The sequence below is a fragment of the Tuber melanosporum genome (genome assembly GCF_000151645.1).
Source record: "Tuber melanosporum whole genome shotgun sequence assembly, scaffold_61, strain Mel28".
In the NCBI taxonomy this organism is placed as follows: domain Eukaryota; kingdom Fungi; phylum Ascomycota; class Pezizomycetes; order Pezizales; family Tuberaceae; genus Tuber; species Tuber melanosporum.
Window position 1 is genome coordinate 234,268 of NW_003299108.1, and position 71,346 is coordinate 305,613.

General features: G+C 45.4%; 8 protein-coding genes; 5 read left to right on the top strand and 3 right to left on the bottom strand.

The window, feature by feature from the left end:
- Positions 1-1,658, top strand: part of GSTUM_00009850001 (uncharacterized protein) — a 2,551-nt gene extending 893 nt beyond the window's left edge. Inside the window, exons 3-5 of the mRNA XM_002840953.2 lie at positions 763-807; positions 1,204-1,278; positions 1,368-1,658. Of these exons, the coding sequence (XP_002840999.1) occupies positions 763-807; positions 1,204-1,278; positions 1,368-1,453 (206 nt within the window). The 3' untranslated portion in view covers positions 1,454-1,658.
- A 23,505-nt stretch (positions 1,659-25,163) lies between these two features.
- On the bottom strand, positions 25,164-27,055 carry GSTUM_00009853001 (uncharacterized protein). XM_002840954.2 has 4 exons: positions 26,722-27,055; positions 26,522-26,642; positions 26,058-26,467; positions 25,164-25,987 (listed from the first exon to the last, which is right to left on the bottom strand). Exons 1-4 carry the CDS (start codon positions 26,756-26,758, stop codon positions 25,557-25,559), a joined length of 999 nt encoding a protein of 332 aa, XP_002841000.1. The 5' UTR covers positions 26,759-27,055; the 3' UTR covers positions 25,164-25,556.
- A 2,632-nt stretch (positions 27,056-29,687) lies between these two features.
- On the bottom strand, positions 29,688-34,470 carry GSTUM_00009854001 (uncharacterized protein; the record flags this gene model as incomplete). XM_002840955.2 has 5 exons in its annotated part: positions 29,688-31,512; positions 31,600-32,240; positions 32,304-32,513; positions 32,564-32,731; positions 32,785-34,470. The coding sequence occupies 5 exons, from the start codon at positions 34,468-34,470 to the stop codon at positions 30,276-30,278; spliced, it is 3,942 nt and encodes a 1,313-aa protein (XP_002841001.1). The 3' UTR covers positions 29,688-30,275.
- A 629-nt stretch (positions 34,471-35,099) lies between these two features.
- Positions 35,100-36,877, top strand: GSTUM_00009855001 (uncharacterized protein; the record flags this gene model as incomplete). XM_002840956.2 has 4 exons in its annotated part: positions 35,100-35,858; positions 35,926-36,108; positions 36,181-36,355; positions 36,420-36,877. Exons 1-4 carry the CDS (start codon positions 35,547-35,549, stop codon positions 36,875-36,877), a joined length of 1,128 nt encoding a protein of 375 aa, XP_002841002.1. The 5' UTR covers positions 35,100-35,546.
- Positions 36,878-38,584: 1,707 nt separating this feature from the next.
- Positions 38,585-40,709, top strand: GSTUM_00009856001 (uncharacterized protein; the record flags this gene model as incomplete). XM_002840957.2 has 8 exons in its annotated part: positions 38,585-38,626; positions 38,705-38,778; positions 38,845-38,871; positions 38,901-38,920; positions 38,976-39,020; positions 39,089-39,369; positions 39,431-40,192; positions 40,259-40,709. 8 exons carry the CDS (start codon positions 38,585-38,587, stop codon positions 40,502-40,504), a joined length of 1,497 nt encoding a protein of 498 aa, XP_002841003.1. The 3' UTR covers positions 40,505-40,709.
- Positions 40,710-40,996: 287 nt separating this feature from the next.
- On the top strand, positions 40,997-42,917 carry GSTUM_00009857001 (uncharacterized protein; the record flags this gene model as incomplete). XM_002840958.2 has 1 exon in its annotated part: positions 40,997-42,917. The coding sequence occupies exon 1, from the start codon at positions 41,214-41,216 to the stop codon at positions 42,915-42,917; it is 1,704 nt and encodes a 567-aa protein (XP_002841004.1). The 5' UTR covers positions 40,997-41,213.
- Positions 42,918-63,792: 20,875 nt separating this feature from the next.
- Positions 63,793-65,709, top strand: GSTUM_00009859001 (uncharacterized protein; the record flags this gene model as incomplete). XM_002840959.2 has 3 exons in its annotated part: positions 63,793-64,323; positions 64,426-64,590; positions 64,651-65,709. Exons 1-3 carry the CDS (start codon positions 64,108-64,110, stop codon positions 65,707-65,709), a joined length of 1,440 nt encoding a protein of 479 aa, XP_002841005.1. The 5' UTR covers positions 63,793-64,107.
- A 763-nt stretch (positions 65,710-66,472) lies between these two features.
- GSTUM_00009860001 (uncharacterized protein) lies at positions 66,473-70,598 on the bottom strand (the record flags this gene model as incomplete). XM_002840960.2 has 8 exons in its annotated part: positions 66,473-67,503; positions 67,566-68,958; positions 69,011-69,283; positions 69,336-69,490; positions 69,542-69,822; positions 69,881-69,887; positions 69,942-70,262; positions 70,316-70,598. 8 exons carry the CDS (start codon positions 70,596-70,598, stop codon positions 67,106-67,108), a joined length of 3,111 nt encoding a protein of 1,036 aa, XP_002841006.1. The 3' UTR covers positions 66,473-67,105.
- Positions 70,599-71,346: the final 748 nt, after the last annotated feature.

Consider the following 71,346-nt stretch of genomic DNA (forward strand, 5'->3'; position numbering starts at 1 on the left):
ATAGGGGGTAGAGCTCAAGAGCGTTCGTCCCATGCTTTCCCCTTTTTTCTTTTTTTCCCTTTCCTTTTCTTTGCACCCCCTTTAGGAAAGCGCAATTCTTGGTTTGGGATTTTTGCCGTTTATATCACTTCGTCACCTTGGGATCTTTTCCAAAAGTAGCTTGGAGTCGGATACCCCCTCAATAGCATGCTACTCGCCCCCCCCTCCCTCCGTCTTGCTGCTTTGACATGATGGGTCCTTCAAATCCCCTTCACCCTATGTCAGAATTGTTACCGGAGCGGAAGATTATGTCGGACCATTTTTTGTGTTCCTCGTTGATCTGCGTAACAAAAGTTACAAGTATTGTGTTACTTGCGCGTTTCCCTACTCTTTTCTGAATCCTGTATTACATACCTTCGAAGAGAAGAGGCATGATTTCTATCATGGGACTTATCCCCATGTATTTGGGAAAGGATGGAACAAAAAGCATTCGGAGAGTCCGGAAAATGTCGTGCTCTTGCATACAGCCTGTGGCTGGCGGGTGTCTCCTTTTCCATTCTCTGTACCCCCGCAATCCAACGAGGTGTTACAGTACAGAGAAGCGTTTAACTATTGACCGAAACTTCGGAGATATCTTTCAATGATTCATTCCCCCATCTGTCTTTGCTCTGTCCGCGTGTTCTTCCAAGATCTATCGCTATGGCGAACTTTTTCCCCTTGATTTATGAATCGGGGATTCACTTGCCTTGGGCATTCGGCTAATGTCTTATACCTATATTTTAGCTTACGAGAAGGAGGTACTCGCTGCGAAACAGAGTGGCGATCAAGGTATGTTTTTTGTATCCTCGCATTAGTCGCATTCATTCTTTGTTTTTCTCCTTCAAATTTTGCCGCTATTTTACTTTACTTTGAAATCCCCCATCACTGGGCGTTTTCTGTCCTATCCCGGTGCGGAGGGGAGAAGGAGGGGAGGGAAAACGGTTTACTGCTTAGTCTAGTACACCGGTAACCGGACTTGCGGGTTCTGCGCCGTTTGGTTTTGCTCATCCCATATCAATTTACCCTTTTCCCGTCAGATTTATACTTTTTTTTTTCCATCTTTTTTTCTTTTTCATTTACTTACCGTTCAAACACCTCGTGCACTTTTATGCATGAGTGAATCCATCGGGTGGTATCCATTGGGGATGTTTTGGGGGCTAACGATTGAATGGCAACTGGTAACAGGTCAGAAGCCTATCATCTACAAATCGGACAAGGGCTGGTCCACTCCCAAGAGTAGTGGACCTTGGGGTTCGAGACGTGCGTATACCCGGCTATCGTATTTGTCTTCCTCCATGAATATACAAGTATGCTATGGGTATAGTGGGCACGGGGCTGACTTGAACTAGCAAACGCCATGGCGTCCGGTTCGAATTTTGTGAACCAGCTTAGGAGAGGCCAGGCGGGATTGCAGCAAGGCTCTAGTAAAGAGTAGAAATGTCATGACACAATGCAGTGGATGGAAAACGGTCTTGCATTTAGTGTCTGTGGGTTTGTGTGTGGGAGGGCGATTTGATGATGAAAATTAGTGGGTTGCGGGTGGTGCAAGTGTGCATGAGTGAGCAGTGTCAAACAAACTTACTTTTCATGTCTGGAGTAGCGAGCAAGCAAACAAGCAAACAATCAATCGGTTCCAAATATCATAATGATGTCTTTGTAATTTCCGTACAGTGTTTGTAAAAGTTTAGCTTGATATTTTTTGTGGGTGGAAACAAGATGGATGGCTACCGTATATAATAGATGACGAAATATTGCGGGAAACCGATGCGTTGGTGTTTTTTTCTTCTCTTTTCTTCTCTTTCTTTTTCTCACAAAATCATAATAATAATAATTATTATTATTATTATAGGGGTAATATGGTATGATAGCCCATCAGTACCCGAGCACCCGGAACGAGGGATTTGGTGAACGGGGGTACCGGTAGTTGTGTTTGGGAGTTTGATGAGCCTGTATGATACGAGTTATGATAGATATGATAGGCACGCTCGCTAAGCTAGATAGATAAATATCATACCGGTATGATACTTGCACAGTATCTATATTATTATGCCATCCAGATCAATCGGTTTTTACCCGTAGTAACCAAATCGGGGCACGGGAATCTCAACGGCTTGGTTTGCTTTCATCGCGGGTTATCATATCATACATAATAATATAATGTTATGATCCCCAATGTCAAGTTATCATAATATCATCATACTCTTCTCCCATTTATTCCTCCAGATGCTTCACGTCATGTAATAATACGATGATAGCTATCACGGAGTACAGTAGCACCTACCTGCCTACCTACCCATCTACAGTACTGTACTGTACCCGTACTCCACGCCGGTGTCCGTCCATAAAAAAGAATAAAAAATAAAAAATAAAAAAACGATCGGAAAACATGAACCCTTGTCTTTACAGATTTGTGTGAGTGTGGCATCAACAAGGTGTGTAGCTTCCCGTTTTTTTTAATTTTTTTATTATTTTTTATTGACACAATGACACCCGTGTACGAATGTACAGTACTTGTACCTGCGGTATATAATACTGCAATAACCCGGTGTATGATAAAAGGGCCCGGATATAACCTGCGCAGTCCTCCTCATTCATGAGAGTCAATGATCCGAGAGGGAAAGCACAATAGCTTGTGAACGGAAGGAGGGGTTGGTTTTTCCTCACAATGGCTTCAAAAAAAAAAAAAAAAAAAAAAAAAAGGGCTAGGTATTCATACAGCACACGGTACGCTACCGTGCCGTACCGTACCGCAGTGCATTTTTCTTCTTCTTTCTCTCGCGCGGACAAACAATGGGAACGTAAATAGAATAGAATAGAATAACATCCACGACCAAGCAGGTACTGTACATACAAGTATGTTGTGGTAATTAATGAGAGAGGTGCTGTAGCGGAACTGCGCGGTTAAAGTGCTTTACCGTACCGGTATGTATGATACCAGCACAGCACAGCATAGCATAGTGTTGTTATGTAGTCCTTGTGTGTGTACCATAAGTTAGCTAACTACGATGGATAGCATAATGTGCGTTTTCCGGGAAAATCTAATTCCGATTCTCACTTAACTTTTCCACAGGTATTAAAAGTATATACGATACGTTTGTTTGCTTGAAAACTTTTTTTTATTTTTTTATTTTTATTTTAAACCCTTTCTCAGTAGTTAGTTCATGGTGGGGTTTTACATTCCGGTCTCGGGAACCGTAAGAAATAATTTTTTTTCTGGATTGGGTCGAGTAGGGGGGGGGGGCTTGGTGGAAAGCGGTTTAGTTTTTTTTGTCCAAGTTTGGTCGCTCCATGGTAGGGGTTTTTTTTTTTTTTTGTCAAGCGAAAAGAGGGGAGAAGGGGAAAGTTGCTAGTACTGTTATGGTGGTGGTGGTGGTACAGGTTTGTCGGCCAGTTCGGTTGGGCTGAGTTATGCATGCGACAGGAGCTCTGCATTGTATCATACTCGGGTACTCGAGTTAGTAGTGATGGGGTTGGCTGGCTTTTTTGCCTACTGTGGAATTTGGGAAATTGGATGGAAAGACATTGGGGTGGTGGTGGTGGTGGGTCCTTGATAAGATGGAAGAAAAGTATTTTTGACCGCATGGTTTGTATTTATTGGTACGTACGGTACTGTACAGTAGGTAGGTAGGTAGGTAGGTAAGTATCATTGGTGGGTACAACAAAGTACGGTGGTATCCATCATGAGTTGTGCCACGGGTACGGTTGAGTGATTTGGGGGTTTTATTATTTATTTGTTCATTTATTAGTTGGGGGATTTGCCGTTTAGTTCAGTCAGCCAGTCAAGCTCAGCACCGGCACCCGTGGACATGCGAACAAGATAAATTGGTGGTGGTGGTGGTGGTGGTGAATTGTGGAGAAATATTCCTCCACAATCACTATGCCTTACGATATTGTATCATACTCTAGCAAACAAGCTGATGGTTCAGCCATATGCACTTCCCTCTCTCTTCCCTCTCTCTCCAATCCTGATCGTTCCCCCCCTCCCGGGATCAAGTACCGATACATGCGAGTAACCGATAAAAAAAAATAACCCCCTTCCAGGAATCCACCTCACCAGAACCACAACCATCAGTAACAGTCTCTCGCACCCCACCCAGGCCTCCCTGTTTCCCGATTAGATACGTACAAACTGCCAAGGTCACCAAGTCAGTCAGTCACAATGTCTCATGAAGAGAAGAAGTGGGAAGGAAAATTAAATTTAAACCTATGATATTATGATGTGCGAGTATATGATGTATGATGCATGTATCATAGTGTTTCCTCCTCCTTCCTCCCTTTCCAGTTGTATCCTCGAGTCATTGGCCTATTGGATTCACCATACTCGAGTGCCTCAAAGTTACTTGTAGAAAGTATTAATAGCAACTTCCCCCCCCCCCCTTCCCCATCTTCGGAACCCATCCATTCAGCATTTACCTCAGGCGAGTGCCACCACTACCACCACCACCACCACAAGCCCGAACCAGCCCAGCCCGCCCAGCCCGCCAATAAAGGAAAGAAAAATAGGGAATAATAAAAAAAAAAAAAGGGAAAGAAAAAAAAAAAAGGAGCGAATAGGCTAATCTGCATACATATCCCGGTAACACGAAAAGACGCCGTCGGTGGGATGCGGTCGGTCGACGGATCGGCAGTTCCTTTTCCCTTTTTTTTTTCTTTTTTTTTCTCCTTTCTTTTTTCTTTCCTCTTCTGTATACTTGTACTCTATTGTGCTGTACTCGTACCTACTCGAGTCACCGGTACCGGTACTTTGATGTGCGCTGTGCTGTGCTGTGCTGTGCTGTGCTAGAAGTAAACTTGTCACGGTACCGGTAACTCGTCCTTTGTACCTGTCTGTACTTGTACCTGTATTAATAGGTTTTGTGGAACCTTTCCCTTTCTTTCTTCTTTTTTTTTTTTTTACCTCTTTCGTGGATTTGGGGTTATGGAAGGTACCGGTGGAAACCGGCACCGGTAGATTGGTTGGGGTCGCGTATGTATATATATATATACTGAGTATGTATCATACACTCACCTGTTGAGCTGGTGCGAATGTCGAGTGAGGAGTTGTGATGAGGGTTTATGTTTTTTTTTTTTTTTTTTTTACTGCTAGTAGGTGGGTATGATATCTTGCAATACGTGATGGCTTGAGTTTGTGTTCGTTTGTGTTTCTGTTTTGGCTTGTTCTTGGCTTGTCTCGGTTTTCGGTTTTCGGTTTGCTCGGTTTCTCCCTTGACTGACTTGACTTGATGGAATGGATGTGCGGAGGGTTTTTCCGGCTTTTGCCCATCCTTTCTTGCCATTCATGGCGGCGTAACTTTCCTTCCTGTCTTGCCTTGGGCGGAAGCTGGTGGGGGTGTAATGTTAATCCACCCCCCCTCCCCTCCCCTCATCACCTGGATTAAAACATTTCTTGTATCTCTCTCTATCTCCCTTCCGCCAATCGAAAAAAGGTCGGAATTGATTTACCGGTATGATATAAATTTTTTTTTTTTTTTTTTTTTTTTGGAAATCCCGCTATTGGGGATTGTATGAGAAATTGTGGAGAGAGGGGGGGCGTTTTCACCCACCGTTTTTTTATTTTAAACTCTCCTTGTCCTCATCTACAACTCGACACCATGAGCTACGGCGGGTGGGTGGGTGATGGCCTGTGTACGAACGAACGAGTATGGATGATAACCGCGGAGCTAGCAGATGGATATCTCGCTGCAGGCAGGTAAGCACCCGGACGGAAAGGGGAGGGTAAGATGAGCTAGCTGTGGTAGGTAAGGCGGGTGGGCGGTGGTGGTGGTGGTGGGGAATTCTTTTCTCTTTTATTTAAAATTTAAAATTTAATTTTATTAAATTTTTACTTTTCTCTGAGTGGGAAGGATGACTACTGGAAGGGGGATGAATGGGATCGAAGGATTTCTTCCTTGTCCTTTTTCTTCTTCTTCCTTTCTCACAATGTTTTCCTCCGAGTGTGGATGTGGTAGTGGGGAGTTGATAAACCATGGGGTATCTTCCCTCTTAACAGGGGAGAAGAAAAAAAGGTATCGATACGGCAATTCCTTTGGGGGGTTTTTTTTTTCGTGATGTGTAGCGTTCCTACCCTATCGAATCCGTATGTATCGCCTCTCCCAAAAGTACGACTAACTAAGATGGGAAAAAGTGGAAACGAAAAAGGCCATGATTTTCTGGTCTAATGAGTTTTTTTTTTTTTAATTTCATTTTTTCACACCTTTTCTAGAGAAAATGGTTTAACTCATGAATGACATAAATCCATCCACCCCCCCGAAAAAAACCCATTTCCCCACGAACCCACCTCTTATCCAATACACTTTGGTCTGTATGTCTCATCACGCAGACCGTTTTATCAGCCTATCCCAGAGTGAAAAATAAAAGCAAGTTAGAGGTCTCGCAGCAATTTAGAGGTCTGTCACAACACACCAAGCACCCACACGTAAGGACTCTTCGCCAGGATAGGTAGGAGATTAATAAGGGAGTGGGGTTGAGAAATCGTGAAAATCGAACGAATGATTGACGGTGATATTTCCCTCCCCCCCCTCCTCCCTTCCCTTTTTCCTTTTCCCACTCTCTTGAATTCTGTCTTGGGTGTGGATGGATGGATGGATGTGTGTGTGTGTCAGGTGGTGGTGGTAACGGTAGTGGTGTGTATGGCGGATGAGGATGAAGATGAGGATGAGGATGAGGATGTGGATGCGGTACCGGTAGTGGTGGAAGAGGATGGGTCAGAGGATGGGTCCACTTTAGCTGCTGGTGGGAGTTCGCATTTTTCGGCTGTGCTGAGGATCTTTTGACAGCTGGCTCGGGAGAGCTCTATCTTGGACAGCTCCTTGAAGCGCTCAGCCACGAAGCGGAATTTTTCGCTTCCCTCTACGTCTCGCTTTGCTTGCCGGAGGTGCTCGAGCTGTGACTCGAGAATGTTAGCCGGGGACACCTACCAGAGATGGAGAAAATTAAAAAGATGAAAAAAAAGGAGGGGAGGAAGTAGTGCTCGAGTATAAGCACCATAAGTGGAAGCATAGGGAGGGGAGGGGGGGGGAGGGTTTCGAAGTGGGGGATGAGGGTATTAGAAGGAAAGAAGAGGCGGGGGAGGGGAAAGTACAAACCTGTTCTGGTGTGAGCTCGACACTCCTGTCCTTGAGCACTTTCTGGTACCTCAACCTCACGGCCGTCAATGTTCGAGCTTTACTGCCGTCTTTGAGAAAGTTAACAGCGTTTGTGATTTCCTGCCAGCTTTTATTCTTCTTTCTACCGTCGAGTATTGTGTCGTCCTCAGGCTGAGTCCAGCCACCCTTGGGATTATTCGTCCTCGCTCGAGGCTTCCGTTTTTTCGTCACAACCTGGGGCGGTAAAGATCCGCTTTCTACCACCAGAGCAAGAACGCCGCTGTCACCACTTCCTGATCGCCCCAAGTATCATCAGATTCTATCATTACCCATACCAAAGGAAATGAAATCAGTAGAGTGAGGCAAATAGAATGTGAGAAGGCTGAGGGGAAGACATGGGGAGAATCTTGAGAAATGCACACCTTTGCAATCACCGCCACCATCGACTTCTCCCTTCATTCTCTTCCCAACGCCTCCATCAACCCCACCATTCTCACGTTTGAACGCCGAAGTGCCAACATCAACATCTCCAACCAACGCTTGTAAATCTCTCTCATCCATGGCTTGTTCGAACCTGCTCTCCTTCTACAGACCCTACTTAACTATGATATAAAGCTCCCTAACCAAAGTTTGCCCTCGACAAACCCCGAAAATGAGCTCATCTAACAAGGCCCCCCCTTTCCACCCATGCGGGCTTCTGGGCTAAGTAATTCATTGGCCGGAACTAAGTTTGCGTGCCATGTACAAACGGGCTCGAAGGGAAGTCTAATTTTTTATTACTGCATTTTTTTTTTTTTCGTACTGCGGTTTGATAGTCGAGTGAGAGAATGTGATGGTACCGAGCACCGGGTTGGGTGAATTGGTTTGTGGAGTACAAGGTGGGGCGGAGGCGGGAGCAAACCGGCCCTTGCTTTTGGTGGGCAGTGTCTTGGGCTGGTTTGTTTACTTGTGTTTATTTTTGGCCGGTTGGCTATTGGGGGCAGGGTGATCCGGTGTGGAGCGAGTACGTGGTAGTATCGCACGATGTAGTAACCATGGGGAAGGGATAAATGCTGCTCCATGACCGCTGCTCTGGGAGCAAGCTGGAGGTACGTGCTATTGCTGGTTGGGATTGAGTTTGTATATCGTGGCTTGCTCTGCTATCCAGGTGTCCCTTTTAGAGGAGGATTGTATATTTTTAGACCGGGCGATACGGTAAATATTGACGATATTCTTGTATCACATAATGCAGCGGGAAGTAGAACTACCACCGAGACACCCCCTTATTCAACACTTGACGCCACTACTAGACAGCTGTACTCGTCTGCCGTAGGTACTCGTTTGCTTGCTAAAAACACTACGACCCCCCACCGCGCCCTAACCCTAGAGCAAATAATTTAGTATTATAGTTATCATATCAGCCACGAAAACCCTCCATCCCCTGCGATTCCCCAGTTGAGGGATCTTTTTCAGCTGGCTCGTATCACTTCCCTCCCGGATTTACAATGAAACCCACCATTTTGTCCCCCGGAAATTTTTTTAAATTTGGGTAAAAAAGTGTTGTTGGGGGGGGGGGGGTCATATTGCACTTTCGAGCCGCGACGAACCTATTTCTATTGGAGGTCGAGTGGGATTGTGTTGAGGTCACGGCGGATACATCAGGGAGATTACTCGGCGGGTAGGGAAGTTTTAAGATGAGTACTCATACCCGCCGGGCCCGGTTTCTGTGGGAAGACGGAAGGATGGAAAAGGGGGGGGGGTGTTTATATTGACCATTGGTAGTCTTGGTGTTATGGATGTTGCTGTTACAGGACCTGATCACTTTCAGAGAGTCCGTTTGACGGAATCTATGGTACCGGGTTTATTGGGCTTTTAGGCCCACAATGAGCTTTGTTTCGCTCCGGTAATTTCTACAGGAGGTCGAACCTTGGCTTTTGCTAACCTGGTGGGCCGGGGGGAGGAGGCACACTCAACTAACCGCGAGGGATAGAAGAAGATGTACCAGTGAGGGTCACTCATCGGTTCTCACTCGAATAATCTAGCTCTGGGGTGGATTTCCTGTGGTATTGTTATCACTCTCGACATTGGGCCCTTTCTTCGTACGGGGTGTGGGAAGGCAGCGCCCGGATAAGGTGTGATCTGGGGGTTGAACGATTCAACATGAAACCCCCTGATGGGAAATGGAAATTCACAGAACCTTTGAGGTAAGTATCTCCCCTTACCCTCCGCGAGAAACCACCAGCTTCCCTTCCTGCAATGTGCCTCTAGTCTGGAGGTATTGTATGATGTACGCAAGAGACGTGACACAGACAGGTTAGGCAAGTTTGTGTATCTGCTTCCTGTAAATGACCTCCAGTTTTGCATTTATGGGGTATTTCTACCTATCCCACCCCCACCCCCACCCCCTGGGGTTACCACTGAATTCTATACCCATGGGGTTAATATACTAGTTATTAGGACTTAGTGGAGGGGAATTTCAGCGATCATGAGTATTTGATGTCTTAGGATGCTCAAGTTCTAGATTGTACTACTTAGTACCAACTCCAACAAGAGCGGTGATTGAATATCTAATAATTAGCGATCCTAAACATGTTCGTAAAGCCTCGTATGGGCTGCAGTCATCTCATACCAATTGAAACAAATTATAGGGATACCAAGTCGTCTGGAGCAGCTCGGGGTTAAGCTTACATTGCATTCATGCATCACGTATCGTTTGTGATTGTAAATGCATTTTGGTAAAGCTGGCGTCCCAACTGCCGGTATTGTATTCTTCCTATCTTCGCTATTCGAGTAACAGTTCTTCCCGGATCGATTCACAAGAGGGGTCATTGAAATCCAGTGATATATTGGCTGACCTCCCAACTCTCTAGTCAGCCGCTCACACTATGCATTGTACCACCCCCTAGAACTAACTACATGAATTTTTCTGCTGCTGCCAGCATGATGTACTGATCAGTCCACTTACACTGTTCCCCCCCCCCTCTCCGCCCTTACGTGGGTGCCGAATAGAGAGGTGTTAGAGAACTGGAGTTAGCGCATGTCGACTCCTGGTAGACCCTAGATTTTCGGGGGCTAGAGATGCTAGAACGTACGTTTGACCACTGGCTCTCCAGAAGGCCATGCTGAATAATGTTCCCACTTCGTGGGAACTGCCTGGGGCCTGGCGCGTACGTCTACGAAATGCTGTAATCAAATGGAATTTTTTTTTTACATTCAGATTTCCCCCGAGTGTATAATCACCCGGAGTTTGCTACCGGAACCCACAACTAACGAAGGAGAGAGTATTGCGAGCAACTTTACCTCCGGTCGTTTAACTACCTCAGCGTATGCAGTTATCTACACTATGAGCTATTTAAGCACCCTCATCCTATCGAAGGGGTGGTGTCATGGATACACCTACCGGAAAAACCGATTCTTTGGCGTATGTGTATAAGCTCTGGCTGCGCTCACCAGTCCTTTTCCCAATCATAAATCGTGGGGCACCCGCCTCTGCACGCACGGCGATACCAGTATCGCCATGTTCTATCCTCTGAAACACAATTTCCGGGATTTGCCGTTGTTATAACTTGACTACGAGCAACCCCTCATTTTCTCCGGAGATCATCCTTGGATCTGGGATGAAAGCTCGTATCATTCCAGTATCCTGGAAGAGGGGGGGGAGGAGGGGGGGCGGGCTGGGCCTGCGGTGTTTCTCCTAGGAGTGGACGCATGGAAATATATTGCGGTTCGTGCGAAGTAGGAAAATAGGGATCATCTGGAGTTTGGATCCTAAAATGTATATCCGCCCGGGTAGGTGGGTGAGGGTCGGCGATAATGATAACGGATTCGATGAAATATTTGTCATGGCAACTGTAAATGTTTGGGCTTCTAGATTTCGTTCTACCGGAGAGCGGAGCTTCAATGCGGATCGATGGGAATGGCTAGTTTGGGTTTTCTTGGGGCCTGTCTGACCTGGAGCTTTGGGGTGACTGATAAGAATCGCCTTGTTTCCAGGTGAGAAAGTTCTGCTTGTTGGTGGTAGCGTACTTGGGGGCGAGGTCAAGCATGCGGGTGACCAAACAAAGGTTTTTGCGAAAGTTCTTGTATCATACGAGTTCCAACTACCCTCGGCGTCCGGGGCCTTCAGAATTCTCGTGTGCTAACCCGCGGACTTGGTTTCATCCTAAGTAGGAACAGAGACAATTGGACCCTACGTTACGGTGTCCGGAACCCCCCTCTTGGGATAAATGTGGGGAATCGCAGCGAGAAAAGACTGGCTTTCAGCCCTGCGCTGAGACAGATAAAGAGAAAACTACTACCGGGCCTTACTAGGGGAGCCAACTCCAACGTCCTAGTGTGAGGACCAATTATCCTAGTTCATACGGTAGCCAATATTATACAGAGGGGGGAGCTCAGATGCCCGGGGGAATTCCCAATGCTCTGCGAATCGCCTGTTTCAACAGGTAGCTCTCCAGTTTGGGCAACGGAGATTGGTAGAAGCTTAGAGGGTGTGATTATTTGGGGAGTAGGCAGAAGCATTCAGAAGCTCCGAAAAGGTCTTCCGAAGTGGCTTTCAAAACCACCCCTCAACAATCTTCCTGGCCCTGAATTCCATAATATTAATCACACCATGTGCCTCAATGGTCAGACAAGTTCATATACTATCACTCGACCTATCACAGGATGATGCACCAGGGTACCTCGGGGCGGTGGTTTGGGGCCATAGAGAGATTCCTGGAGTAAGGGTTTGCTCCCCCGACTAAGCACTCTGTATTGTCTTGGTGCGGGACCAACCCCGTGAAAGCTATATAATTTTTTTGTATAAAACCGAAGCCCCGATTTCGCGCGCCGGGATACAAAAAAACGCTGCTTTTCTTGAAAATCTAATTCCTTGTTAAAATCCGTATCCTTTTGGATAGAGACTGCAAAGGAGATGCCATAATATAGTAGCTGCCTTGCAGTAGTGGCGGTCAAAGCAATATTGTGGTTGGTCTGTAGCCGGGGGAGGTGCAATATCGAAATATTTTATTCGCAACAAGAGCGCATTTTAATGGAGTGCTAAATAGGACCTGACATAGGATGACTTTTCACCAAGCCGTAATACCCCAGCAAAACCCGTGCGGGTTGTATCATATGGTCCTTTTTTTTTTTACGGAAAGCAAAAACAATTCGCAGAATACCTACAAAAATTGTAAAATGTTTTCTACCCAAAGCCAGAATAGTGCCCCCCGCCAAATTGGTAACCATATAAAATCCGTAAAATCTGCAAAGCCGTTAACACAGGCCCTATAAGATACCTTTCTACTGTGTTATAACATCACCGCAGGGCCAATAGAAACTCTAGGCGCCCAAACAACGCCAATATGGCCCGTGGGCCACACCTCACGAAGCTAGACCGGCTTCAAAAGACTCCCATATACAAACAAAAATACTATTCCGCCATCGGAACGGGCGTCCACCGGGCGCTAGCAGCAACCCTTTGACAGTGGTCCAGGTATGATAATATTATTAATAGTTTGGAGCGGCGCGAATTGTCAGCGTAGTAAACCATGGAGGTAAAAATATTTCAGTGCGCCAAACAATCCTAAGGCTCTGCCAACACCGCGAAAGAAAAAAAGAGGAAGGAAACTCAATCAACGTCCAATACCACCCTGGTGGTCCCTTTCACTGAAATGCAAGTTTACCATTTCCGATAGAGTTATTCTTTGGAAATCTGTTGGGGGGGTTCTCCTTTCCCTCAACGTTCATTCCGTAACTCGCTGGCTCATCTGTTACCCCCTCCGGGCCGTATCCGGTGCAGCAGCACTAGATCGGGTGTCCAAGCGAAGGGGTTATCAGAGCCACACGAGGAGTAGCGCAAATAGTGAGTTTGCTAAATATCGTGAGCACGGACGATTACTCCGTTCTTGTGAATTTGGTAAGCTGGTCTTCAATTTCTAGCTAGCTGGAGGGATAATGCGGCATTAAACGGACTCATCTTGGCGTGACTTGTTCGATCGCTCTCTCCCGGGAGTTTTGGCGGTAGGGTCTTTGGCGCTTCACTCGAACCACTTAAATACCGGACTCGTAGAAGAAAAATTCCTAGGACGTTGGAATCCCCCTTCTTGGCTGCGGGAGGGGAAAACACCGCAAATTCATCCCTCAGCTGGGAAAACAAAAGGAATATGTTCAGCGCCTCACTACCGGTAGGAAAGGCGACTGCAGGTACAGTACTGTACAACGTCCTGACACATTTCCCTAATCGCAGTTAGCTACAATAAACTTGACTGGATCTATTTAAGCACTTGCGGTACTTGTACCAGTACTAGTACCAGTAGGTTAGCCCAATACCGGTAGTCTACCCCCCAGTGCTCGGGTATGATATCACTGTCTATAATATCATACCGTTGAATGAGCCGCGGGTATATTTCGAAACGCCACGCAAACCCTATTGGCCTATCTCGAGACCGGAAGCCTGGGCTGTAAATAATTCTATCCTATCAGAAATACCTCTCCTTTCTGCTCATGAAATCTTTAGCCGAAAAATACTGTTATAGTTGATAGAGGAGAAAATAGTACGAGTAGGCTGGGGTCGATGGTGGACCTTTCTGGAATCGTGTAAACGGTCTCTTCCGTTCCGGAGTTATTTTGATCGACGGTGAAGTTTCCCCAGACATGACTTTCCGTTGTTATCACGGGAGTACTGTACACAGGGGAGCGAAGACATACGCGGGGGCAAAGCGATATGTGTGGTGATCCACGGAAGGGTCAGAATTATTTCATTGTGTTTTTATATATCATACACCTGTCTTTACCGTTTAGGTAGTGCCGAACAAGAGAACTAAGGTTACTTCATCATACCTCTCGCATAGCTACTCCACAGCGGTCAGGTCCCATTCTAAATTATCTCCATTCTATTCCGCTTACCCTACCGCTATGCTATTCATTAATAACGCCAAGAAATGTTTGGCTTGTGGCAAGATGGATATTTCATGTTGAGCTGGGATATATGATACTAGGCTATCATAGATCACGCCTAGGTGGTTTAAAGGATAAAACTTTTCGGAATAATACTCGTACTCGTATCATACCCACGACTCGTTGCGCGGCGTGGTGGATGCCGGGTGAACGCACTGTTCCCTCTGTTTGGCAGCTCTTTGCGCCACCTCCCCGGGCCACCGCAGCTTTCCGGGCTAATCCCTGCCCACCCAGATACTCGTAGAGTACTTCATATCTCGCCATTGGCAAAATCTTGGGGGCTGTCTGACCCGTCATATATTTACAAGGGCTGTTACTATAAGCCATGTTTATAAGAATGGTACAGTACTGTCAGGCCTCCTCCCCTTCCCCTGATTTTTGCGGATCTGCTATCTTGGGTCGCAATTGGTGCGCTCGATGACCTGAATTGCCTCAATCATCGAAGGCAACTCCTCACCACGCAGGAAATTAGGAAGGATAAAATGGTCACGGCAAACGGGACTCGAATACGGGAAGATTTTGAGTAACATAAATTTAGTTTGTTCTGGGATCGGTCCAGAAAGTAGGTGTCACTGTAAATGTAGGAGAGAATTTCTAGAAGCTAAGGGGAATGAAAGGGAAAATATACCACGAATGCTCGTTCGTGTCTCCATAATTCCTCTTCCTCTTACCATTTTCGCGAGCGGGTCGTTCCCCTGGAATGTCAATGAATTCGTAAGGAATGAACAACACGAGATAATTGCGAGCTTCTACGTTAGTCACTTTGAGTCCATTCACACATCCCACGGTACCGGAACATTGCTATTCCCGCAGCGAGGACGAAGTAGAAATTAGGTTAAAAAGCGAACCACAGAGGCTCAGGGGCAAAAGCCAAAGACGGCACCACCTAATAATCAGATATGACGGCAAAAAATGGGGGCCAATTCTTCCTTCACTTCTCTACCTTATCGTGCTGGAAGGTGGGAGTTGCTAGTTTGTCGCTCGCTCACACCATGATTTAAGTTGGCTTTCGCGGGCAAACCACAGGTGAAATCTCCATTTGTGGCTTCGAAGCCGAGGTAATAGTGGTTTTGATATATATGATTGGTTAATTGCTTATAGCGCAAACGGGGGTGACAAGCTCAACCTTCTCACCTCCTCCCACCATACCCCACATTTTTGAATTTCTTCAAACTATAGTTTGTAAGGAGCGCTTGCCAAACAGTCGAATAGTTATACATAATAGTTTTGATCAGAACCGGAGTTTAAAGCAATAATCCCCATCAACCACGACACTCCTAGCAGTGAATTATTACTCAAATATCTTTACTTGCTGGGAGCACTTGCATCAACCATAGTGATGCACTTCTATTCTGGTCGCCCTGTCTCCCCACCCCCGTGCTGCCCTTCCTAAGGCTATCACTGTTGGACCAAATATAGGTGTTGTCGTATTTTCAAATAGTGATGCAACTTAAGGAGTAATAGCTCCTTATACTTGATGGGGTTGGGGGCATGTCATAGGATATGGGTTATGAGGGGATCGGTCAAACTTGCACAATATATTTCTAGAACCCTATATAATATTTAAATCAACCAATGTCCCCATAGGCATTCAATCACCTTATACTAGTGATCCCTACACCTACTACCAGGTTGACCAAAGAGTATAATATTATGATAGCAAATATATTCTAACATTTTGATGACATGTTTACCTCTTTAATATATTGTGGCAGAATTTTCTATTTTTCTTAAAGTATATGATGCATGAAATTATATTGCAGAGGGAACCTGGGCAGATTCTGTAAGGTAAACTGAGGGAAAGGATATGACGGCACCTGTACTTGGTCCAGCAGGGATACGCTCCCTCTCTTCCTCACTCCGTTCGCTTGTAACATCCGTTCCAGACTTTGTATGCTATATACATCAGAAGGATAAATGCCCTGAACGAAAGAGAGAAAGCAAAGAGGTATTCATGGACATGTGCTCGAGTGTGGCGGTAGGCGCATTTGTGAGATGACTCGAATATATTTGCCTAGCTTCAAGATTGAGTTTCTTATTTCACTTTCCGGTGATATTGCAGACCATAAGTACGTGCTCTATGTTGAGTACCCTTAACAGCGGATGGTATGCGACTCGGCAGCCATGGGCCAACTATGCTCCAGATGATGGCGTACTTCCCGTCTCTGAGGAAGATGAGCCCTCGCTCAAGAGGGCCAAAAAAAGGCATGCCAAAGGGCCCCAAAGAGGGATCTAAGGCACTACTTTAAGTCCCTCCCCTAAGTAAAAATATATCAATCGCGATTACCATTACCCCAGAGTCCCACTCCCATCTCCCTCGTGTCTCTGGCTGATGCGGAGATCGCGTTGTGCACATCAAATGATTCGGTAATGTCCTTTAATCCGTTTCTAACTGAAATCTAGTTAGGGAGGGGTGGGTTTTATAATGACTCTTGTCTCCCTTATTCCCTTGTTTAATACTTAGCGTACCTTCTCTTGGAGCTTAGTCAAATTATTTGCCCGGGGAAGAATGTGGACTGAAGCTTGGAGAGACTTTGCCACATCAACTTTGTGAACAGCGGGTCTATACTCCTTGCTGTCGTTCTCTATCCAAATTCTTAACATTTAACTAAGCTATTAGGGCTACTCCACAGAAATACTTACTAGGCACCGTCTAATACGCTGATATGTCACTATGGCGTATTGGAGTGAAGCAAGAACCCCAAGAGGTTACATCTTCACCATTATTATCTGCCGCGAACCCCTTAGTCTATCACTTATATGGGTCAAGATCATTATCTCCCTCAGGCACGAGCATAGCCTATTTAGAAAGCGGACAACCTGCCAAGGAGATGTACTCTCGTAAAGCGAGATACATGGTCATGCAGCAAGGAATGTGTATCTCCTAGCATGCCTTTTCCTTATGGCCTCTTCACCACATAGTTCCCCCAACACTCTCCATCCTGATAATTCTGCACATCAAACTTCTTGTTCTCCTTTTCTAGACCCTGATTTTCAGGCTGGGCACGACTATTCGAGCGAGAATATAAGCGCACACCCGGGATCTGAACAAAGTTCTCCACCCAATGTTCCTTCAACCCCCACAACCATAAGCAAATGACGGGTTGGAACAACCCATTGCCAATTGGGCAAAGCTCCGGGAACTCAGCCAGGAAAGGGAGATATCCAGCGGGGGTTAGCGGAATAAGGTATAGCCGGTTGCCCAGCCAGAGCGGGGTCATAGCTCACCAGGAGGGGCCCGTGGCCCTCCTATACATATACCGCGATCCACCTCTGCCGAACACCACAAGATCACCAAACTTCCTGCTTCCTACCTCTTGCGTTCTTTATTTCCCACCCACCACCCTCACTCACACTCCTGGCGCCCACATTGTCATCTTGGGACATATCGGTGGCAACCATCCCCAACGGCAAGGGCAGCGACACCCCCACCAACGCCTCCGCCAGTGGAACACATTTCTTTCTCTCTTCTTCCTTGTTTTTCCTCTTTTCTGTATGTCAATATCATAATAGATTTCTTTGGCTTTGGGGAATTGGTGGTAGTAAAGATAACATATCACACTATCATAATCATGCAGACGCAGTAACTGTTGATGCATACACCAGTATTCTGTTCAATTCATGTCAACTTTTACCCACGTCTTGAAAACTCTAAAAATCAGATTAATCATGCTCGATCACTCGGAAGCTTGCGGATAACTAGTTCCCTTAGGCCCATATATATATACGAGCCCCAGAAGCAGGTCCACATCCCACAGTCCGACCAGGCCAGCTTCCTGAAAAGCCCGGACCGGGCCGTACACTCGTGAACATTGGTTGTCTACTACAGTTCATGGTTTTCTCAAGTCCACTCATGGTTGACTCTCAGTAGTCTAGCTCTCACTGCTCTCCGCCTTTTAGCCTCTTTCTACAGATTCTAATAACAGATCTCGCCCCCTAAAATTGGCTACTACATGGATGCGTAGGTTCGGGTTGCAGGCTGTTGGGGCATCGGTGCACAGGGGAGTTCCCTGTGCCCCCCTTGTCCATCTCCTGTGCAAAAAGTTGGACCTGGACTCTCGATTATTCCGATTTCAAATACGCAAAGCCGGATAATAGGTCAATCTCTTGCGGAGCCATTCCCGCTACCGTCAGGGTGTTCTGAGAAGACTCGAAATTAGACTCCCAGGCCATCTAGGTTTTCCGGAGGGGTGTTACTACCATAAAAAGACCCGGCATATATCTAACCACCACCAGCAAAGCTCGCTAAGATACTGGTTGATCCCTGGAGAGGGGTTACTTCCTCGGGGCAGAAATGAGTGGTGGACTTACGCTCCACTTTTCCAGTAGATTTTTAAATGTTTCACATCTACAGTTTCCAGATATCTGTCCCTAGAAGAATACAGTATAAGTGCTGGGGAGAGCACGCCCGACCTCCGTGATTATGACAATCAAATCAGGAAAACATTAGGAGGTAAAATGTTCCCTAGCCTACAACCAAGCTTGAGGGAGTGACCTAAAAGCAATCGTATGATACTGAACTAGAAGTGATAGACGTTTTACAACTCCTTTCAACTATCAAACATTCAAATCTCCTCAACCAGTTTTAGCTATATTTGATTTTCATATATATTCTTTAGCTGCCCTACATAGCTTTAATCAAACATGTCGGATTGCTTCATATGCTACCTATAGTTTCCCGCTCAAATTGTATCGTACTGTAGATATCGGCGGTCCCCTGCCGGGACTGTAGGTACTGTAGAAGAAACATACTCCCGTCAAACTAGGGCAGCACAAGCGACTCCCCTGGCTTGTGGAACAAGGTCCAGATGGTGCCATATCACCTCCAGCTTCCCAGTGCATCACATGGGGAAGAGAATCTCCCCTTGTTCATACAGGCAGAAGAGCGCCTAGCAGTGGCAGCTACAGTTTACTGTACATTTAGTCACAAAAATCCCGAGAACAAACACCAGCTCAGGGCGACCTAGAAGTCCCAAACGAGGCTCCTGTTCAACTCCGATTATCTTATCACATCGCTGCCAACTCTCACCAACCACATAGAACCCTGGGCTAAGGGGCTATCACATCCACGGCAATCCTGCCAACAATATATGTAGGGCACCAAATGCGATAAATCTGGTCTACTATACCCGCCAAACAGAGACAAAGTTAAGGCAGTGTTTGCACCACCCCCATAGGTAGGGTTTGACATGGAAAAACATTCATCGTAATGCTTCTCACTGTAAGCAAAAACTGCCAGGTGAATGCAATAAGCCTTAGCAAACCCCGTAACGCACCATTGGCGGCAATGTTGATCTACAACTTGGTTTTCGAAAAGTTTACGTTGATTGCGCTGAAACCGTGGGGGACTTAACCGCACACCGCAAATCTTGAGATGGCGCTACAATGCTTTCATATTAAGCACAAGAAATCACGTCGGTGGCTTGATTGATTCGAGCGAAGTGGTGATCCGTATTCTGTAGTGGAGTGGTACCACATATAGTGCTGTCTGGCCAAGGCTTGTTGTATGGTACCCGGGTACGTGTGGCGTGTCCATGCAATCGAATAATCTACCGGCGCTTGCTTACCCGCAGGAATTTCTGTGCACAAACAGGGCCAGTACGAAACAGTCATCACAATAATTCTGAATGCTCCATAAAAAGAAATTGGCATCAAATAATTTATTCCACCAGCAATCCACCCCCACCAAACCTGTCTCCGTGCAAGGAGCCCAACATCATTTCCATCTCCCTCCCTCATGGAACAACCACTATAACCTTCCCTTCAATCTCCACCTCCTCCGTATCATCCTGGGGATTCCCATTCGTATCAACCACAACAGCAAATTGCACATCCTCCTTCCCCAATGCCACAATTGGCGCGTGCCAAGTCCCCACACCATACGAAACCCCCTGCTTTCCGTGCATCAAGAAGGCCTCCACACTATCCATCCTCGGTTTCGGGTCCCAGGGCGGAGAGACTACCACCAAATACCTGAACCCTTCCTCCTGCTTGACCCCCATTGGGATGAACAACTGCGAAGAATGAGGGTGACGCTCCATAACGCGGAGATCAAATTGCCCCGGAACCTCAGTACGTGGCTTAGAGGCGAATATGCTAATCTTGGTATCCGAGGGGTGGCGGTCCTGCGGGGTGGTTTCATAGACGGCGACGCAAGGATACTTTTTTGCGCTGCCTTGGTTCACGGATACAGGCTTCGTTTGATCTTCCAGTATGCTACCACTTTCGGGAATACCAATCACCTGGCCGTATGTGAGAAAATTATCGCACGTTATGGGCCTTGCGGTAATGATTATTGAACCGTCTGTGAGACGTTGGATGTTTTCGGGTGGGGAGGGACGGGCCTCAGATTGGGTTGAGACGGCATCGATAATTTTTTCCATTGTGTTCTTGGGGCCGCCTGGTCCTGGCTTTGCGGAGCTGGCCATTTTGAGGAACCTTGGAAACCAATTTTTTGAAGGGTTTTGAAAGGTCCCGTTTAGGGAGCTGTGGCGGTAGACTAGTAGTGATAGCTTGTGTGCGTTGTATGACTTGGATGCTAGTTTACGACCCCTAAAGTGGCTATCCGAGGAGTGAGGATATCGATACTTATACCTGCGGGTTCAAGATAAGTTAGTCTTGGTTGTTATGATATCGTTGATATCATATCAGACCTCCCTTCTAGGAATAGATTACCTGACTAAACCTCAAACCCGAAACCCGCTCCCAAGTGTGATATCAGGAAAACCCGAGGTAAGTGAGGTGGGCAGTGGTGGTGATGGCGTTTGTTCTTGGACGGGCAAATTCCCGGAAAATCCTTCAGCGCCATAATATCATACAATCCCAGTAAGTTACCCACCCTCCTCCCTCGCCAAAAAAACCCAAGCGCCACTATGCACACAACCTTAGTTACCGGCACATACCCTACCCAACCAGCACTCCCTGTCTCTAGAGTTGATATCGTACATTCCCGGTACCGTACACAACGTCGTATAATAATATTGTGATCTTGTACCCTCTATGCGTCTTTTGTTCTACAAAAACCCGGAGCAATTTGGAATGAAAATTATTTGTCGGCCAATACAAGTATATTTCCTCATAAATGATTAAAACCTCTTCCCTCGATATTTGTATCGCAAAGTTTATGCTATGCCAAGAATTATGAGAGCAGAATCACTCACAATATCGGAGGGATTTTCCCTGAAAAATAAAATAAAAAAATAAAAACGGTAAAGGTCTCCCATACCATCCAATTTTAAGTTTTATCCCTCCCACACCACCCATTCCTCCCATACCACTATTTTAACATAATATTATAATCTTAAGGTTTTCTGGAAACCATATTTTATTTTAATATTTGAAGCTGGTTTAGCATATAGCTACTTTTTATAAATATATTTTTGACAATAGCATATTTTACAATGCATAAAACTATTGAAGATATGATAATATGAAAAAAATTAAAATTATATAATTATTAAATAGCAGGTATTCCTCCACATATAATCTCCTAAAAATCGGAAATATGCACAGAAGTTCTTCATATGAAGAGATGAGGAAAATTGTGGTATTTTAAAATGTATTATATCTGATCTTACCATCCTCTCATGTAAATCTTATCTCTCTTAGTCTTCCAGATATAAAATATACTATGTCAATATTTTGCATATAATTAGTAGAGCTGTATCTGTTACATAACTACTAGATTAGCTTTTTCTGGAAAGTTTGCTTGCTCTGGATATGATGAATTTTGTTTCTAAAATTTAAGCCAACTATACTAAATATGTTCATATCAAACTGGTTCTAAATCAAAAAATAAAATAAGATTAACAGATAATCTTAAGGTCATATATTACAATAGTAGTATGGGAGGGATGTGTGGAATGGAAGGAATACTCATAGAACTTAAAAATGGGTGATAATGGGGTGACCGTTACTGAAAAAAAAAAAGAAAAACAATATTTAAGGTTCTGTTCGGCGCGCAAGAAAAATGGCATTTTTCTCACTTTTATGCTATTTTTCCACTCTTTTTCTTTAAAAAAAGAGAGGCCTGTTTGGCACACCTATAAAAATAGCATTTTTTTAAATAGAGTTGCCTTTTTTTTATGGCATTTTTTTTGTAAAATAAACAGGGGATTAGGGTATAATGAAAATATAAAAATAAAATTAATGAAATGACTAATACAATCTTTATGAGAGTGATAATAATTTCAGTGAATGTTTCTATAATCCTTTTCAAAATATTCTGATTGATTCAAAGAGCAATTTACAAACGAATTTCAACAAACAAATACAATGAATTCTACCAATAATTCGATTGAATCTGACCGCAACAAGTCTCAGTATTTCAAACACAATGCAGGTTTGCTACTCCAGCTAGCAATAGGCACAATTGAAGAAGTCGGAAGCCATTTTGAAAAACAAGTTTCTAGAAACTCTGCCCTTAGTGGCAAAGTGTATATGTTAAAGCTGCTTGATGAGGGAACGCATCCGTGATGCTTTGCTGAGGTTTTCCACATGTCTCGTAATTGTTTCCTGAATCTTTGTGGCTGGCGGAGGGACAATGGAGGGTTTATAAAAGCAATCATGCTGACAACACCGGGTGCTTGGTTTTAGGTTTAAATAATTTATACCCATTATTTAGGGTGTATTTTGCTTATATATATCAGCCGGAAAAAAAAAGAGAAACCATTGCCAAGCACTATTTTTTCTGAAAAACACCATTTTTTTAAAATAGCTTTAAAACCATTTTCAGGAAAAACGCCATTTTTTTTTATAACTGCGTGCCGAACAGGGCCTAAATTTTTAGCCTTAATAATTGTAGAGTTCCTATATCCTAAACACTAAGAACTTATTACGTATCACCCATATTTGCACTTCCTGACATTTTTGCTATCTGTTTCAGCGTGCTCCCCCATGAAAAATGCCATCAGGGGTGTTTAGGTGAATATTCCAGCTCGAGCCGCAGCCTGCTTAATTGCTCCATCCGATAGAATAGAGAACCACAGCGTAAATTACCTTATGTAGCATTCCTTAAGATTTGTTTGAGTGACCATAGTGGGGTTTTTTGGGAGCAAAGTTTTTTTGGAAGTGTCTATTATAAGGGGCCTTTCACCCCCTTTTCTTCATCGGAGATAGAGACGACGACGAAGACGAGAGGCACGATAGCAACAACCTCCTAGGCGACACGGGGGCGACAAACATATACCGTACCTGCTTACGGCTGTAATTGATCTTTCTTTTCTTTCTTTAGTTCTTCCCATCATGCGAGGGGTGACGACCCTTCCCTTTACTGAGAAGCAGCTGGACGGAGTGTGTATCGTACAATATATGCCCCGGATAGAAGACTAATAGTTCCAAGTAAAAATCCGAATGATCCACCTCAACCTTTGTTCAAGCTCACTACCCAGTTGAGGGATTTCCACTCCAGGAACATCAAAAAGTTCGGATCACCGAAAAATGATCAAACCCTATCTTACCAGCACCACAGCCCCTGCCCCCTCTCATCCATCCCCGTTCTTGTAGCCCGAAACTGTTATAATATTATCATACTAATATACGATATCCCGTTGAGTCTGCTCGCCCTATCATACCATCACACTCACGATAAAGGAAACTTAGGCTTGGTCAATTGCAAACCAGGCTGCCCCAGAACCTCACGACTCCAAACCCCACCCAGCGATACAGGGACTTTGCACGAGCAGCTCTATAATATTATAGCATAGGATCTATGACGGTCCATTAAAATACTTCCGCGACACTCATAGCGGAGATATTCGAGCGAGTGACACTCCATGATCCTCTGGCGTAGGTTTCCAGAATGCAAAAGTATCATTAGACTGGGGGTGCCCTCAGCGAGGCGACCCCCTCAGCGAGGTTTGGCATGGTTTTGCTTGCTAAAGTAGTGGAGTGCGGGTAGTTTTTGCTGCCAAATCTTGCCGCGCCTCGCTGAGGGGGTCGCCTCGCTGAGGGCACCCCCAGTCTACAATAAGATTCCACTAATCGCAAACAACAACAGTCCACCGACATACGATCCGCAATATCGCACGTCGATCATGACCTTCATTGTCTCCGGCAATGGAGTTCAGGAGCAGCTCTAACCCTTCCCCCTCCCCCGTTGAAATCAAAGGAGGCATGAGCAAAGTTATAAGTATCTGCAAGTCATAAAATTCCGAAAACAGTCTGAAACGACGGTAGTCGCCCGCCTACCTGAGCGCTAGCTCGCCGGAGAGGGGGGTAAGATGCGCCTGTATGTCAGCACTATGATGTCAATGTAATGAATATATGAGTGAAATATAGCATACGGCATGAACCTCTCCCGAGGAAGTTGGAGCCCTTAACGCGCGCTTTAGCTTTTTAACTATGGATTGTATGAGCATTAATCGAATTCATTGAATAGCACGATGGGCAAGCCTTGAATCCCAGCTTTGCTTTGCTTTGCTTGCTCGCCTGAACTGCTTCGCGATGCAAATTGAGCTCGCGATAACTCTCGAACCAAGGGAAGGGATGAAAAATGACGGCCTTGCAGTTTCTTTTTCTTCCTTTCCTTTTTTCTAGCTCCATTGCCCGCCGGTCCAGGTTAGATTATTATATTTGTCCTTCTGGTATATTGTTATTCTGAAGCAAAAATTATTGAATGAATTGATCTATCACGAGGGGTACTGCGGCGTGGCCGATTGATCGCACTGTATTGACTTGATGTACTGATTTGAAAGGACTGCAAGATGAGCAGGCTCCCATGAAAAAGGGCCAGTAGGGCTTCTGTTGTACAATAATTAACGACACATTGCGATATCTGATACAGGCGTTTGTTTCTTTTGAGTAGATAGGTAGGCAGCTGGGGCTTCTTTTTTTTTTTTTTTTGCGAAAGCGGGTACGGAAATACCGTCCCCCACACCTGCAAGATAAACGGACGAAGGACGAACCGCAGTAGGCGCGACCGTCGGCAATCGGGCTGTAGAGAGATGGTGGAGAATAGAGCCACGGTCGGAAAGTTCCCATATCTGGAATATCTGATCTGGCAAAAAAGCCAGATGGACGGACGGATGGACGGACGGGATTGACAAGATTAAGTGATGTTTTGTTCGTTTCCAACTAGCGGTCGCGATGCTTTTTTATATATTTGTAATCTGAATAGTTGACCGGTGTTGCAAATAGGCCGCTCCATGAAAAGAAAAAAGAAGAATTTTGAGAAGTATCGACGAAAGACCGAGCCAGTGTGAACTGTCAAAATCACTTGTCGCTCGTTGATGTCGAACTCGTTCACACAGATCCTCCTCCCTGCCCCAATTTTTTTCCGACCGCCGAATTAATCCGAGTCTAAAGACGCATGAGAAGAGGAAGTAAGTCTCCTCTTCCAACACAAGACCCGACTCTCCAACCAAAGAAAACAAAACAACACACACGATAAGGAACAAAGTAAGAAATGAAGGGATACAAAGATAGACTTTTAGAAAGTGTAAATAAAGGTTAAGGGAGAAAGCTGTACCCGATCAAAAAAAGGAAAAAAAGAGAGAGAAAAAACTACAGGGTGGGTGACTTTAGATAGGCCTGAATAATCTATCTCCTGTAACTACGATCATCGCCACGGGTCTCGTCACGGTAAGCGCCACCTCCATAGGCTCTTCCACCTTCGCCGCCGGTGGCTGCGGGAACCGCAGGCTCACCAGCACTGCTGCGAGAATATCCGACATCACGATCACTATAGCTAGCATAGCCAGCATCCCTGGGCGCACGTCTTTCATCTCTTCCACTATACCTATCGTCACGTCCAGACGCGTAGCGGTCAACTCCACGGGGCGGGAAGTCATCACCCCTATCACGAGAACTATAGTAGCGGTCTCCACGCCCGCCACGATCACGATCATCATAGCGAGGATTATAGCCACGATCATAATCATCGTAAAAACGGCCACCACCACCACGCGACGGGCCACGCCCACCACGGTAACCACCATCATCACGACCGGGTGGCCCACGACGGTAATCATCTGCATCTTTGCTGTCAGCTAGGCTTCATTTCATGAGGGAATATATATATTCCAACAGGTTGACACATACCTCTTTTAGGTGGACCGAAGTACTTTCCAGGAGTAGGAGTCCTGGGACGACTACGTCTCGCCTTCTCAATAGATAAAGTTCGGCCTTCAAAAACCTCACCCTGCAAATGCTCTTTCGCGCTGTCCGCTTGATCCAATGTAGCAAGCTTGACAAACCCGAAGCCACGAGACTCCTTGGTGTGAGGGTCCAACATAATTTGACACTTTTCAACCTCACCGTACTTGGCGAAGAGACGAGTAACATCATCTTCGGTAAGACGTGGGTGAATGCCAGTAACAAAGAGGTTAGTGCCAGGATTTTGGGAGCCATCAGAAGAGCTAGGACCACGGCGTTCACCACCACGCTCGGAAGAGGTGGAGGCAGTATCCATAGGGCGACGATCATCAGGGCGCGACTCAGGAGGAACAGATCTACAAACATTAGCAGGTCGCGCATAATTCGAAAGGAATAAGGGAACAAAATACCTCTCGCCGCCACGGCCCCCAGGGGAGGCGCTTCTCACGCGGTCCCTTCTTGGGGAAGAATCCTCGCGACGTCCACGAGGCGACATCGAGCGTTCATCACGACGGTAGTCACGTCCATCTTCTACTCGGGTCAGCATAAAAAAGTTGAAAACAAGTTCGCACCTGAAGAAAAAAGCAACAGATCTAGAAAGGGAGCATACCATCGTAATCACGGTTATTTTCATTTTCATAGTCCATCGTCATTAAAACCGTACTCAAAACTCAAAAAACAAAATAGTATTGTTGGGTAGCACAAGGCGAAGAAAGTAAACAGGGTGAAATCGCTCAAGGTGACACGATCAAACACAAGAGAGCAGAGCGAAGGGGGACGAAGAGGTATGTTGTGTTGGGAGACTAGGGAAGTTAAGAGGGAGAAGGAGGAAGTGAGGCTGATGAAATATGACGAGGGAAAGGATTGGGAAAGCAGAATGCGTTGGAGAAATAGAAAGGAAGGATGGAATGGAGGGGGTTGACAAGAGAGAAGGGAGGTTAGGGCGATGGCAGATGAGCAAAGCAACGAAAAAAAAAAAAAAGGGGGGGGTGAAATCCGCCAGTACGTAAACGGTGGGACCAGGGCTGACCCTACCAGTAGGTTACTAGTATCATACTTGCCGATTCCAAAAGTATCCGGCCGCCTTGGCGCCAAGACATTCTAATTTGCATCTGAATGTGCAAATATGGGAGCCAAGGCATCCGGATAATACTTTTGGAATCGGCAACTACGAATCTGGTGACAAGGAACCAACACCACCACGCTTTCCCTATGAAACGCGCTTCCCAGCAGACTCCAACTAACCACAAGAAAAAACCTAGCGATTTTCTCGATGGCACAACTTGAGCATTACCGTATTCGAGCAGAGTTCTGGAGGATGAGCTCAAAATCAGCGCCAAGACAGGAAATTTGCGCGGGATTCCTACATGTCAACTGTAAACCACTGGCTACTCTAATTCACTCATCGTTAGTTTTCTGTAGAACAGAAAAAATTCGCAATCCTCTCCCCCAAATCCCCTGTGATTGCTGTTCAAAGGGGAAATTTCGTTGTGCGCCTCTGTGGTGGTTGGCGAAACTTGTGCATTTTGTATGGAAACCCAGGTTGGTACATGGTCCGGCAAGAAGTTATGGAACAGTTATTTGAGGTTAACGAACCAAATCCATCCTTGTCGACGGTTGATGGGCTCCTATGCTTGTACTTGTATCATATCGGTTTCTTTTCGTCGCCAAGTTCGTAAGATAGAGTACGGTACTTGCAAAGGTACCGTGCCGTTGTCAACCTCTTATAGCGGTTGTTAACATTGATGGAGTAACCCCATCGTCCTATATGGGATTAGGGTATGCTGACTGGAGTGAGTTTGTTTTCCTGTTAAGCAGGACTGTTGTTTCTATACTTTATGTTGTGGTTAGCCCTTGGTGTGAGGAGCTACCATGAGTTACTTATATTTTGTTTTCTGTTCTTTCTTTCTGAGATAGATCATTCAAAAAACATCCCCTCTCCATAATGTTCTGGTGCTGTTCCCCCACCTACGTGATTCCACAACGCCACTTCCATCACCCTCATCTCTCAGTCTCCCATTCAGTACTTCCCTGTGCGCTTGATTCCCAACGGAAGTGTTGCCATCAAACATAATACGGGTTCTCGGGGTGAGAATAAGTATGATATCCGGGCTATGATACTATCATAGCAAAACCCTCCACATTTCACCAGCCCTCCGCGACCAATATTTTCGAAATTCGTGTATATGGGTTTAGTTATGCGAAAAGGTACAACTTTGAAAATGCAATGAATATAATTGAATTCATATTATAATATTATGATATAATAAAATAAAAAAAACAGATATTTAAAAATATTGACTTTATTGGCCTCCAGTAAACTCAATTTTCTTGAGAAATATTCCCTAGACCTATCAAAGGATACTCTACATGCTAGAGAAGTTTCAGATGAATCCAATTATATTCGTTGCATTTTCAAAGTTGTACCTTTTTCTCATAATTACACTCATTTGTGTATCATACCAGGACACTTTTTCTAGCCTATGTACAGTACTCGAGTACCGTATTTTTGCAGCGGGCAAAACTTGACGCATCTGAGCTCAGACATTCCCTCGCTATTGACAGCGAAGCTTAATTTAATGGTGAGTCTGGTCGCTCTCGGCTTTCCTAAATGCTAGAATCAGAGATACAAGTTGCACCCTGCAACTGTAGTTATTCCAAGTTAACATTACCTTGGGCGCTCTCTTCCCGAGAGTGCCCGACAACTCAACGCCAGATTCGACGACACTTTCAATTTGTATGTGAATTTAAGAATTTCAAACCACTACCGGGAATTTTCCGATGCTTTAGATGTCCTTCCGGCTTTCCCACACATTGCTTTAAGTCTTTGAAAACAAGTCTTCTTCTCTTTTACAACTTTTATTTTCATCTGGTGGGACTTCGGTTTGGGTTACACTTGAAAGTGTCGTTGAGCCGAATCTGGCGTTGAGCTGCTGGGCACGGCAGTAGTAGCGGTGTGTCTGGTTGACAGACAATAAAAGCCAGGAAAGGTACCTGTTTTGTGACCATCATCATATATATCATGAGGGAGTAATTTAACAAAAGTTACTCAAAAGTTTCCTAAAAAAAAGAAAAAAGTAGGGTTTTTTCTATTTTTTGGAAACCTTCATTTTGAGCTCATTATTGCAGTTTGATCATCACGTCTCGGTGTCAACCAGACACACCACTTCAAAATAGAGTTTTGCTCCAAACCTCAATAATCAGGGTCAAAAAGAGGGTTTGACCTGGCAACTAGACACACCCTTAGCCCTCAACCCACGAGTACCGTACTGTATCATACCAGTATAGCACGATGCGCAACTTATTGAGCCCCTCGATGAGTGATAGTCTACGGTGGTTGAATTGCCGGTATACTTACGCACCTACAATACGGTATTAGATTCCAAGCTTAATATACCTTTGACGAGCAGTGTGATCTTCACATTATCAGATCGCTCACTATGGTTGCATGGGATCGGTACTGTACGGTAGGTTACAGTAGTGAATCTAGTATGCACAACTACTGGTACTGCACAGGTATGAGATCGTAGACATATCATATTTCAGAACATCATAATACCAGTACTCGAGCAGTGCTTCAATATCCTAAGCCTGCACCAACACAAAAACAGATAGTCTGAAGTCTAGAGATTCATACCATCACTCAAGTGTAGGCCTTAACCCAAACAAAAAGAATCCACGGTATCCGGCTATAATGCAAGGGGACACCATTTACAAACACCCTTTTGAACTGTAACTTACCTTCAACTTTAAAACTATACTACGGTGCACTATATCACCTCCGAAACATGCAAAGAAGGAAGGCAAGTTAAAGAAGGAAACGAAAAATAAAGAAAAAAAGCTAGTACTATCCGATCCGATCCTGAACCCCGGTAACAAGCCATCAATCCCAGAATTCCCATGATGATGAAAGAAAAGAAAGGAAAAAGGGGAGAAAAAATTGAAACAGTAAATAGAGTTGATTGGAAGAAGGATACAGCAGCAGTTAAAAGGCCACAAAACGAAATGAAGGAAGAAGTAATTGAAGGATGGGGGGAAGGAAGGAAGGAAAAAGAGGTGTCAAACGAACAACCAGACCTCGTCAAATTAGAAGACGCAAGTCATCTAATAATACAGATATTTGAAATACCATACCCCAACTGCATCATATTACAGGGGCATCGTCTACCATTTCTTCTTGCGGGCCTTTTTGGCACCGCTGGCGCCAGCAGCTCCCTTTGTGGTCCCGAACCGACCATTGCTCTGTCGAGGAAAAATCATGCCTTTCCTGCTCTTCCGCCCAGTCGTAGTCACCGAAGTCGCTGGCGAGGGCTCCGCCACACCGTTCACACCAACCACCGATTGAGCACCACTAGATTCGCCGAGTCTAGATGAATCAATTTCCATGGGTGGGAATTCGGGACGGCCAGCTAAGCCGGCTAGGGTGCCATTTTGGGTAGGGGCCTCAGTTAGAACAGCTGCCAAATGATTTTGCGGCGGCTCCGGGATGCCCATTCTGCCACCAATGCTTGGAAGTGTATGGTCTCTATTTGGGGCAGCATTTTCATCAATTGCACGGAGGGGTGAGGGAAGGTCCATAGCCCGAAATCCTTCCATCAGAGAGTCGTTTTCGCCGGAATTTCGCTCTGGCTTAGGAATCGGTTCCATTCTCCTATCTGGTATTGGCACCTGTAAATGGGCATTGCTTTCCCGTGGTGCCCCACTGATCGCCTGAGCGTTTCTTTGACCCCATCCAGACATCGAAAGAGACAAATGAGATTCAAGCGGGGGCACTGAAGAATATACCCTGGCCGAATTCCCGTTGAGTTCACATTCGTCATCATAATCTTCACTCGGCGGGCTCCATACTTCTGCCTCTACACGAAGCCCAACCGGAGCAAGGTCTTTAAGATACCATGGCGGCCTTCCATTGTCCCAATGAACTCCGAGTTCCGGATCGATATTCAAAGGTGGTAAGACAACAGAGGAATCTTGTAGCTGTATTTGTGGGACCAGTGCATTGTTGTCTTCCATTGACGGGAGAATTTCCCCGTTCATGCCACCGTAAGTATCAATGGGCTTCATATCGGCAACATTGCCCCCAGTTATCTCTATAGAGGGGGGACGAGTTCGTATCTCTAGTTCGGACCTTCTCACATCTTCTAGAAGTGGGAGGACGTGTGGTAAAATCAGCGATGCGACTGTTGTACCCTGTAAATCGTCTTTTGGTGATGAGTGCATCAACCCTGATCCCAATTGATACCGGTAAACAACCTTGTATTCCAGGATCGGTTGCGAAGGCGGTGATTTAAGAACAGACAAGAGATCGCACGCAAATGCACCCACATTAGGATACAAGCGATTTTCTATTCGCTCTTCAATCAGTGAAAATCCATTGATGAAAACGTGATTCGGATCGAGGCTGTATCATAAACGATTGTCAGTAGACAGCTCTAAGAGAGGCAAAGGCTGCTTCAAACATATAATCTGCAAATGCGCGAAGACATACCTCCTAGCAATTTCAAAGACATCCCTGATGAGTGGAATCTCAGGAAAGTAGTTCAAGTCCGTATACGCCTCCATGAAATCCACCGTTTCAGTGCCCCTGTTCTCCTTCTCTTGCTTTTGCTCAAATATTTCCCTCAAACGCTCCAGCTCAGAAACACGACCCTGAGCAAATTCTTTACGTTTCTCGAGATCTATTGTGCCTTGCTTGAACCCTGCACTAGAATACTTTTTTTTGACTACCTCCGCAGATGTAAAGCTGTTGATTGAAGCTTGAAGGCTCCTCACAAGGCTTGCGCCGCGCCGGGATTCACGTTTCAGAGTCCAGTATTTACAAGCACTTGCCACAAATTCATCGACTTCAGCAACGTCAAACCGGCAAACGAATTTGACTACCCGGTCGTAGATCACTCGGGGTATAACTGGAGCACCGGAGGCAAGTTTCCACGTCGATTTGGGGTCTTGACTGCGTTTACGTTTGTTCCCAAATGTTAAAGTAACCCGTGGAAGGTTTCCATTTCGTAACATGCCGTTGCGTAGGCCGTGATCAGGCCCAGCCATCGCAGCAGACTGGCTATCGCCCCACTGCGTGCCAGTCATCGTATTCGCATAAAAGTCCATCGCGTCGGACACAGCAGTATCCACCTGTACGGTACAATATTAACTTCCCACCAAAAAAAAATCACAAGGAATGGGCTGGCAACATACGTCGTTGTCTCTCCTCCATTGCTCAGGCACATGCTTATCACAATATGCCTTGAGAGCCGAAGTTTCCATGAGTGCTCCCGTCCCCAAGCTATTCTTCATCTTCATGGAAAGCCTCGCCCTACGGCCACAAGTGACATGAAATGCAATAAAGCAATTCTTATTGCTGCATTGGATACAAGCTCCCATTTTTTGTTTACAGATGTAACAGCTCTATTGGATGTTAGAGATTTTCCCATGAAACTCGAATTATGGCAACTGACCAGCTTCCATCTTGATTTTGGCACCGAGTCCATTCCATCAACTGGCTCCATATACGATGTGTTACCAAGAATGACCTCAGGAATCCATATCGCGCACAGTAAATGTGCCCATTTAGTGTTAGTTGTCTGCTTGAAGGCCCCGTCCGTGTTTGGGCAGAATATGCAGTTCTGTGATTCTTATGGTTAGTGGACCCCAACTCCGAAGGATTGGAGGCACATACCGCTGTCTTATTAGGTATAGCCAAGCATTTGCGGCAAAGCCACTGACCTTCCGGGATATGTGGCACCCCGTAGCACTCTTGGTGAACTGCTAAATTACACCCGTCACAGAAGACGATGGCGTTAGAATTTTCACACTCGCCATCATCGCAAATAACACATTTACTATCTTCACCCCCGTCTTCGTCGCCATCATTTCCCGAGCTTCTCCGCCGGTTTCCGTAGGTAGAGCCATGGGGCTTTGCAACGGTCTTGGGTATCCTTCTTTCCAAAGTCACCCACTCCTTCTCTATCTTAGTCATAGCGACCTCAAACATCTCCCTAGTGATAGGCTGAATATCCCTCATCCTCCTGTGACTGTTATATGTAGTGAGCCATTTGTTATCTTGCTCATCCATGTCATACTCTACTTTCTCGACTACCTCAATTGACTGCAGCTGGTCGTCAATCAGGGTGTCCGGGCGGTCACGAACAAGGGTACGTGGACGTTCGAAACGTGAGGTTTCCTGATACCCAATAGCAATCATTGCACTATCAACGTTTGATCCAGAGCGATTTGGAGGATTGTTCAACCCTTGGGGCCCCGTGCTCCCAACAGGCGTCAACCAGGCTGCCTCGGAAAACTGAAATGGTGTAATTTTCCGATATTCAGGCTTTTTGAGCTCCGTCTTCGCTAGGTCAGGAGGGTCTTGGGTGTTGGTCTTCATTCTAGAGCCCCGCCCAGCGGACGGCGGGGCATAAGACTTCCGTGAAGGCCTCCCGGTAGTTGATCGGTGGGCACGGAGGGAGGCAAGTGTTTGTCCATCTTTACCACCCCTGGAGGGCCCGGAAAAAGATGGTGTAAACCGTGAACTCAATTTTTGGCTCGAAGCCGAAGCAAGCTCCTCAGTAGGCGTCACTGCTGGTGTTTGCGGGGCACCGGGTGCGGCCTCCACAAGTGCCGGATCAGTTGGGATAGACGGAGCATCAGTGCTTGTATTAGAGGGAGGGGGAGGGGGGGTTAGAGCGGCAAGCGCCGGATCAATAGCTATCATGGGTAGAGGTTGTAAGTGTTTCTCAAAAGGGCCTGAGACGCTGGCGTCTTCCATATTGATATCGCCTCCAGTACTAAAGACTCCGTTATCAACAGTAGGTGGCCATGGCCCGGATAGAATTGGGACCCCCGCGCTATAGATAGATCCGTTTCCTTGATCGTCTTGAGGAAGCTCCGGCTTCTCTTGGGTATCTACAACCTTTGCAGGCCTCTCGCCATCGATTACCTCGGCTGAGTAGACCTTAAGCGGACGATTGATATCTAAATCGATATGGAACTCGGTGTAGCTTCGTTCTTCCCGTGGCTTGATGTCCGCCCCGGTGATAGAAGCCGGGGCTGCCGGTATTGCTAGTGTTCGCGCAGGCATTCTTCGTGTTCGTGCAATAGAGCCTCCTCTAGCGGCATTCCACTCGTTGGCCGTCACAACCTCACCAGTAGTGGGGTTCATGTACCTTCCACCACCCCCTGCGCCTCCGGGCCTATACCCATTCTGATATGTCGGCCTTCTCCTCCCAGTCGGAGTTCTACTCTCACTATTTGCTGAAGGTGGGCGCGTTCGAGAGGATATTATTGAGCTACCGCGGGCACGGAGTCTAGGACGGCCTCTACCGCGGCCACGAACAGTAGGGGTCTGTACAGAAGGGGATGGAGCCATGTATGTTGTTAAAGTCGATAGAAACACAGCATATCCAGGCGAAGAACGCGTAGAAGAGTTAGGGAGATAGGGGAGAGAAGGGAGAGTTCTCAGAATTGTTGGAGCGGGGTGTTGTGTGAAGTGTTCGGTCGATTCGAGAGGGCAGACCAAGCAGGACAGGCACCAGGAGATGTTGAGGTCGCGACTCTTATCAGATCGCCAAGAGATTAAGAAATTCGGGTTAGGGTGAAATTCTACTTGCACAGAAGGCGTGATCGCGTCTGTGAGACTCGAAATGTGAGGCTGAAGAAAGCGAAGTTTACCGTGGTAGGGTTAGGGGTGTGGCAGGCCTCAGAAGGTGGATTGCGGGGACTTCGTAGTATTTTTCAGGCCGGTTTCATTGCTGTAACTTGCAGCTATCCCAGATGGTGTCAAACGTTTTGCAGGACGGAGGTGGAAGATACAGGTACCGTGCTGCATTTTACCGCGGTTGGAGCCTCAGAGATCGAGGGACAACAGTGTGGAATGACGTGACAGGACAATGATGGCACGTGCAGCTTTGAAATGGAAACCTTCGCTCTGCTATCTAAATTATCATGCGTATGCGTATTGGGAAAATAGGGTCAGCCAGAGTGTTTCTCCCGGGCCTCACTGGGCACTGATCGGTCCCACAAGAACAAAACATGACACATATGAGTGGTTTGTCCGCAACATACCTGGGATGCTTCCTCCTCCACTCTCCTTCTCCCCTTACTAGTATCATACTGGTATTGTACATCACCATCTGTCATATTTTCCGCTGAGCCCATCACAGAGGGTAAACGGTCGAAAACTCGCACAATACATCCGCCGACATTCCCCGGGTCTCCGGAACAAACCGACGGACGAAACAAATACCAAGGATATACCCGAGTAGACAAATTTCACTTCTCTACCATCGTCGACAAGTAGCTGGGGAATAAGCATTACCACCTGGATTTAGGGTTAGGCTCGAAAGGAAAAATCGAGTGATTCGGGCCAAGAGGTCGAGGAGGTACCTTGACGTGCAATACCGTACAGTTAAGGTCGTATCGGTCGGTGCGCTTAGCGATCAAAAGATGACGATTCTTAGCTCTACACCGCCGGACGAACGGGTCGTGGAACTCGCTCATGCCATATCCCGTTTACTTGGCTGGACCTACTTTTTGTGTTGGGGAGTCTCTTCTTATCCTCAACTTCTCATCAACTATTCACGAAAGTCAGTAACTGGTCTCGCTTTCGATTTCTTCACCGTGAACATCCTAGGCTTCGGCTGCTACACCATCTCCTCGATCCTATTTCTATTCTCCCCTGTGGTGCGAGATGAATATGCGAGGCGCCATCCTCGGTCTCCTGAGCCCACCGTCCGATGGAACGATCTGGCGTTTGCGGTTTGTTGAATCTTGATTCCTGCTAAAAATAATAGTAATGTGGCACTGACAGTGATAATAAATCCAGATTCATGCAACCTTGTTCAGCGTCATAACTTGGTCACAATTCTTTTTTTGGGGATATAAGCGAGACCCCACACAAAGGTTGTCTCGCACGATGCTAGCGTTAATAGCCATGTGTATTGTTACAATCCTGGTTTCCATTGCTCTTGCCCTGAGTGGCATAGCAGATTTTGAATGGATTGACGTCGTGAGTTTACCAAAATTGAATCGTATTATTCGATCCGTCACTGATACCCGTTGTATGATCCGCCACCTGCAGGCCTATACTCTACAATTTGTCAAGTTGTTCATCTCGATAGTGAAGTACGTTCCTCAAGCATGGCTTAATTATAAACGGGAGGCAACCACTGGTTGGTCGATTCACAACATTTTACTTGATATTTCTGGGGGTGTCTTATCGCTGGCCCAGTTGGTTTTGGACTCCAGCCTTCAAAGTAAGTGGACAATCCGACAGTCCCAAAAAAACCCGTGAGTAGACAGTCGCTGAAATCATCCCAGACGACTGGTCCGGCCTAACCGGCAATCCCTTGAAATTATTCCTTTCACAAATTTCTATATTTTTCGACATTATATTCATTATTCAGCACTACGTATTATATCGCTCCTCCAGTGAAAGTTCTACCTACTCGCATCTTTCTCCGGAAGGAGAAGCCGAAATAGGCTACGGAACACTTGAGCCACCCCCAAGGATCCCAAGAGCAGGCGGTGATAAACGATCGCGCTCTTCCCCACTTTGTCGCTCCTTTGGTGAGGAAGAGCAGAGGTCATTCGGAAGATTTCGACACGGCTCGGAGGGAGAGGGGGCACCGAACGAGCTGGGGTTAAGGGGAAGGGAAAAGAAGGACTATGGGGTCGGGGACAAGAGGAGTGATGAAGAGGAGAGGGGGGGCTTGTTGGGCTCCAGCTTCAGTGAGACTTTCACTAGAGTAGGCGACACGGGGGCAACAGGTGAATAAGAGGGTAGATATAGATTTATCTTAACCGAGGAGAGCACGGAGGGTGTAGATCGGATTAGACGGGGCGGAGTCATTTCATGGAGGTTTGTTATTATGGTCGGGCAATTTCATGTGCATTTCGTGGTTCTGGCTTTATGATGGGTGATTTCTTGTTTTGTCAAGATAGTGCTCGGTTGGTTATTCTAGACATTTTCTAGTACAGTATTGCCGGCGTGGGGGATTCACAGTACCTTCCCTTAGTTGGATGGTGTTTCAACCCAACTCTACCTTGTGGGAATAATTGCTCTGTGACCTGACCAATAAACTGATGGATGGAGGAAGGGAAGTTGACTTGGATCCAATCATAGTAAATAGACCAACACAGATAAAGAAAAGGGGTTGAAGCCGAACCTGAGTTAGATAGGAACACACTGCTATAATATTGCGGTTATTGTCCAGTGGTGGTTGGACAATTCTACATGCCAAGGGATGTACAAAGACAGGAAATTCCATGGGGTAAAAAACCTCATACTCTAGCTCTCAGACAATACCCTACCAACTTAGCCTCCACCCTACGCCGGTAGTTATTCACTCTCATTTACCTCTTCCGAGTCTAGATGATAATATTATTAATATGTACCTTGTGAATCCACTAACGCCCCCCCACCGATCACTTGATATCACTCGAGAATCAAATATTTCACAGAGAGGTATTGTATCATGGCTATTCTGAAAGGAGGGAACTACCCCACGGGCACTAGTCCCACCACCCTCGCAAACCCCCCTTCAAACAACTCCGGTAAACTTGCCACAAACCTCATAATTATGAGTATGAATAGACGTCTTCGCAATCCACTTCAAAAGCCACATATCATACACTCCACCTCAAACTCCTCCCGGGGCTCCGCCCCTCCCCCACCTTCAGCCTCCCCCAGAGCCCTTCCTTTTTTAACCCTAGTCTCCGTAAACTTACCTCCCCGGGCAAGAATTTAGTACTGTAGCAACCCTCACAACCCACATCTGACGCCGCATGCCACACCGTTAAGCAGACCCTCGAAGTCAATCCGAATGCGGGCGGTATGGTCTCCACGTACTCAAGTAGGTGGAGTGGACACGATAGCCAGTAATGGATGTGTACTTGTAAGGGAGTTGAGCGAGTGGTGTTCTGGCGTTTTGGTATACTGTAGACTAGTGGAACATCAACACCAGGTTGATTCACCATCGTTTGTGCAGCAGCCAATTACTTTCCTCTTTAGGTTCGATTAGTTATTAGAGAAAGATCGGTGAGCTTATTTCCTCACCAGATGTCATTGTCCCAAGATATCACTTGATATAGCTATCGTAGCTTGAGCTATGTTAATTTGGCAGCTCTGATGCAAAAATAAAACCTTTGAATTGCTCTAGCATTACGGCAGGTGGAAATTCCTTTATATCGTAAACACTTTTACAGAAACTTTACTTAGGAGTTGTAGTTGCTAAGTTAGGGGAGTTTGAAGTTGGCCATTGGAGTTGGCTGAGGGTTTGCACTGAATGGAGGGGGAAGGAGAGGAGGAAGGGAATCGCACGAGTGCCGTAGTGATTTAGTACGAGTGCAGCTAATACATCCATCACGTGACGTCTGATAAGGAAATTTTATCTTGTTGAAGTGTGCCTAGATAAGCACGTGACAGATACATCTATCGACTGCACTTGTACCGTAGCAATTTGGGCCTTGGTATTTTAAGCCTCATGCGGCTTGTTCAGCCAAGGTACCGAGCGATACCTTACAAAGTACCCTCTGCCATCATCTCTATCCAGCAGGACCATTCTGAAAGAACGCACAGCCTTACTTACATCCACCAAACATAGCAGATCGGATTAGGAACAACGGATAGGAGTCGCTCATCTGGAAAACACCGTTTTAGGGAAGACTCACGCGATCGGTAGTGCCCCACCCCATCATCGTCGCCTCCACATTCACCCTCTGGTTGCATTCTAACACAACATAGCATTAAATCATGGCAGGAAACTCGCTAGTAGATGCTTATTTCTCCCAGGCGAGGAGTGAAGGGACTCTGGTTGTTGGTGTGGGCTCATTATTCACTCTCTATAGCTCGAGTTTGCTAATCATATTCACCAGGTTTACCGAAGTTTGATTTGGACACTTACATCTCAGGCTATGCTGGTATAACACAATATTGTAGCCACATTGCGCGCAGCAAGGGTTGCTGAACTATTTGTCGGTATATCTAGGGCGTACACGGATCGACCGACTCATCCATATTTCTACCCACTCACCTCCTCTGGCGATCGAGGGACTGAAGTTGGCTATCAAATTGTTGAAGCAAACCCAGGATGTTCCCCGGTTCAAATTCGCTTTAGATATCCTCCGTAAACTCTCTCCAGAGGACGCAGATGCGGCTCAGGACGATGCTTGGATTGAGAAGACTTCTAGGAAGGTTGTCGGTGATACAGAGAGAATCGAGGCTGATCTGAAGAGCTACAAACATAATCTGATCAAGGAGAGTATTCGGGTGGGTCTCCTCATTGGCACTGGTTGATGTAAGGGCTACCATTTACTAATGCCAAACACAGATTGGCCACGAAGATCTTGGCAATCATCTATACGCATCTGGTGATCTCGTCGGTGCCTTTAAGTGCTACTCTCGCATGCGCGACTTCTGCACCACACCGAAACACATTGTTGATATGTCCATACAAGCCATCAAGGTTTGCATCGAACAAGGGCACTATTTAACAGTGCAATCGCACGTCCTCAAGATACGCAATTTAGCTCGGGCGCCCGATGAAGAGGAACTTTTGAGGCCTAAGCTCTGTGTCGTTACGGGGCTTACACAACTAGCAAATGGTGACTTCAGAGCGGCGGCCAGGAGCTTTCTGGATTGCCCACCAACCCTGCTCAACACTTACAATGAAGTCATCACCGCGAATGATGTAGCAACCTACGGCGGACTTTGTGCTTTGGCCTCTATGGAGAGAACGCAACTCAAGACTGAAGTTCTTGATAACGTTGAGTTCCGTAACTTCCTCGAGTTGGAGCCACGTATGAGGAAGGCTATTTCTTTTTTCCATACCGCAAAGTACTCCAACTGTTTGAGCATTTTGGAGGACTCTAAAAACGATTTTCTCCTTGATATCCATCTCCACAAACATACTAACAGGCTATTCGAGTTGATCAGGAGTAAGGGAATAGTCCAATACTTCATACCATTTTCATGTGTGACTTTAGGCAGCATGGCTCAAGCTTTCGCCACGGATGAACGGACTTTGGAGAAGGAACTTGTTATGATGATTGGCAAAGGAGCCTTGGACGCTAGAATCGATACAAAGAATAGAGTAAGTTACCATTAATATTTCTACCTCTTTATTTTTAACTTTTGAACACCTTTTAACAATATCCAGCTCCTTACTGCCAAAGAGACGAATCTTCGTGCAGCCGTCCATCGTGAGACCTTGGCAGTTGCCCAGAACTATGAGCGCCTTGCCAGGATGAAACTCATGAGAATGAACATGATCAGGTCTGGGCTAGAAGTAAGGGGATCAAAGGCATCTACTGGTCAAGTTAATATGGGAATTGCCCATGGACAAAATTCTTCGTGGACTGGTAACTCCCAAAAGGCGGAGAGGAATTGGAGGGAGTTTATGTGAGACTGTCAGGCTCTATATAGTGTTAGCCCTGAAAAAATCCTTCTCTTTATAAACTATCATGCCGGCTAGTTTGAACCATTTGTCGTAGTTGTGGCGTCTCATTACGGAGTTCTTTTCACACTATTCTTTCCTATCATCATACCGTAGGGTGTTTTTATGTTGTTGATAATACAACTAGTTGTCCGTGAGAAACGTTGAATTGTTGTTTTCAGATGGATTTTGCCGTTGTTTGCGGTACCGGTATGACGATACCTGTATCCTTCACTGGAGGCCTTGACACTAAATCCTACTTTTTGGTGAGCTGGGTATTATGACTAGAGTTTGGCGTTACAGGCTAGTCTGGAAGGCTACCGGTATGTTTTCCTCCAACCCAGAGTATCCAAGGTGGATTGTAGCACAGTGAGGATCGCGTCAAACAAGCACCCCCGAACTCAGTTTATCAATTACAAAGTTGTCAGTGAGTCATGAGCTTGGAGCCATCTGCGAGCATTTCAGCCTCATGGAGTCATAACTTTTTAGCATGTCTCGGCTACATCCCATCCTATCATTCATACTACCGGTATACCGTGATTCCGGATACCGGTACGAGTACATCGAGCAGGTACTCCACGACATAGCTGACCTGTATCCATTCTATTGATATAGAGGAGCTTTCTCTACCAGAACTAAAACTATTTCCTTCTCGATCCCTATTCACAATTCTAGAACCATGGACGACAAGAGCCCCCCCTTCACTCATGATCGCCCTCCTGCCAAAAAACCCTACCTTCTTCCCCCCGAAATTCTTTCCCTAATAATCCAACACCTAACTCCGCAAGACATCCTCTCACTCTCACTAACAAACCATTATCACAACGCGTTCACAAGCACTGAAGCTTGGCGAATCTACCTACAAACCCACCTCCCCACAGCGCACACCCAGATCCTGCAGGAGTACCACTACCAGCAGCAGCAGCAGCAGCATGGGCCTCAATACCAAGGCTCGAAAGCCAATTGGGCAAGATGGGCCGAGGAAGCCACCCGCGTATCCCGCAATTTCTCCCGTGCAGGATTCGTCGCCACAGCACTCAGGCCCGCAATACACATGTACGTCCCGCGGGGCCCCCGCAGGGGTCCTGGTGGCGGACAGGTCAACGCATGGCTCTGGGAACCGGGCACTCGAGGCGCCAGCGGCGGGAGAAGGCAGACTGTGGCATACCGCCCCATGGTTGACTCATACAGTGAATTCCGCGGCGATCGGGATGTGCTAGCCATTGGCGCGGGGCAGGATATCATGGTTAGTAAAGGTTGGGGTCAGCGCGGGGCCTTCTGGTGGGGGTTCGAGAATCGCGAGGAGAGGGGGGGAAGGGACGATGTCACGGGACTGCATTTGTTGAGGCCGTATGAGAAGGCTGGGAATAAGGATGTGGAGGTCGCGCTTGTTGGGAGGGCGAATGGCAGGCTAGAAATGCTGGAGTTGGATACGCGGGGTGGAGTCGGGGGCACGTGTAGGTCGAAGGTTGTGGTTCGGTATCATACGGACGGAAGGAAGGTGAAGGGGATGGATATGATGCATGAGGGAAATGGAGGGGGGGTTCTGATGGGGGCGATATTGAATAATCCTTCGTTGAGCATATACAATGTTCGGCAGCCTGTTGGTGCGGGGGAGCCAGTGAGGACGGCTAATCAAGCGTCTGAAGTACAATTTATTGATGAGCAGCCGTGGGAAGTTTCTTTCCTAGATCATACGAAGGTTGCTGTAGGGAAGGCTTCTACCAAACCGATTGCTATTCATGCAATTACACCCTCAGGGCTTACGCAGGAGCCAATAAGGGAGTTTTCGGCGAAAGACTGTGCAGACATGAGGAGTGCTTCTGTCTACGTTATCAAGCCCCTGCCCAGGGGTTCTGCGGGTGCGAGCGCTAATGGAGATGTATTCCTCAGCGGATGCTGGGATGGAATAGCGAGGCAATTACCCTCCCCCTTCTCTTCCCTCCACCGTCACTTTCTAACATGCACTCAGGCTCCACGACCTCCGCACCCCTCAACCCGCAATCTCCCATTTCTGCGATCCCATAGACTCCCAAACACCCATCTTCTCTCTCCTTCCGCTCTCCAGCCACACCTTTGTAACCGGCGCAAGCCGATACGGCCTGCTAAAGTACTTCGATATTCGCTCCCCCTCCTGCTCCCCCTCCGCCTTCTCGCCAAAAAACTGGGCAACATACATCCAATCCCGCACCGAAGGCGACCGGGCAAGCCCCGTGCACTCCCTCGCACTTGGCGGTGGCGGGAAGACAGTGTATGCTGGTTTGCAAGGAAGGGTTTGGGCGTTGGATTTTTGGGGAAAGGGCGTGGGGAGAAGGGATGGTGTTCGCGAGGGGTTGAGTATGTATTTGCTTCACGAACCAATGACCTATTTCACGCAGGGTAGGGAGGAGGCGGTTACGGGGAGGCGTGCAGATGGGGCGTTGAGAGAATGGGATACGCGATGGAGGCTTGTGGAGAGTATTCGAGGGTGTTGGTGAGGCTCTATTTCATCTTCCTTTTACATAAACTAGGTTTTGGCTTAATCTAGACGGGGGGAGGGTATTTCTGGTTCGCAGTTTTTTCTTCTTTTGTTCGTTTGGCTGCTTGTGGGATACATCTTGGCATGATAGATAAGTTTCTTGTGATGTATTTTGGGTTTTTTTTTTCCATATCGATGTTTCGGAATGGTTTCTCGCTCTTTTGCGTTTTGCCGGTTTTCTTTACTTGTAGGATTGTATTGGCGGGAAGGTTGTTCTGGAGCGGCCTTATAAATTTCTAGCGGAGGGTTTTCTTCGTGCCCCCTGTATTATATATATATAGTCTTTCTACTTGTGTCTCCGGCGGGCGTAGTTACTTTTGGTGGCGTGGAAACAATGTTTCCCGGTATAGGACTACTACTGTATGATTTATTAGTAATTAATGAATAAACAGCACAATACACACCTAAATTTCGAACTGCTATGTGGATGTACTAGTACAGTACCCATGTATGCGCATGATAGTGCTCTTATATCTGCTTGAGGGGTACCGGTACATACTCGAGTATATATGACTATCCCGCCCGACTCGTGGACTGAACCCAGTTCCTTCACGGTACCGAGAACTCAATCCCAGCTCTGGCAATTGTGATACCATACCTGTTGGAAATCGCCTTTTTTGCTCATACATAAACTCCGCACCTCGAGCGACATTCAGTGACTGCTTGGATCACTCTCATGTCTGTAGGCCTAGCTCTGGGCATTCTTCTTTTCTGAATAACAATCATCTTTTAAAAAACAATCGACACTTCAATATCAATCCTATATCTGCTCATTCAGTCTCTACTCCAGCGACCCCGTCTAGCAATACCCCTGGATATCCCCTTCTGAGGAAGGAAAATCCTTCATCCCTTCGACAGTGCTTCTACGGGTGCGGAGCAATCCTCCACTCCAAAGTTGGGAAGTGGATAGTACCTGGATGCAGAGTGATATATTGTGATTGGCCCGGTACCTGCATTCGACTTTTCGAAGGAGTTGGATGACAGTGAAAACTTGGTGGAGGGAGGTGATTTATACTTGGGGATAAGCGATTGTGCGCCGATAACTGCGATTATGGAATTTAGCCCTAACCACGAGGGCTCTCGCACGTTGGGGCGGTTGTTAGGGACCGAATCACGGTCAAGCAACGTACAGTACTTGTTGTGAATCGGTCGGCATCGTGACAGCGCAAAGGCACCGACTCGCTCGAGCGCTCGGGTGCTGTGGTCTGTGCTTGGGTGAGGGGTTACACTTTTGCCCGTGATATAACTTTTTGGCACGGCGTCTGTCGATGCGGTGCCTCTCATTTCCGGCCATGGAAATGCAGCATCTCGGTTTCTTTTTCGGCTGGTTGCTTATAGGACGGAGTGGTTGACTTGAGTGCCTAACAGCGGGTCGGGTAGGTTGCGCTGTTCCTTGAAGTGCAGTACTCGTACCGGTATTGGCACACACCGGATAGCATCTTGTGGGAATTGCGGGTCAATCTCGGTACTCGAGTATATAGCGCAATACAAGTGGGTGGTTTGTTAATGTACTCGTACTCGTACAATACCGGTACCCGGTTGCTGGAACAACTTGGGACATGCCGTATTTACGCGAGCACTAGTACTCGTGCAGCATGGTACAAGTATCATACTCACTAAAATTTAAATCCATTGTCGGCTTCGGAACATCCCGATCAGAGACAAAACACCCTGGGAAGAGATAGTGACTTCCAGATGGGATAAGGGTAACTTGCTAGTTCTCATTAATTACAGAATTTTTGTGGTATTACCAGTAGCTGGCTTGGAAGGAGAGTCCTAGCGCCATCATTTCAGTGCATAATGTTGATTCGAGCGCTGCATCCAGCGATATTGAGGGTCATCGAATATTTCCTCCACCATCCACGGAATGGAACCATTAGCAATTGCTTGAAGCAACTTGTTTTGTGTGCGCATCAAAGGAAGGGACACTGCGCATCCGAGTTGGTTTACTTGAGCTCATTTTCGATATTTTTCTCTCGAGAGAGAATCAATCAGTTCCTGCACTAACAAGATGTTGGATTGTCCTGACAGTACTCGTACAGTACGGTAAGTGTACGAGTACTGTACATGTACAGTTTGCTGCGAAACGCTACACGTGTAGTTTCCGATGTGCCGTGCATCAACGTCTGTTCCTTTGTAAGACATGAATTTGGGTTACGGGACATTCGCCATGCATGTCTCAACCGACGTTAGCTCACTTGTCTGTGGCCAAGGTCTCCTCTATCTGCAGGCATCCGCAGTATGATAGTGTTGGAAATTATGTTATTCCTTTCCTATCCGGTGATGGGGCTGTGTTGGTCATGTGACACAGCCACATGACCGAGTATATATGCTATTGTATTCTAGCATCTAGAGATTTCCTTGGTATGAGGCAGGACTTGTAAAATGATAAAGAGGTATATAAAGGGCAGGTTCAGCCCTGTTCTTAGAAAGAGTGTGCAAGCTTGGATTAATCTTTAAGTCTTCAGATTTTATTGTGGTTATCATTGTTACTTTGGTATCACAACAGTTAGTACAATAAATACAAATATTTTTAGGTTATGAGCCTGAGTTTGTGAGATACTTCCACATTTCCACCATAAACTAGAAGATCTCTGAAGCACTCTAAGAAAATGCATTACCGTCTCCCATCTTCAACCAATCCTCTGTTACATTGTAGTGGAAAATTTCTTCTACGATGCACATGAGTGCCTACCTACCTCCTCTAAACACAGACTTCACTACTATAAAGGCTGCAACCACATCCGATAGCTAGACATTGATATTTTGTTTCCTCTGTACTGCGAATGTTACTACGAAAATATCCGAGGTTATGAGTTAGATTATCTCAAAGATACCAATCGATATAAATAACTACCTGACACAAAACAAAAGAACTAAATGGTCTACATCACGATGTTATCTGAAAATAACACAAAATCTGACTTTAGCATTTCTGTCAAAGACTACCCCAAACTCCATGGTCAAGAAAATTATCAAATCCGGGCTGACGCCTGGGAGATAGCTTTTTAAGTCCTAGATTTGTGGGATATAGTATCAGGCAAATCTGTGAAATCAGTACCTCCTTTCAAAGATAATACAACAGCTTGCACCATGATTGAAAAAAATGTTGAAGTCTATAAAGGGAAAACAAGAGAAAAGAAAAGGGAAAACATACTTAAACAGTAGTGAGGACTGATGTGAATGTTATGGTATTGATGGCTGGAAATATGCCATTAAATTCGCAGAGAGTAGAGGATAAAAACTCAACAAATTGGTTATGCAACTCAGGTACTACAAGTCACTCTTTGTCAAACTTAGGTGATTTCCTCAATCTCACCCCTTCCTCCAAAACCATAGTAACCGCTGATAGAAGAATCCATCAGGCAACTCTATCTGGAGATGTAAGAATCAAGGTGCACCTGTTGGTGTAACAATCCCTCTTCAAATATTTAGTTCTTGGCGATAGGGAACGATACTTCTCTTTCTTCTTCTTCTTAGTCTTACGATAGCTCTAGGCCTATCCCTACGTTACCAATAGTACAACACCTTTGTCTTCTATCGAGAATGTCTATCATAATCATTTTCTAACTCTTCTTTGTGAAGAGGTATCCTTGGCATAACAATAATAAAGGTTGTTAGAATGATAAAGAACGTAAAGGTATTTTTATATTTGTTATAGTAATAAGTAGGAAAAGTACTTAGAATTCAATCTAATTTTATTTAAACTCGTACTGCCAATACTGACATATCATGAGTCCCTGCCAGTACAGGGATACCACTAACTGGTATACCACTAATCCTAAGCTAACTAAGTCTATGGCTCCGCACCTGCCATCCCTGAGTCATGCTATACAAGAACTAATTACAAGACCATCAAACAACCCAGCGCCCGCCCCAGTCCGAGTCCCTAGCTCCTCCAGTATAAAGCCAACCTGCACTAAGTATAGCCAAAGCTGAGCAAAAGACCAACTCGACTATGTTCCTTGTCTAACAAATATAAAACCACTACTATCTGGTCTGAAAACCGTGCCGCGAAACTTCCACTACACTAGAAAACCAACAATCACACAAACTAAACCTACAGGTGACACAATAGCAGGGAGGAGGCAACCAACATGTCAACCTCTTGCACCTGCATGTCAGACCATCGACTCTATGAACTCACTTTACCGGTTGCCTCCATAGAGCGTACCGGTGAGGAGGACCTGTACCTACTGCCTGTCCCCCAACCAAAATAACACAAACATAGAAAATACATAGAGGTAGTAACAGACCAAGAAGGTCAGTGGGGCCTATCTCCCACCAGTAGTGCTATGCCTCCTCCTGCCAAACCCATAGCCAAACTAAAAAAACAAAACAAACCCCACAAAACCCAGCACATAAGACCCAAATAAGTCCAACAAGGTGATCGTAACCCACTATTTGCACAGGTGGCCATCAGCCAGCCAGTCTATTGAGGAGCTTTGCAGCACTCAGCAGCTTCACCTAACAGCTTAAACAGGACTGGAATCACTTAATTAGACCTCGCCCAACCTGACACAGGCCTGTCCAGTGCTCGTAGGTACCTCTCCCCCCCAATCAGCCCCCTCCAAGCTCCACACTCCAGACGCCACAGAGTCTATCCAGCCCTGCAGCTACTCAGACAGATCAACCATCTGACAGTCACAGGACAGCCCATACCTAGCCTCACCAGGTAGCCACCGGTCTTGGCCACACTAACAGAGCTCCATTCCCCAGCACCTTGTAGCTGAGGGAGGCCTATCAGCCACAGCCAGGAGCCACAAAAGAGGTAGTACCAACATCCAAAGGCACCAGCACCAGCCATACTATCCAACCCAGTCAAACTGAAGTTCAACTAAGTTGGGAAAAAGTAGGCAGAGCCAGTCAAAGCCAGCCCCACAGGTCTGGCAACAGGTACAGACCGAACTATGGGCCAGAGGTGCCCCCCAACTGATGCGACATGAAAGGGGGGGGGGAGCGAACTGAAGCAGACAAATAGAAGGTAGGCCCCACTTGCAATAGGTGAAGCCGCCAACTACAATCTATAACTGAATCATCCAAACGTATAGACAATGTGAGTGGCTGGCAGCCAATCGTCCCACACCACCCCAGGCAGTAATGAAAAACCACACCAGGGGGTAAGATTTTTCAGAGTCAAAGCTATCCCCACGGAGGTGAGGAGGAAACACCTGACTGAACTACTGTAAATACCGTAAGGAAAAAGCTTCCAAGGGAATGGTGATAAACAACATCGTCAGATTTCGACTGTAGAAATGTAACATAATGAGGAGGGGCTGGGCAGGTACTACCCTGCCAACTGAGAAGTAATGTGGCTGGTACGACAAGTTGAGAATGCATGATAGTCATCAAGCAAACTCACGGGTGTTTTTTATAGTGAGAGCTAAGAACTCTGTTATAACCAAACAAGAAACATGAGCTGGCCCAAAGAATGACATGGGTGATCCCCCCAAACACAAAGTTCAATCCCCCCAATCGAATGCAAAACTTGCGAGTAGACGATAGACAGGAAGCTGAAGACATTTTATCAAAAAGGGCTTGTAAGCAACCATGTTGAATAGCTCGAAGTGCCAGTATCGTGAGATAGCCAGCAGGCAATGAATCAAGAACCAAACACGTAATCCACAATGCAACGCTAACAAACCTTAATACTAAGAACCCTAGGAACTACTGAGCGAACTCAGATATCTCCCCCAAAATCTAAGGTATCAAGGCCCATCGTGGGTGCGAAAGAAATGCTAGGGAAGAAGCAACGACAAGGACTAGGAAAAGTACTTAGAACAAGCCGTGAAGAACCTATCCTCCTTGGCCCTACCTACTTCCTTATATAGTGTTCTTCCTGCTTGTAGTCATGTGATCCAAAGTGGTCACATGCTCAAAACTTAATCCTAACAAACTAATCACATGATCAAAGTAGTCACATGTTCAAAACCCATGACCTCATAGCAAGGTCATTTGTAAAAACTCATAAACCAATTGTAATACAATAAACAAGTCATTTGACTGGAATGAGTCACATATACAAATCCCATGACCTCATAATGAAGTCATGTACTAAATATAAATCATATGTACAAGGCATACCCGCAAGGTACACTTGCATGGCATACTCACCAGATGTCCATCCCATGACACATATTTGAGTCATGTGTAAAACATATCAAACTATAATATAACAAATCATATAACCCAAACGTGTCATATGCGTAAAACAATAACATACCTATGATTCATAATTATATGTCATGTAAAATCCTTTTCTGTGCCCAGCCACATTCATGACAGTTGGATGGACGTCAATACACAGTCATTCTTAAATGGACACTGTATGTTCCCTTTTGTCCATACTCATTGGTATCAGAATTCCGAATAGATGATGTTGGAGATGGGTAGCGATGGAAAAGGAGAAGAGATTATTTGAGATGGAAGGGAAAATATTCAAGGTTGTGGATAAGAAAGATGGATTATGGTATATAAAATTGAAAAAAAAGCATTACAATTTCATCCTACGAAGAAAGGCATCAGGCCCTTGGACATCTGAAAGTAATTAAGGATTGTTACAAGAATACCTCTCCAATTAACACCTCTCAATACTTTGATTACAACATTTGCAATAAGTATAAATTAACTTATAGCGTACCAAAGACTATTGAAATAAGTACGAAATCACCATTTGAAAAAGTGTATTCCAATTTGAGTAGTTATATGTCAGTACCTACTCTTGGCAAGAATGGGTACTACATGACATTTGTCAATGATTACACCAGGTACTATTGGATTTACTTACTGAAGTCTAAGGATGGGGCAGCTACAGCAATACAGATCTTTTGGGAATTGAAAAATACACAATTTGGTAAAAGAATCAAATGACTACACACTGACTAAGATACTGAATATGTCAACCAAAACATTATTTAATTCTTCAGATCAAAAGGTGTCATTCATACCACTTCTTTAGCTTATAACACTGAATCAAACAGGGTCACAGAAAGGATAAACCGAACTCTTACAACAATGGTACCGTGCATGATGCCAGGAGATTGAAAGTATTTATGGGAGAAGCCTACTCCTCTGCTGCCAACTTTTTCAAACAAATACTAGCATTCAAAAATAAAAACAATACCTTTTGAGTGACTATATGGAATGAAACCTAGGATTAGTCACTTACATTCATGATTCATGAGTGTTTTGGTACACATTCCAGTTGAGAAATGCAGAAAATCTGACCAAACATTTAAAGGTTATCTGGTTGGATACACTTTCAATTCAATAATATACAGAATCTACATACTAAAAGGGCATACAGTAACCAAAGTAAGAGACGTAAAATTTACCAAAATGAAAGAGGTATTATTTGAATATCACCAACTAGTAGTGGATAAAACAACAGAATCAGAGGATGAAGACATGCCAGAAAACACGCCTCAAAACCCAGAATCTCCCTTATCAATCATGACTCCGCTTGGCGAATTTCAACAATTACCTGAACAAGAGAGACCATTTAAGACACTTCAACAACTATCAAAGTCAAGACAGTGCCTATTACCAGACCTGTAGGGCTAACTTCAGCTTACTCTGCTTACCTTTTCCTGACAAGGTAGTGCTTCAGTTCTGCTAAGTCAGATGATATAGCTGGTACCACTATCTTTGAATATTAGTGCTGCCTCCTTTGTGGCTCTCAGCTGTGGCTGGTAGACTCCCCTCAACTATGCGGTGTCGGGAGATGGAGCTCTGTTATTGTGGCCAAGACTAGTGGCTACCTGATAAGGTCATGTATAGGTTGTCTTATGACTGTCGGATGGTTGATTTGTCTGAGAGACTGAGGGGGCTGAATGGGCTCTGTGATATCTGGTATGTAGGGCTTGTGGGGGGCTGATTGGAGGAGGAGAGGTACTTGCAAGTACCGGTTGGGCTCGCATCAGGTTTGACAGGATCTAATTAAGTTTTTCTGACCTGGTTTGAGCTGTGGGGTGAAGCTGCTAAGTGCTGCAAAGCTCCCCAGTGGACTGGTGGGTTGATGGCCACCTGTGCAGATAGTGGGTTGCGACCACCTGGTTGGACTTATTTGGGTCTTGTACACTGGGCTTTGTGGGTTTTGTTTAGTTTCTTTAGTTTGATTACTGGCATAGCTGGTAGGAACAAGGCACCATGGGTGGGAGATAGGCCCTACTGACCATTTTGGTCTGTCACCACCTATATATTTTTTATTTGTTTATTGTATTTTGTTTAGAGAATAGGAAGCGGGTATAGGTTCTTCTCACTGGTACATTCTTCAGAAGCATCTAGAAAAGTAGTCTCTCAGGGTCAATGGCCTGGTATGCGGATAAGAGAGGTGGACATGTAGGTTGCCTCCTCCCTACCATTGTGTTGCCTATAGGTTTAGTTTACCTGATTGGTTTTCTACTGTGGTAGAGGTTTTGTGGGACAGTATTTAGACCTGGTGGTAGTATTTTTATATTTATTAGATGAGGAACCTGGTCGGGTTGGTCCTTGGCTTGGCTTCGGCTACACTTAGTGATGGTTAGCTTCATACCAGAGGAGCTATGGACTTGAACCGGGAAGGACGCTGGGTTGCTTGATGGTCTTATAATTAGTTCTCATACAGGCATGACTTAGGAATGGTAGGTATAGGGCTGTAGACTTAGTTAGCTTAGGATTAGTGGTATACCAGTTAGCAGTATCCTTGTGCTAGCGGAGGCTCATTGTATGCCAGTGTTGGTAGTTTGAGTTTAAATAAAATCAGATTGACTTTTAAGTACTTTTCCTATTTATTACTTTAAATGAATATAAAACACCTTTACGCTCTTTATTACTATCATGACTTTTATTACTATTATGCCGAGCAAACTCTGTATGAAATAGAGTTAGAAAAAGCTTACTATAAGTGTTATAGATAGGAGAAAAAGGTCTTGTACTATCAGTAATGTAGGAAGAGGCGGAAGACCTATCATATAGCAGAAGAAGAAGAAAGAAGAAGAGAAGTATCATTCCCTGTCGCCAAGAATTAACTATCTGAAAGAGAATTGTTACAACAGCAAATATACCAATCTATAATACGATCCTTGATATATGCCACTATTACAATACGACCAGATATCGCACATGCTATCACCTTCTTAAGTCAGTTCTCCTCAAAACCTGTAATCACTCACCTTAAAGCCGCCAAAAGAGTACTACAATATCTTAAAGAAATGAAAACCAAAGATCTACAATATGTCCGCAATACAAGCAATATACCACTACAGGTATATAGCAATACGTCATTTGCCACAAACCTCAAAGACAGAAAATCAGTTACCTGATGAATCGTTCAAATGTAGGATTATAAAGTAATTTGGTATTGAAAGAAAGAAAAAACTTTTACCACCTCAGCCATGGAAGCCAAGTATGTTGCACTCGCCTTTGTAGTAAGACAAAGTATATGGTTAAAAAGAGGGATATCACATATGGGAATCAACACTGTACTAAATTTCAATTACGACAATACAGCTACTATAAAGTGAACCGAAAACACCCGCATATCTGATCGAATAAAACATATTATTGTATAACATCACTATACAAGGAAGTTGAAGGAAAACGGAGAAATCGAGGTAAAAAGAGTTGATACAGAGAACAACTTGGCAGATATATGTACAATGAGATTAGTTAGGGTATTAAATGAAAGTTTTCTAGTTAGGTTAGGAATGGAACCATTAGGGAAGTGTTGGAAATTATGTTATTCCTTTCCTATCCAGTGATGGGACTGTGTTGGTCATGTGACACATCTACATGATCGAGTATATATGGTATTTGTAACCGGTACGGGTACTTGGTTTGTATTAAGTATCGTTTGATACTTGGTTTTGTTTTATGTTTTGTTTTAAGTATCGCTTTGATACTTGGTTTGTTTTAAGTATCGTTTGATACTTGGTTTTGTTTTATGTTTTGTTTTAAGTATCGCTTTGATACTTAAGGAGTTTTACCAAAGTGTATCGATTGATACCTTTGATTAGTTTCGTTCTTGTTAAAACATGAACAGATTTGTGTATTTAAAGACTGCCTGTTTCTACGATAGAAAAGGCAGACTTCGACAGACACTATTTCAATATACTTGGTTGAACGGTTACTTCTTTGTTCCCCAGTACACCCTCGAAGCCTCCTTTAGTTCTCAGCTCTCGCCTCTTCTCTGGAAGAGCAGGCCACCTGCCAACTATCGTATCTATTACCGATAACGTGATTAGCACCTTGCGAACATGTTACACTATTGTATTCTAGCATCTTCTAGCGATTTCCTTGGTATGAGGCAGTGCTTGTATAATGATAAAGGGTGTATATAAAAGGCAGGTTCAGCCCTGTTCTCAGAAAGAGTACGCAAGCTTGGATTAATCGTTAAGTCTTCAGATTTTATTATGGTTATCATTGTATTACGAACATGGCTTAGCATGAAAAAGGTTTTCACGTGACACATGGTTATGAGTCACAGGTATGTTATTGTTTCACACATATGACTAATTTGAGTCATATGATTTGTTATGTGTGGGATTTGTGATGCTTTCGCACTTGGCTCAAATATGAGTCACGGGACATGCGCCAAGCGAATGTGCCTTGCGAGTATGCCTTGCGGGTATGCCATGCGCATATGATTTATTTTTAGCACATGATCTCGTTATGAGGTCATGGGTTTCACGCATATAACTCAGTTGAGTCATATGACTTGTTTATTGCATTCTGATTGGTTTATGAATTTTGCATATGACCTCATTATGAGGTCATGGGTTTTGAGCATGTGACAATCTTGGTCACATGATTAGTTTGTTATAATATGGTTTTGCACATGTGAGCACTTTGGGTTACATGACTATGGATAGGAAGAACACTATATAAGGAGGCCGGTACGGCCGAGGAGGATAGGTTCTTTACGCTTTGTTCTAAGTACTTTGCCTACTTATTACTTTAACGAATATAAAACACCTTTACGATCTTTATCTTTATTGCAACGTTATTGTTATGCCAAGGAAAGTTCTTTACGAAGAAGAGTTAGAGAAAGCTTATGATAGGCATTCCTGATAGAAGACAAAGGTCTTGTACTATCGGTAACATAGGCGGAGGCCTAGAGCTATCGTAAGACGAAGGAAGAAGAAGTAAAAAAAGAGAGGTATCGTTCTCTGTCGCCAAGAACTAACTATCTAAGAAGGGATCGTTACATTACAAAGCCTCACCTAGTGCGACGCCAAACGATACAAGACGGCATCCTTCAACCTAGACAGGGAAGGAGATATCAATATCGATGATCAAAACCTCAACTTAGGTGGATTCAGTGACGCCCTAGATCACGTTTCAGCAGAGCCCTCAAGAGCAGCAAGCCCAGTAACCTTAGAGAAAGGATAACCAGTTGATAGCTCTCCCGCAGGAACTCCATGACCCGAGAGAATGTCAGGATCAGTAGTACTTAGGCCACCGGCTCCTGCTACTCTCGTACTAGGCACTAGCATACTTGGAATGACTGAGAATCAGTTTCAAGCATTTCTAGCAGTAACACAAAATACAGGACAAGGAAATATCCAATGACTGAAAGCAAAAGAATCTGACACATACAAAGGAGCTGAAGACAAGCTACGAATATTCCTGGCACAGTAGGAAGGATATGTTGCCGTTAAAGACTATGGAGAACACCACGATGAGATCAAGATTCCATATGTGGAATCTCTACTAAGAGGACTCGCGGGACAATGGATCATGCCCTTCCAAGATGGAAGGAAACAGAGGGAATGGGTGATGTAAGAAGAGTTCAAAGTGACACTCTTTGAGCAATTTGGGGATCCCAACGCCAAAGAGACAGCAAGACGAAAGCTGGAAAATCTCCAACAAGGAAAACAAACCTTTTCGGCATACTGGAACGAGTGCCGACTATTGGAATACGAGGCCGAGTTTGATGATGCTACCCTCTACATCATCCTCCTAAGAAACTTCAGTGAGAGACTTCGAGAGGCATGGGGAATTTCTGACTTGCGTTACACCACGGCAGAATTATTTGCAAGGTGAACTATCGGTAAGGACAGCAAGCTAAACATGGTTCGAAGCAACTCAGAAAACACTATAGCACACAGGGTGGTCCAATCATGCAGGAATGTAGACGGAACTTTCAAACAGCAAGCAGTTCGAGGAGAAAGTCGAGCATTACCACCAGGTGAGCCAATAGAGTTGGACAAATCAAGGGCAGGACCTGCTCTGAACCTGTCTAAAGAAGAATACGCCAGAAGAATGAACGGGAAACTCTGCTTAAGGTGCGGAAAAGCAGGACATCGGATATGAGAATGCAGAAGCCGACCCGATAGTGGATACCAAGGCACCAGAGATGCTGGAAATAATCACTTCTAGAATCAAAAGAGAAGCAACTTTCGCGAAATGATCACAGAAGATTCACCAGCGGAAAGCGACGAGAGTCCCTAGTAAACAGTAGTTTAGGAGACCCAAGATGTGGACCTGGAAAACCCATCAAGTTAGCAAACTATTACACGGCACTATACACGCAAAGAGGAGAAGGAGATGGAGATCATGTGATGATCAAGATGAAGATATACAATGAAGAAGACAAAGAAACGACAATATACGCAATGCTCGACTCCGGGGCTACCGAAGATTTCATCGACAGGAAAATCTGTGACAAATACGGCCTCCACATGAAAGAAGCGACAAAAGCGAGACAAGTCTACCTAGTGGATAGAAAGCTAAGTGCAATGGATCCTATAACCCATACGGTGACAGTACCTATGGACATTGACAGTTATAGGGAAATGGCAACCTTTCAGGTAGCAGATCCCAAGAACCATGAGATAGTCCTTAGGATGCCATGGTTGTGAAAACATAATCCGACAATCAATTGGAACGAGAACAAGATGATCTTTACAAGCGAACTATGTAGGACACGATGTCTCAACAGTTCGCCTGTGGTCTACACGACATCGATACGAGAAGCGGAAGAAGAAACTTTGCATGCAAAGTTCGCCAAGATGCAGTAAGATAAGAGAGTCCGGATACAAAGACTGGACCAAGAGGCAAAAGTGCCTACCAAGGACTCCAAAAGGGTAGCAGGACATGACCTGTATACCAACAAAGGGGTCAAGATACCTGCCAATGGGCAGGTAATGATAGCAACAGGAATAGCCATCGGACTACCAGAAGGCACTTATGAACGAATAGCACACTGCAGTGGTCTAGCAGTCACACATCGACTCATGACCATGGCAGGGATGATCGACATCGACTACACAGGTGAAATCAAAGTAGTCCTGACCAACCTGGCTCAAAGGAACTACGAAGTCTAAAAAGGCGATCAAATCGCACAGTTGATCATTGAAAAAATCAACCAAGAAGATCTGCACGAAGTAGATCAACTGGAAGAAACTACAAGAGGAGATAAGGGGTTTGGAAGCGCGAACCAAAACCAGCCTGATACAACAAAAGAATCGAGATCAAAGAGATCACAGCACAAGCCTTTGGACAGTACTATCAAAGAGAAGATACAACAGGAATTCTCAAATGGATATACAAAGACGAAAAAGCAGTCCTAGCGAAAATCAATATCAGTACAGAACTAGCGATCCAAGACAAGAAATATTAAAGCAAAAAGAGATAGAAAGAATTGATTCCAAATGAATATTATCAATTCAAAAACCTCTTCTAAGAAGAGGAAGCTACTGAGCTACCACCTCAGAAACCAGGAATCGATCACGTAATTCAGCTGGAAAAAGACGAAAAAACAGGAAAAACAAAAGAAATTCCCTACAAGAAGTTATACCCCCTAGGAGACGCAGAGCTCAAAGAACTTAAGAAGTACATCGAGTAAAACCTAAAGCAAGGATGGATCAGAGACTCCTTCGTATCAGGAGGATCTCCCATACTATTAGTCAAGAAAAAAGATGGAAAAATGAGACTCTGCGTAGACTACAGAGTCCTCAATTCGGTTACCAAGAAAGATCGATATCCACTACCCTTGATCGGAGAATCACTGGATAGACTGTTGTTAGCAAAATCCTTTACCAAACTTGACATCAAGGACACATATCACAATATACGCATCAAGGCAGGAGATGAATGGAAGACTACATTCGCCTCAAGATAGGGAATGTTCGAATACTTGGTTATGCCCTTTGGGCTAACCAATGCACCGGCTTCATTCCAGAGATGGATCAACAAGGTACTCAATAAGTACCTCGACATATGTTGCATCATATACTTGGACGATGTACTTATCTACTTGGAAAACATGCAACAATACCAGAAGGATATCAGCAATATCATGGCCGCAATACAAGGATCAGGAATGAATATCAAACCAATAAAATGCGAATTTCATAAAGAAGAAACGGAATACCTCGGATTTATCATCAATCGAAGCAGGGTCAAGGTCGATCCTGTCAAAACAACAGCAATATGGGATTGGACCAAACCAAACAACAAAACAGATGTTCAATGCTTTATGGGATTCTGCAACTTTTATTGAAGGTTCATAGAGGGATTCAGCAGGCTTGCAAAACTACTCTATAACCTAATAAAGAAAGACAAGAAATGGGAATGGGGAGAAACAGAACAGAAAGCATATGATGCAATACGAACACATCTAACATCAACACCCATACTGGTTCATTTCGACCAAAACTAAAGGACAATGATCGAAACCGACGTCTCAAAATATGTGTGCTCAGGCATACTATCGCAACAATACGACGATGGAAAATAGCGGCCAGTGTCTTACCGATCCAAGACAATGACCCCCACAGAGTGCAACTATGACGTTGCGAACAAAGAACTATTAGCGATAGTTCAAGCATTAAAGCAATGGAGAAGATATGTTTTGAAAAATGACCATCCAGTCTGAGTTCTAACCGACCATAAGAATCTGGTCCCGTTCATGACTACGAAAGAACTGAATGACCGCCAGATAAGATGGATGGAACATCTTAGCAAATACAACTTCAAAATCGAATATCGACCAGGCAAAGAGAGTGGAAAGCCAGACACTCTCACAAGGATTGCAAGAGACAAACCACAAACGAAGGAAGACAAAAGAATCAAACAAAAAAAAAAGAACACTATTACCCAAAACCTACTTCGAGGCAATGGAGGTTATCCAATTCACATCAACTGAGGAAAGGGAAAAAAAATGAGGAAAGGGAAATTAAGAATGCAAACGAAAGAGACAAAACAATTCAGGTAATATGAGAAGCATTGAAGGAAGGAAAAAAGGAGATGAAAGAAATTGCTCTGGGTTTATGCCAATAGAAAGATAGAAACATGTGGTACGACGAAAGACAATGGATTCTGAAAAAAGACAAGATAAGGACAGACATCATACGACAACACTACGATATCCAAAGGGCAGGACATGGAGGAACGGCTAAAACCACAGAATTCATTACGAGGTCATTCTATTAGCCAGGACTACGCGAAGATGTCAAACGATATGTCAAAAACTGAGACATATGCCAAAGGACGAAAACAGCTAAACAAGCACCATATGGATTACTAAAATCGAACGAAGTTCCTGAATGACCATGGGAATCAATCACTATGGATTTCATCATGGACCTACCAGCATCGGAAAATTGCGACAACATCCTTGTTGTGGTGGATCATCTGACCAAAATGAGTCATTTCATTCCAGTCAGAAAAGATATTGACATGAGGGATTTTATACAGACATTCTTCCGAGAAGTCTTCCGACTTCACAGCCTCCTAAAGAATATCATTACTGATCAAGGAATACTATTCACATCGGGACTATGGAAGAAAGTAACCGGAGAAATGGGGATACAAAACAGAATGAGCACAGTGTTCCACCTGCAAAAGGATGGATAAACGAAACGAGTAAATGCGATACTCGAACAATATTTACAGGCCTACATCAATTATCAACAAGATGATTGGTACAAACTGTTATCAATGGCCGATTTTGCATACAACAATGGAAAGCAAGAAACGATCGGCACGACACTCTTCTTTGCGAATTACTGACAACATCTACAAAGTCAGACTACATATCATACGATTAATGGTATAATACCGGACAAAACAGAGATGGGAAAACTACACGAGACATTACAATACGAAATGAGTTAAGCACAACAATGACAAAAAGAACAATACGATAAGCATGGAAGACCGGATCCGAACATACAACCGGGAGATATGGTATGGTTAATACCACGCAATATCCATACGATGCGACCATCAAAGAAATTGGATTACAAGAAAATCGGACCATTCAGGATACTGGAAAGAGTGGGCAGCTGAGCTTATAAACTCGACCTTCTACCCTCGATGCGAATACACAACAAATTCCACATCTCAGTCCTCGAATTACACAACAACAATAAGTTTCCCTTACAAACACTTATTCTTCCTCCTCCGATTGAACTCGACGGAAACCAGAATAGGAGCTCGACAAAATAGTCGATTCTCGCTTCTTCTACGGTCACCTCCAATATTGAGCCAAGTGGATGGGATATTCACCCGAACATGATAAAACTTGGTATTTTGCACACAACTTTGAACATGCACAAGATGCCATCTCAACCTTCCACCAGTGATACCCAGGCAAGCCCAGCCCAGGTAACAATCACATTCAACCAAGACCAAGGCGAGAGAAAGGCTCCCGCGCCATTGCAACAATACAATGTCTGGGGCGATAGTCCCCACCAAACCACACCGACCAGCCCCGAATACTCGTTCATGGGGCCGACCGACAAAGAACTCAAAGAGAGGGAAAAACAAGCACAGCATAACGCCAGGTCATGGATGGTATGCTACAATGACCGTTGTCAAACACATTTTAGCGACAAAGAAGGCTCGGGATGGTTCCTGAGGGAACGTCAAAAGCATGGTCTACGCCCAGACCACGTTCTGAAGCATTGGCAACAATGCTTCAGAAATGGGTACAGGATGCCTAGGGCACAGAAAATCTCTTTGGGATTCTACCCTCAGAAGGATGGAAGCAAGAAAGAGTTGGAAGGAGAGGATACCAGAAAGGCATGTGCCGTGAGGACGCGGTCCAGAGAGGGAGGGGCCCAAAACTCCTCAGCAGACATGGAACCGGATGTCAGGAGCCTACACAGGCAAATCCTGTGACTCCGAGAACAACTTGGCCAGGCTGAGGCCATAATTTCAGCAAATGACAAAATGATCGCGGAGCTAACACAGCTGAACGATAATCAGCAGCACACGATCGAGATGGCGAACCTGACCCTAGAATCGGTAAGGGTCAGGTGGAGGACAGCAGATGAAAAGTTCCACAAGTTGAGAAGAACCATGTACTCGGCAGGACGGGAACTATTGAAACTGGGAGAAAAAGCCTGATGGGACTCAGGCTTAGGAGGAGGGAAGCTAATGTCACAAATGTGGCTTAGCATGAAAAAGGTTTTCACGTGATACATAGTTATGAGTCACAGGTATGTTATTGTTTCACACATATGACTAATTTGAGTCATATGATTTGTTATGTGTGGGATTTGTGATGCTTTCACACTTGGCTCAAATATGAGTTATGGGATGTGCGCCTGGCGAATGTGCCTTGTGAGTGTGCCTTGTGGGTATGCCTTGCGCATATGATTTATGTTTAGCACATGACCTCGTTATGAGGTTATGGGTTTCATGCATATGACTCAGTCGAGTCATATGACTTGCTTATTGCATTATGATTGGTTTATGAATTTTACACATGACCTTATTATGAGGTCATGGGTTTTGAGCATGTGACAATCTTGGTCACATGATTAGTTTGTTATAATATGGTTTTGCACATGTGAGCACTTTGGGTCACATGACTACAGGCAGGAAGAACACTATATAAGGAGGCCAGTACGGCCGAGGAGGATAGGTTCTTCATGCTTTGTTCTAAGTACTTTGCCTACTTATTACTTTAACGAATATAAAACACCTTTACGATCTTTATCTTTATTGCAACCTTATTGTTACGCCAAGGAAAGTTCTTCACGAAGAAGAGTCAGAGAAAGCTTATGATAGGCATTCCTGATAGAAGACAAAGGTCTTGTACTATCGGTAACATAAGCAGGGGCCTAGAGCTATCATAAGACAAAGGAAGAAAAAGTAAAAAAAGAGAAGTATCGTTCCCCGTCGCCAAGAACTAACTATCCAAGAAGCGATCGTGACACATTGCTACTTTGTTATCACAGCAGTTAGTACAATAGATACAAATATTTTCAGATAGGCACTCGAGCAGACATCTTACCAGTCTAATAAGTTGGTTTATGCTATTTGCCTCGACTTTTAAAGGGTACCGATGCCATTTTTTGCTCCATTTGTCCTTCTGATCTGCCGTACGGGTATCGTACTCGAAGACTGCCGGGTATAATACTTGGTTGGCCCACTTCCAAGCTTCACACATATGACCGGGAAACTGTGTGGGCTATCTGGTGTCGTACGGTAGCACTACCGCATTTGCCTGGAAACTATGGTACCATTCATGAAGGTTCAAGTAAGTTGGTATCATAAGTGCAGACGCTCCTATCGCACAGGCCGGGAGTATCCATTTGTTTCCAAGTACTCGAGTAGAATCTTAGCCACAAGGCCGAAAAACAGTTGGAGATGTTCACCCGGCTTCACTAGCTTCAGATCCTTTGAGATTGGGCTGAATCGCGAGTTGCACTCGGACTCTCGCCCTGTCCGTCCGCCCTCCATTTCCTATCGTATTCCTCTCGATGAAGAAGCACAGTATCTATAGCATCATTATTATCGTGTCATCATCCCTGGGGCTGTCACGGAACGGTTGGATCGGGGATCCTTTTTTTCTTCCCTTCTTTATCTTCCCCTATTCATGCCTGCGAGGGTTCTCCTACCTCTCTGGTTGGATATCTATTATCGGTCTAACACTTAGAGGTATGTGTTGACGAAGAAGCCGCTGCCTTGGTCCATTTGGCGGTGGGATTTTGGGGGTATTCAAATCGAATCTAACACTCTAACACTTAGAGGTAGGTTCTGACGAAGGCTCGCTTTGGATGCCACTTAGGAGTAAGAGAGTCCGAAACCAAGTTTTTCCTCGAGTAAACTCGCTGAAAGTGAAACGTAAAAGGTTCACTTATTTTTCTTCTACTCGTACATTCGCTCATGCAAGGAGATATCGTATTAGAATGTTTTTCTTTTTAACCAAGCCAAGGACCGGTGACGTTACTTTACGAGTAATCGTTACTCTAATTGCCACAAGATTAAGGTGTGAGTGGTTCCGAAGAATGGCTTGGGTGAAGGCTCCTTTGTCTGAATTAACAAAATGGAACTGAAGGAAAAAAAAAAAAAGAGGTTGACACAAGCCCTATGCGGAAGCGGTTAACGCAGTGAGACGGAGCTAGGATCAGAATAAGAAGTACGAGTACTCGAGTACAAGATTTATGCACCATGCTTCGGTTCTTGTACCTGTCCGACAGGTATAATGGCTCGGTAGAAAGCAGGGACATTAGAAGAAGAAAAAAGGGATGCTCAAGAACGTTGAAGGGTCAATTCGTACGCTTCGTCCCGTAAACATCTATTAGAAATCCCAGGAAATAAGCTCAGTTGTGTTTCGTGGGGTGGATTGGATAAACTTACTTGAGTTACGGCAGGTTCTTACATCAACTTACGCCGCCACAAACCCCGCACCAGTTCCCGTCGTGGAATGTCGAAGACACCCTTGTCGATTTTACTGCTTCTGGATCAAGTCCCTGCAGGCCGCCTCGAGAACTTTTGTGGGATTTGCATGACCAAGGATGAATTGTGGGGGGGGGGGAATGGGCTGCTGGGGTTGAACCTGCCACAGACTTGTAATCAATTATCATGCTCCAGAGGCTGATTGGTGGGGTTGATGTGAGGATGTGCGGGCAGGGTCCTTTACTCCGCTAACTTTTAGTTACTGAAGTTGTTGATAGGGCACTGTACTCGTACAGTACAGTACTCGCACATATCTGAAGATTGGATACCGACAACAAACTGTCGGGCTACCCATTGGTCCACTTACTTTTTTCTCTCTCTCACGTGATGCTACACATTACGGCCCCACACTCCAAGGGGGGGGGGTACTTTAGGAAGGCCCAAAGGGGGTGATGTAGCGGTGATGGTTGGTGCAAGGAAGTTAGCGTAGGTCAAGAGGGCGTGACACCCGACATCGAGACGCACTCCAGAAGGCTTCCTTTCCTCTTCCTTTTCAATATGACAGCAAGTAAAAGCAAACAATGCCTTCCTAGACTAGGTGGAAATTTAACAACTCTAGCAAGGCTGGTCGGGTCAAGCAGTTGTGGGCTAATGTCTTGCTAAAAGAAAAAGGGCTTGCTGTAATGTAATTTCAATAGAAGTGAATGAATCGATGTGGCTGGATGGGTGAGCCAGACTCTGGACTGCGGCCCCGATTCATTGCACCGTGCGCGGGATAATAAATGTAGATAATAAGGTAGATAATGATATATGGATAGTATTAGGTAGGTAGGGTTGGGGGGGTATTGTAGACTCAGTTGTACGAGGATAGTAGGGTACGATACAGTACTTCTAGTAATATGCTGGGCGACGAGCGTGATGCGCTGCCCTTTTCTTTCCCAATGAACCATTATATCATACCATACACGTTTACTTGTATGATATTATGTATGATAGCTGGAATCGTAATTTACACCCTACGCTGGAGAGCCGCTTCCAGCCGACAAGTCCCACCATTAGCTTCCTTCCTTCTTTCACTGTTCTTTTCTTCCCTTCCACCCCCTCCACCCTCCTCCAACAATCCTCTTTCTCCCCCAATCCTTACCGCTCCACCACCGCCACCTCCTCCTTGTCCCGCATCACGGTACTTCACATCCCTTATCTGGTTCAGCATCCATCCTAAACTCAATTGTCCCCAAAGGTATTATATTCACTCTTTCTATTTAACCTCCCCAACTTCTCTTCATTTCCACATCATCTTCACGCTTCCTCATCTTTTATTGTCCCGAGCTTTTTTTTAACATTTATGCCCCCTTTTCAGTTTGAAACTAATCAAGTCTGCAGGTAAGTACGATAGCTTCCCTATCGTTACTCAAGGTCTATGGAGCTTTGATTGTGGATGGATGCTGATGGATTAAAATTAATAGTCATGTCTCCTGCTGCCATTGCTACTGCCGGGGCTGCCGCCGCGCCGGCTTCAGAATCCGATGTCCCTATCCATGCTCCCTCTTCTGAATTGGCAATGAAGTATGAGCACGAGTATGCGGCTCACAACTATCATCCATTGCCCATTGTCTTCTCGAAGGCTCTCGGTGTTCATGTTTGGGATCCCGAGGTTAGTTGATAGAGCTTCTACTTTACCCCGCCGCCCCCGCCACAAGTTCTAACAATTCTTTGGCTTTGAGTTTGGGTGCCAATAGATCTAATTTTGTCACAGGGCAAACAATACCTTGACTTCTTGAGTGCCTATTCCGCCGTTAACCAGGGTCATTGTCATCCCAAAATTGTTGGTGCTTTAATCACCCAAGCCCAGCGTTTGTGTCTCTCCTCGAGAGCCTTCATTAATGATGTACTCCCAATGTTTTCGAAGTTTGTTACGGAGGTATGCTTTGCAATCTTCGTCTTTGCGTTTGATATACGAGTGATCTAATTTGATACTAAGTACTTCGGTTACGACATGGTTCTTCCTATGAACACTGGTGTCGAAGCTGTTGAAACTAGTCTTAAACTTGCTCGCAAGTGGGGTTATCTAAAGAAGGGTATTCCTGAGAATGAAGCATTGATCTTTTGTGCCTCTGACAACTTTCACGGCCGTACGTTCGCCGCCTTGTCTTTATCCTCGGATCCTGAGTCTCGTGACCACTATGGGCCATACCTTCCAAATATTGGCTCCACGTGCCCCAAAACTGGGAAGGTTATTAGGTATAACAACATTGCAGACATCGAGGAGGTTTTTGAGCTTCAAGGGAAAAAGACTGCGGCTTTCCTTATTGAGCCAATCCAGGGTGAGGCAGGTATTGTCGTTCCTGACGATGACTACCTTGCCAAAGTCCATGCTCTTTGCAAGAAGCATAACGTCTTGCTGATTTGTGACGAGATTCAAACTGGGATTGCCAGAACTGGTCGTCTTCTTTGTTCTGAGCATTCCGGTATTCGTCCTGACATAGTTCTCCTCGGGAAGGCTATTTCCGGAGGTGTCTACCCTGTCTCCGCTGTTCTCTCTGATAAGGATATCATGTTGTGTATCCAACCCGGAACGCATGGGTCAACCTATGGTGGTAACCCTCTTGGCTGCGCCGTTGCGATTGCTGCATTGGAGGTGATTCGCGATGAGGATCTCACTACTAGGTCTGAGGTTCTCGGACAGAAATTCCGAGCTGGGCTCAGTGCAATTAATTCACCTGCCATCAAAGTTGTTCGTGGAAAGGGGCTTTTGAACGCCGTTGTCATCGACGAGTCCAAGACTAATGGTCGCACCGCTTGGGACCTTTGTCTACTACTCCGCAATAACGGGCTCTTGGCTAAGCCTACTCACCAGAACATCATCCGTCTTGCTCCTCCTCTTGTAATTACGGAGGAACAGGTCTATGAGGCGATTGGGATCATTGAGAAATCTCTCACGGGCTTGGTGAGTATCTCTCCACCTCTCAATCCCCAATCAATGAATGAACCTGTGCACATTCTGACATGTCAAACAACAGCCAACCTATGTAAACAATGACCCCCAACATTAACTTTTTCATTGGTCATGTATACGGAATTAAAGGGTTTCTGAGACGTAACTTTTCCCTCCAGCTTAGAATTGAACTGCTGGGAGCAACTTTTGCCTAATTTCTCGCTATTTCTTTGTTTTATTTATTTTTCCTATCTTGGGTTTTACTTGGTGGTTCTTTTTTGCTATTTTTTTTTTTTTATCTTCCCAATAATATATTATTTTCAGATTAACACAGTGTCCGTTGATCGAGGTCTCTGGGGGGGTGATTATGCCTGGTGGGCTGGGATGTGAACGCGAGTGACACGCAGCATCACTCGAACTCACGCGCACGGGCTTTCTGTCATATTTTGCGAACCACTGTTTTCGAATACTCCTTGCCGGAGACGAGTACAGAATCTTGCCCACGCCACTCCATCAACCAGCAGCCACTGAACAACAGACCACGACGAAACACCATGTTCCAAAGAACCGGCCAGACCAACACCCAACACCTCCACAAACCCACCCACAAATCAACCCCATGACCGAATAAATACTTTTGGTAGGTAAGATGTAAAGCGCTTCAAACCAGGCCCAAGGCCATTGCATCCGTAATGCCTCTATTCTTAAGGGCGGAGGGTTATAAATTATATTCTAACTCAAGCAATGACAAGAATTGGGTATGAGACTTTTAAAATCTGTATTGTTGATTTATATATAACCCTTTGCCTTCGCAAAATGAGGCATTACAGGATGCAACGGCCTTGGTCCTGGTTTGAAACGCTTTGCATTATACGATAAATCCCACTACTTTTGTTCCATTTCCATTTCCCTTTCAAGAACACACAACTAACTAATGAGGAAAAACCTATCTCACATAAAAACAGTTATTTTGCAAAGAATAAATAAGTAAATAAAGAGCCAATCCCGCAATAACAACCCCCCCCAACAACTCACAAATGAGACAGAAAATGAGTTAAGAATAGAAACGTTAATATCTGAGGAGGTAGAGGGAGGTAGAGACAGATGGAGAAGGGAAGAGGGCATTAGTATTGTACAGTTTAGGTGATAAGGGGTTCTAGATCTAACTTAGGTTGGTCAGTGCGATCGGTTGGTTGGAGGGAAGTAGGAGGAGAGGGTGATAGAACAGAAAAGAGGTAGGAAGAGTAGACTGTGCGCACCATCATCACCATCGCGAAAATGAAGGGAAAGGGTAAGAGAATATAAAAAAAACAGAAAAAAGTAGAGATTTATAAGAGAAAAAAAACAATCACCCAACATTCAAAGAAAAATCAAGTACGAAACAAACCAGAAAAGAATAGAAGAAAGAAAAAGCAAAAAGAAAAAAAAAGCAAAAGACCCTTCACTTCTCTCGTTTTCATTAGCACCTAACTTAACGGAACCTAGCCTAGCCTAACCTAATCTAACCTAGTTGAGCAGATCCGAAACTTCCATCACCAATACCCCCGCCCTCCCGAATGTCGCCGTCCAGCTCCTCGAATACCTCGCCGACCCTGCGGATGATCTCATCGCGGTCCCAACAAGCGCGCATTTCCCACACTTTGCTCATACAAGCGCTGCTCACCTGCTCGAGCTGCTCGACAGTGTACCCGCCCGTCTCGGCGACGAGGCGGTCGTGCAGGTTCGCCAGAAGCGTGCGATCGCAGGTTATAGTGGTTTGTATAGGGAGCAAGGGGAATAAAGGGGGCGCAGGGTGGGAGGAGTTGTGGAGGTGAGGTTGGGAGGAGGGTTGGGAGTGCGGGGCAGGTGTTGCGGTCGAGGTTTGTGAAGGGGCCGAGTCTGAGGAGCTGGAGGGGACTACTGTTGTTTTTCCATTCATTAGCCATGTCACGATTAGGAGGAAGAGAGTGGGGGTTGGGTACCTTGGGTGTCAGGGAGTTGAGAATCACCGGTGGAAATTCCGCCAAAGTTATGGAATAAAGGTGGATTCATAGGGCGGGGAGTTCCGTTGCTGTTACTATAAGGATTAGAAAACGGTTGGGAGTTCAGCCCTGCTGTTCCATCGCTCGTGCGTTTTCCAGAGTCAGTCGTAGAGGCATAATTAAAGATCACAGAGCACCCAGTGACGGGTGTGACGCCAAGCGCAGCTCCAGGTTGAGATGTCATCTGCGGGATCCCGTCTGCCGCCACCGACTGCGAGAAATTGGCAGGAATGCTGGAAATGGCGGTTTGAAAGGCACTGGCGTGTTCGCTGGACTGAGTGTGCTGTGAAGGAGGGGAATGCAGTGCCGCAGGACTACCCTGGCGACTGCTAGTGCGAGTATGAGTATTTGTAAGATCATCATTCTTTGAGACTTGGGATGTCTGAACTTCCACGCTCGAACTCATATGACTGTATACTCCAACCCCATTGGACGGCGGGTATGTAGTCGAAATGACTGCGGTTGCACTAGCACTGACGCTAACATCTTCACCATTTCCGACGGCATGGATGGGAGTCGCCTGCCTCTTCTGTGATTTGTCTGACCCCCCTTGGATCTGTCGCTCGGCGGGAGGGCTCTGGCGATCCAGTGATGCACGGGTCTTCTCCGCTTCCAAGCGCGCTTCCCCCTCTGCGCGCTTCTGACGCTCGGCCTTCTCGGCTCGCTCTTCTATTTTCTTGCGCTCGCGAGCCCATAATTCCGCGCACTGGGCCGCCATCGCCTGGTCCATTACTTCTATATCGGTTGCGATGACTTCGAGATGGGTCAAGAGCTCGTTGACCTTCATTCTATGCTCTTTGTGGCCCAGCTCCATCCAATCATCCCTGATGTACTCCACGTCTCGGAGGAATTGCTTAGCACTACAATAATAACCATTCGAAACCCTCTCTTCAATAACATCCATGTCCATATTGTAAAAAGTTTTGCCAGTGGTAGTGTCAATGACCTTTGGCGGAGAGTGTATATTCTTGGGTAAGAGTAATTGGTAATTGCTTGCGGTGCCTTGGATGGCGAGATCTGAGGTGACTTCAGGCTCTTCGAATAAGTGCTTAATTGCCTCGTAGTCCAGTATAGGCTTTTTAAATCGTCTAAGTTTGGATCTAACAGTATCTATGGCATAAAATAACCTCATCTTAAGCCAATTCTTGATCTGCTTATCCTTCGTTTCTTGTGCCTTGCGCTCTTCCTTTGTCATAGCACGAGGTGGCGGCGGTGGTACAACAGGTAGAACAGGCAGTTCTCGCTTTCTCCTTGTCGATGGATCAGGCGGGAATTCATTAGGAGCCTTCTGAATATAGGAAATCAATCTATCAAAGTATTTCCGGCGTGCCTCCTGCAGCAACATTAGTTAGAAAATTCCAGCAATTCAAAAAGGCCATACAAACTTCATTAGGCATTGGAATTCTAAATCTATCCCTCTTGGAGAACCCGAAAAGATCATGCAGCAACGTGGGGTCTAAATCATCAAGCTCAGAGTTTGTTACGCCAAGCAGAAGTACCGGATCGTTTGCCGGGATGCTTCTCAGTAAACCCTTGAAGGTGATTAACCCTTGTTGGCCAATAGAGCTGTACCAGGTATCCACATCAGGGATGAATACAACACTCGGCTTATGCCGTTTGACCTCGACAAACAACTGCACTATGGCAGTCTCAACCGACTAACCCATCGGTTAGCAAGGACCAAACCATCACTTAATCGGAACAGCCTACCCTTGCAGAATCACCAACTAAGGTTGCTAAATCGAATGCTTGAACATGCAGCTTCTCAAAATAGTTCAATAGTGCTGCTGCAAGATACTGTTGCCCCATTCCAGGGGCGCCATGAATCAACATCCGGGGACGGAAGACACGAGCTTGGTCGAAATCTAAATTAAAGAATTAGCTAACAAACTCTTTGGGCCCAACCAGATACCAACCTTGCATCATATTTTCACGTGAGAAGCCACCATCCGAATCCTGGTCGTCCTCGTACATGGCCTCCTCCAATACAGTCAATCGCTTGCGCTCCGGGAGGATACCATCCATACACTTCTTCAATTGCTGAAGAGGACCAATCAACAAAGGCTCAATAAATGACGGCAGCGGATCTGTTCCGGAAGACGAAGACCTCTGCGAGGACGGGACCACCTTTTTCATCGCGAGCATGAAGTCGCGGGCGGTGACATGAATTGAGGTGGGGTCAAGGGCGAGCTTGTCACTGGTCATATAGATCTGTGGATATGTTCGCTGGACAGCATTGAGCGCCGCTTCAGTACACAGTGACTATAGTATCGGTTAGCACAAGGTCCCATCCAGAAAGACACTACACCAGTCAACTTGCCCTTAGATCAGCGCCGCCGTAGCCTTTGGTTTGTAAGGCTAACCCTTCCTTCAATGCCTCTGGTAGAGCTGGGCTCCATCCCTTGGTATGGATGTCGATGATAGACTTCCGTGCATCAACTGAAGGGAGAGGAAAATAGAACTCTCGATCGAAACGCCCAGGGCGACGAAGTGCGGGATCCACCGCATCAGGTCTATTAGTGGCGCCGATTACAACAACTTGTCCTCTGCCATCCATGCCATCCATCAACGCCAACATGGTTGACACTATCGACGCGTGGATTTGGTCCTGCTTTGAGGACCTAACCGGGGCCAGTCCTATTCACGAATTAGCTTCGATACTGTTAACAAACGAATCAAAGAAATCAGACCATCAATTTCGTCAAAGAAAATGATACTCGGTTGATTGTTCTTAGCCTCTTCAAACAGCAATCTAAGTTGACGTTCCGCCTCTCCCACCCATTTGCTGAGACAATCTGCCCCCTTCCTCATATAAAATGTAACCTTTCTGGCTTCTGTGCTACAGCTTGCGGCCAGAGCTCTTGCCATCAAAGTCTTTCCAGTTCCAGGAGGGCCATGGAAGAGTACACCGCGAGGGGGAGTAATCTTCTTAGCTAAAAACAACTCTGGATAAGTCAACGGCAATTGAACCATTTCCTTGAGATTTTGGATGACAACATCCAGTCCACCAACTTTGGAAAAATCCACATTACTATCGGCGGCACCCAAGGGGTCAATATCGGCGTTAGCATTCTTCCCCTTGCTCATCTTGCCCAAAGAACCGGGTGCGCCTCCCAGCGGATCGCTACCATGTAATTGCGCGGAAGGAGGTAATAAGCCGGCCGTGGCAGTACTCGGAGTCATGATGGTGCCAGCAGCGCCAACTACACCACCATACATCCCTGGCCGAGCGGACCTCTCATCGTCACTGCTATCGGAATCATCCTGTACTGTGGGATTCATGGGTCTTCCTCGTCCGAATGGATTAAATGAAACACTACCGCCAAAGGGTCCACTAGTGTCAAACCAAGACTTCTGCGCGCTTGGAGCGGTCTTTCTCCTCGGTTCTTCATTACCACTATTGTCCGGCTCAATCAACTGGGCATTCTCGGGCCGCAAAATCCTATAATCAACATTCTGTGTTCTGCGACGGAGTGTCCTCTCCGGAGCAGTTTCACCTTCCAAAGCCAGGGTCCGCTTCGATCGGTGTCTGAGACGTTTGGGAGATGGAAGTAGATCTTCCAACTCTTGGTGGAGTTCCACGTGCTCAGATTGGCTAAGTTCCCCGGATGACGTTGCCCTCCGCTTTCTAGACGATTGTGAAGTTGACATTGGACGTTTACCTTTACGGGCACGACCACGACCAGTGTGCTCGGAGGACTCATCTTCTGGGCCGGAGTCG

Coding starts and splice junctions, on each gene's coding strand:
- GSTUM_00009853001 (XM_002840954.2), bottom strand. CDS start 26,758: ATGGACTATGAAAATGAAAATAACCGTGATTACGATG. Junction 26,468..26,521: donor GGGGGCCGTGGCGGCGAGAG/GTATTTTGTTCC, acceptor TAATGTTTGTAG/ATCTGTTCCTCCTGAGTCGC. Junction 25,988..26,057: donor CTTCGGTCCACCTAAAAGAG/GTATGTGTCAAC, acceptor GCAAAGATGCAG/ATGATTACCGTCGTGGGCCA.